The 61,688-nt window shown below is 42.9% G+C and overlaps 1 protein-coding gene and 1 long non-coding RNA gene across 3 annotated transcripts; one reads left to right on the plus strand and one right to left on the minus strand.

Annotated features, from left to right (window-relative positions):
• The first annotated feature begins 1,847 nt into the window (after positions 1–1,847).
• On the plus strand, positions 1,848–33,010 carry LOC309335419. Its single transcript, XR_014153491.1, has 2 exons — positions 1,848–1,940; positions 32,296–33,010. It is a non-coding gene; the product is annotated as an uncharacterized lncRNA (long non-coding RNA).
• Positions 24,166–43,138, minus strand: CXCL14 (C-X-C motif chemokine ligand 14). 2 transcript variants are annotated; one of them, XM_081850449.1, is made up of 4 exons: positions 42,829–43,138; positions 41,612–41,717; positions 33,964–34,074; positions 24,166–25,353 (listed from the first exon to the last, which is right to left on the minus strand). In XM_081850449.1, the coding sequence occupies exons 1-4, from the start codon at positions 42,890–42,892 to the stop codon at positions 25,335–25,337; spliced, it is 300 nt and encodes a 99-aa protein (XP_081706575.1). In that variant the 5' UTR covers positions 42,893–43,138; the 3' UTR covers positions 24,166–25,334. The 2 variants fall into 2 exon arrangements, with proteins under 2 accessions (XP_081706575.1, XP_081706576.1); XM_081850450.1 differs by having other exon boundaries at positions 24,166–25,350; positions 42,829–43,133.
• Between the last annotated feature and the right edge of the window lie 18,550 nt (positions 43,139–61,688).

Raw genomic sequence — 61,688 nt, forward strand, 5'->3', positions numbered from 1 at the left:
AGGTTTCTCTGTTGCGGAAGAGTTCATCAATATAGTCCAAAGCATCTTCATGTGATGTGACTTGAGCTGCTACCTGCTGCTTGTGAACTCCCAGTTTTGTAACTTCTCATGGGATACGTTTCCAGGCACATCCACGGCCATATCAGTGAGCATAGAAAGTTAAAAGGCACCTGTGCAACAAGGAGCATGGCGCTGTTCTGAGGATTTCTAAGTATCTGATGGCTGACATGTTTGGAATACATTCTCTTCTTTTCTTTGGGATGAAAAGGGTTATAGCATGGCTGCATGGACCACAACATTACAAAGAAGTCTGTTCATGGCAACAGCTGAATTTCTCTTCTTACTCCTCCAGAAATTCAGTTTATTTATTTATTTTATACAATCTTTTTTTATTCAGTTTTACACTACATATTTAAATTCAAACATTAGACATAATCACCAGCATTTAGGAGTCCCTGAATCTTTACACTTCATCCTTTTAAGGTTTCCACTTTTAATCTTCTTCAGCAGCATTACATATTTTCTCTATTTTTCTTAAAGCAATCCATTTTTACCTTAGTTTTTTAGTATATTACAAGCATTACCCAAATCCTGCCAAAGTTTTTAGTTGTTTCCAGTGTTCTCTTAAGTTAATTGTAAATTTCCCCATTCCTTATTAAAGTTCCTCTTTTCCTCGTTTTTGATTTTCTTGGTCCTTTTCACTATTTCAGTGTAGTCCATCATTTTCCTCAGCCGTTCGTCTCTGGTCAGGACCAGAAATTCTGTTTAGACCAGCTGAGTAGTATTTGAATATTTAACACCATACTGAGCAAATCTGCCACAATTATGTTCAACTTCTTTCCTGAAAGTGTGGAAGTGATAGCATATTTATCAGTGATCTTTTAGAATAATTTCTAAAGAAACATGGAAGGGTGAATGAGTAGGATATATACACTGTAATCAGAATGCATGGTTAATCTTGTAGTGGTTTAGGATTCTTGGGTGGTTTTTTTTTAAGCCCTCTTCAATTCAGCATACATTTAATCCCAATTAATTCAAGAGTTTGGCTAATTCACAGCTGTTGCTGAGGACAATACTTCTAATGAGATGTGCATTACATTCCTATTAATCTAAGGCCAAAGTACGGCAAGGCGATAGAGTAGATATTGAGCTCCTTTTATATATGATATTGTTGAGTTTAGTTGTCTGGATGGCTATGAATGAGCCTGCGATCAGGTAACTGAGTGGTCAGGGCCTTAATGCTCCTTTGCTAGGTAATAATGTCCCTTGACTGCGGTTTCATGTAAACAGCATTGCCTTAAGGGAATGGATAAAAGTATGACGTTTCTTTAATGTATTTGAATTTAAAAGATCGCTACGGGTGCGTGTGTGTCATTTTTTTTAAAAAAATATTTTTTCTGAAGAAATAGGTTCCTTCTTTCTCCACTGAAAATGTTTTATTCCACTGTCAGATATGATGACTTCAGCATAAGATGCACAGGGTTCTATAGCTGGGAGCTTTGGATTACAACGGAAAGATCATTTTTGACAAATCAAGAAGTGGCATTGGAAGTGATTTAATTATATGTGCCAATTAGAATAAATATTTTCTGGGTTGTATCCAACGCTAATCCTACCCAAAGTAGACCCACTGAAGTTAATGAATGTGACTCTCTTAGGTGCATTAATTTCAATGGGTCTACTCTGGGTAGGATTAGCATTGCATACAACACTCATCATTTTTATTAACTTGTGAATGCTTGTTTTAGAAATGCAGGGGAGGGGGGGGGGAAATCTGAAGAAATTCTATTGTCCCACGTCTCCCAGTACAGTGGTACCTCGGGTTAAGATATTAATTTGTTCTGGAGGTCCGTTCTTAACCTGAAACTGTTCTTAACCTGAAGCACCACTTTAGCTAATGGGGCCTCCTGCTGCTGCCGCGCCGCTGGAGCACGATTTCTGTTCTCATCCTGAAGCAAAGTTCTTAACCCAAGGTGCTATTTCTGGGTTAGTGGAGTCTGTAACCTGAAGCGTCTGTAACCTGAAGCGTATGTAACCTGAGGTACCACTGTATCTAAAACAGCTTTGATACAGGTATCATCTACAAAATGATGATGATACTTACTTATTATATTCCAACATTCCCCAAACAATGGGATGTGCCAGTGGGGCTCAGTCCACCTTCATGTGGGGGTTTTTGCCACAGCTTGCCCTGTGCTCACTCACTGTTTAGGGAAGTTTTTTATGTTTGATGGTGATGATAATAAACAAACAAACAAACAAACAAACAAACAAACAAACAAACAAACAAACTATTTCCCCATCCGCAATGGACTGATGCTGGCACCAGCAACTCCTCACATGCTGACTAAAGGTGACTGGGAGACAGAGAGCTTTGGAGAGGGAAAAGAAGTCTCTGAGAGGAAAAGGACAGGGGAGGTGTTTAAAGAAACAGACATAAAAGGTTATTACATGTAACAAAAACAACAACCTTAGGAAGGCTGTAAGAAAGGAAAGCTGCTGTAGAAGCAAGAAGTACAGTGGTACCTCAGGTTACATATGCTTCAGGTTACAGACTCCGCTAACCCAGAAATAGTGCTTCAGGTTAAGAACTTTGCTTCAGGATGAGAACAGAAATCATGCGGTGGCAGCGTGGCAGCAGCAGCAGGAGGCCCCATTAGCTAAAGTGGTGCTTCAAGTTAAGAATGGACCTCCGGAACGAATCAAGTACTTAACCTGAGGTACCACTGTATGTGTAAAGGAGCAGAGAGGAGAAGAATGTGGCAGCTTGGGAGGAAAAAGTACCAGTTAAGTGTGGAAAGGGAAAGGGAGAAGAAATTACAGGGGATGAGTAAGAACACGTTGAGAGGCATTGGGTGAGGGGAGGTAGGGTATATATAAGATAAAAACCACTCCTTTTAGAGCGTCTGGGTTGCAACTAAAATAGTGAGGCTGAGTCACTGTGGATGGGAGTCACCTAATGAGTTCTATCAGCAGAAGCCCCGAACAAGGATTTTGTGCAGGGGGGCTTCTCCTCTGCCTGCTCTGACCATCCCCAACTTGATGTGGTTGGGAGAACCCCCTGAGCAGTACAATGGGAGAGGAGAAGAGGGAATCCTGTCTGGCATGATGAAATTCTTGTGCTGATGGAACAATCAGAGCAGCTCGGTGTCAAATCCCTCCCATAATTGCCAGAACTCACTTGAGAAAAGCCAAAACTTTGGAACTCCTTGCCACAATAAAATTGCTGTGCATGTGTGCTGAGGGGGAACCGGCAACTTCCAACGACAGATTAGCTGTCACTAGAAAATTATGACAGTAATTGCCAGGCGATTATGCCAGACTCCACTTCTATGTTGTGACTGCTGGGCTTCAGGAATTTTCAGCCCTCTCAAAAGTGCCCCAGGGATAGAAAGTAGAACCCCCCACTGAAAGAAAAGCATGCCTTCAAAATCTGTGGTGATATGCCACCCACAATGCAGTTGTTCTGCAGTAACGTCAGTGATTTCTGTGGAAACATTTCAAGATTGTTTTGGGGATCACAGCCATAGGCTGCAGTTTTAATAAACTAATCTGTTCAAAAACCTCACATCACAGAAGGCCACTCCGTGGTTAGTGAGGGACACAGAAACCTTATTCAAGTCAGTGGGTTTCTCTCCCCCATTCCATTCCTCACCCCTTACATTCAGCACATTAAACTGCACCATAGACAGCACATAAAATGCATGTTCAGTTTAGCGCACCATCACTTGGATGGAGGCAGTCATGATGAAATATTAACAGAGAAATTTGTCTTATTGATTTCAGGTAAGGCTGCAGACCAGGATCAGGAAAGGATGGTAATTGATTGTTTCCTTGTAACGCTGGCTGCAGTTCACTTTTTAAAAAATATAAGTTACAGGATAGACGGTTGAGAGCCTTCTTGTCCCTCAGTGTTAAAGGATGCCCAGATCTCTGCATTTGGAGAACATTTCCATACCCAACTTGCTCACGAAAAGTTTGGAAAAGTCCCAATTCAGACAGCATGGATGTTTTACTCTATACTTTTTTTTTCTTTTTTAAAAAAGTAGTTCAGCTGAACCATATGGTTTGGAGAGCAATAACCAGCAATGCACAAACAATAGGGAAATTGAGAAGGAGAGGTCAGTGGTGCCGAACGGGTGGGGCTGGGAGCCCCCCTTCCAGTCTAATGAAGCCGTTGTCTGGGGGTAATGAGGCACACGCCTCAACCCCTCTGCTTGGTGCGAGAGTCTCTTTCCCTAGGACGTGATTTGTCATACAATCCGAAACTTTGCGAGGAAGGGAGCCGCCCCCTCGAGATGGAGATGAGCCATATGTCCACTTGCTTTGCATCTGAAGGGGAGGAGGGCGGGGGGGGGAGATGTTTTAAAGGGCACCATTTCTGGCAAAGCTTCAGGCATTCTCTCCATTATCTACTCAGATTTCATGTACGGTATACCTTATTTGCTCTAAAGCTCCTCCTTTTGTGTGTGTGAGAGAGAGAAGGGGGGATTTATTATGTTTACATCTATCGTTTATTTGATCCTAGATCTCCCCCCCCCCCAATTTTCTTTCATAGACATAAGCGTGTGAATTTATGTTTAATAGTTACAGACCATGTTCTTCCCCAGCTGGAATGTCATATACTTTATGGTTTGGCCTCACCCTAATATAATTACCACCCTACCTATCAAGCTGAACTCCCCATATTTTTGCATCTTGCCTGAGCTTTTCATAATTCAGCTTGTGTGAATAATGCGCACTGGAGCATAGCAGTGGTGCTGGGCTAAATAAACAAATCTTAGCAGTGCATTTTAGGTCTTCAAAGTGATTCACTGTCATGCCATCTGTGTATCTGATTTGGGGGGAGGGCATTAGAAAACACTCACTATCTAACTAAAGAGTGAATTAACCACATTCCTGTAACCCGACATTGACCACTGATAGAAGCATCCATCCTGTAATTTATACAAAAATTCGAACCCCAACAGGTGTTACAATGGAAGCAGCAATTATCACCTCCACCTACCCTGATCTGTATCCTTGGCTGCATTCAGGGGGACAAATGTGACAAACAATCCTTCCATTGCCTCTAGGGTGTTTAAAAGGCCGGCTCCATTAGTCCTTGGCGAATAATAGCAAGCTGTTGTTGGCGTGTCACCCAGTCAAAGAAAGCCTTTCGCATCCTTTGTGGGGAAGGAAGAGAGAGTGATGATCTGCTTTCACCTTTCTCCATAAAGAAGTCCTGCTTCCTCAAGCACAGCTGATACCTGTTGCTGACTGCAGTCCACGGACTACCACTCATGGCTGACTTGCTTATCTCCCAAACGAAAAGACTTGGTCTTTGTAGCATCTTAAAGTTTTCACTTAAAAAGAAAGAAAGAAAAGGGCATAGGCTTTTGCAGTCTATATACTTTATTTGGCCAGATGCTGAAAAGGACTGGAGAAAAGCATGTACACAAAAGAAGTTGTAACAAAACAAATTCCTTCCAGTAGCACCTTAAAGACCAACTAAGTCAGTTCTTGGTATGAGCTTTCGTGTGCATGCACACGAAAGCTCATACCAAGAACTGACTTAGTTGGTCTTTAAGGTGCTACTGGAAGGAATTTGTTTTGTTTTGACTATGGCAGACCAACACGGCTACCTATCTGTAAAAAGAAGTTGTGTTGAAGTTCAAAAGGTTCACCTTGATGAGATCTTAAAGTAATGTAACTTCATTGCTTCCATCAGACTTTGAAACGAAAAATACATCCATAGTTCTTATTTAGCTTTTGGGACAATCAGTTCTGTTTCTGTATCAGTTCTTGTTCTGCCAACCTCACCTTCCAGATGACCACCCAAATGGATTTGTTTGAGGTCTATGAGAAAATTGCCAATTGCTGCCTGGTGGAACACTATTTCTTTATTTAAATAGATTTTTTAAAAAATCCTATTATTTAGCCAAAATAAAGGGCTCCCCAAACAGCTTATAGATCATTATTAGCAAGTTGGTCCTTGCCCTCAGGCTTATATTCTAACAAGAGACAACACAAAAGGTAGTAGACTGGGGTGGAGAGCGAAATAAGAAAACTCAGGTACAAGTTCATAGCTGCAAGTCCTTCCAGGCCCGGCTCTGCCATTAGGCAGTTTGGCAGCTGCCTCAGGTGGTGGATGCTGAGGTGCAGGACTAGACAGAGCTGTCTTGCAGCCAGTCCTGACCTCTTGGGCCTGCCCACTGCCCTCAGGTGCAGTGGAGGACACTGTTCCCTCATCACAGTTGCAATAAGACTCAATTTCAAGTCTAGTCAGTTGCTGCAAAGAGGATGGAGGGGATGCCATCTGTTCTTTGCCTCAGGCAGCAACATGCTTTGGCCTGGCCCTTAGTCCTTTTAATAACAGACTTCTGAGGTGGAAAAGTTCAGGAAAATTGGAAGCAAAAAGATGCTGGTGCCTCAACCGTGGCAATTGAGTGGTTCTGCACCTCTCTTCTATTACAGTCAGATGTTATGGTTGTTGGCCAGGTGAAAGCTGATGGAGAGAAGAGCCTGGATCTCAGCAGAGCTGGCTGTGGCCCTGCATCTTCTCTTGCAGCCTGATGCAATGGCTTATATATATTTGGCACATTGCTTTGTTGCATCCCTGAGAGCGATGTTCTCTAGTTTTTTGGTTGCTGGTAATGAGCAGTTTCACACAGGGACGTGTTGAATTTATCCATTTATTTCTTCAGAACTCCTTGCTGCTGGTTTCACATATCTAATGAAACTCCACAGAGTGTGTCATGTCTCTATAGAATTTCCAAATTGCTTTTGTGCACATGTTTGGATTTTTTTTCCTTCACAAAGTTCCCGCTCCCCCACTTGCCTATGAGAAAGCTGGCTCACCCAGTTGCTATAGTCCTCATGCAAAAGCTGCAGGAACAGTGGAGGAGCAGCAAAGCTTTCTCCCCACCATTGCAAGTCCCGAGAAGCTCCTTAAAACCACTTTTAAACTGTTGAAAGGGCAAACCCTTGCAAAGCATATTGGTTTCATCAGTGCTCTTTGCGGATAGAACTCCCGATAATGCACAAGATCTTTCTTGTGGATATAGCTATTAATGATAAATTAACATGCACCATTAAGGTAAAACAGGGAATATGCAGGAGAAATGATTTTGAGGAGATATGAAGGGTCTTTGTAGAATTTGTACAGTTATCACAGAAAGGGGTCAAACCATCGCAAGAGCTGTTGAAAATTTGGGAGGCTGGATAGTTACAATGGAATGGTCTCGGTGGTGGGGTGCACATTTTTATTCTTATTTATTTATTATTATTGCTTTGTCGAAAAATATATTGCTTACACTACGAGAGTTGTGTAAAAATGTTGCAAAGAGCAACTCTGAAACAGAAAGCTTGAGGGAGAAAAGCCCCTCCATGAAGAAGGGAAAATACAGTGGTACCTCGGGTTACAGACGCTTCAGGTTACAGACTCCGCTCACTCAGAAATAGTTCCTCGGGTTAAGAACTTTGCTTCAGGATGAGACAGAAATTGTGCTCTGGCAGCGTGGCAGCAGGAGGAGGCCCCATTAGCTAAAGTGGTGTTTCAGGTTAAGAACAGTTTCAGGTTAAGAACGGACCTCCAGAATGAATTAAGTTCTTAACCCAAGGTACCACTGTAATTCACTTGCAGCAGGAATTCTCTAAATTGCTTCAAAGGTGGTGGTGGGTGTATTTCACTAGTGTTCGTTGTAAAAAATAGTGCAGGTAGATATGTAACATTTTGCACAAGCTATACATAAATATCCATGTCTAGAACAGATTTTTATTTTTGGGGGGGGGAGGCAAGGGGGCTGGAGATGGAGAGAACATTCTGCAGCACAAGGAAAAGTCATTTCCCTGCTGGAGCTTTAGCACTGCATTGAATACAACACATTGTTTCTAGCAAATCATTAGGTTGATTTTAGACTGAGCGCACATAACCATGACAAGTGTTTGCGAGGTGTGCATACCCAACGTGAACTGTCCACAATCACCTGTGACTTCAGATCTCACCAGTAGTCTCTGCCAGAGCCGGCCTGCCCATGAGGCTGGGTGAGGCAGCTGCCTCAGGCGTCACCCCATAAGGGGTGTCACTCACATTCAACCACCCAGCTTGCAGCCAGCGGCAGAGCTAGCCACTTGGGCACCTGGAGTGGCACACATGCCGTGCACCCGGGGGGGGGGGGGGGCGTGGCGATCCACATTGGCACGGCAATTGGTGCCCAGGGGTGCAGCGTGGTGATCCGCCCAGGGGGGATTTTGTCACCCCCCTCAGGGATGACACCTGGGTCAGACCACCCCCACCACCCACCTTACTACACTCCTGCCTCTAGGGGCAGCGAGGGACAGGCAGAGAAGCTCTGCAGAATGTTCCGAGGAGCCGATGCAAAGGAAGAAGGGTCTGGGCAGGAATTTCCCCCTCTCTTCCTGCCATGTGCTGTCCACACCATTCCCAAAGCTCCACCGGAGGGTTGGGGAAATCCCATTGCACTAGTGGTAATACTTGCACACGCACAACTATTTTGTTGACCACCCGATGGTTGCAGTATGGGTCTTTCTGTTAGGGCTGCAGCATATCCAAAAGGGAAGAGCGAATCTCTGCTTTTGACAAGATGTTCCTTTAATCATATTGCTCTTTTGTCAGTATTTGTAGATACTCAAACCTAGCGCAGCAGGAACATTCATATGCTGATACTTTGTGTGCATGGGCATTTTGAATTTTACTGCTACTACTTTAATGATGCTAGGCACTTTCAGGAGATTGCTTCATGCAAACACATGGCAGATGCCGTGTGCCACTATTTAAAAGTCGCTCCACAGTCTCCGATATCAGCGAAATGATTGGCATGAAGAGTCTCCATTTCTTCTCCTTGCAGAAGATAGCGCCATCTGTTGGACTGAGGATATTGAATTAAGAATGAATTTGTGCTTGGCATTTTATGTAATTCTGCCCAAAGAGCACGTCAAAGGGGCATACAATCATAGAACTGTAGAGTTGGAGAGGACCCTGAGGATCACCTAGTCCAACTTCCCACAATGCAGGAATCCTGTCCCTGGGTGGACTCGAACCACCAACTTTCTGGTTTACAGTGAGAGAAACAGACTCATTGTGCCACAAAGCATGTTAAAATCCAAATAAACACTTGGAACTTTCAGAAATCCTAAAAGACCTGTGTATCTGGACCTACCCCATTCCCACCCATAGCCTACATTTTAAAGTTACTTTTTGGAAAATGTGAAGGGTCTTGCTGGATCATCCCAGTTTTCACAGTGCCAGATTCTCATTATTTAAATTTGTATACCGCTTATGGGAATCCCCAAAGGAGGACATGTGTGCAAAAGCAGTTCCCAGTTATTGATGTTCAGAGGCATGCTAATTTCAGAGATAGTACATCTGTCATGACTAGTAGCCACGACGGATAGCCTTATCCTTCATGAATCTGTCTTAACACATTTTAAGGCCATCCAGGTTGGTGGCCCTTACTGCATCATCCTGTGGTACCACTTTTTGCCTGTCCCAAATCTGCCAACATTCAGCTCCCTTGGATGGCTCTGGGTTCTAGTTTTGTGCAAGAGGGAGAAAAATATCTCTTTATCCAGTTTCCCTGTGCCATGCATAATTTTGTATATACCTTTATAATGTCTCTCCTTATATACTTTTTCTTTCTAAACTAAAAAGTCCAAAATGTTGCAGCCGTTTTTTAGTAGAGATGTTTTAAAGGTAAAGGTAAAGGTACCCCTGCCCGTACGGGCCAGTCTTGACAGACTCTGGGGTTGTGCGCCCATCTCACTTAAGAGGCCAGGGGCCAGCGCTGTCCAGAGACACTTCAGGGTCACGTGGCCAGCGTGACAAAGCTGCATCTGGCGAGCCAGAGCCGCACACGGAAACGCCGTTTACCTTCCCGCTGGTAAGCGGTCCCTATTTATCTACTTGCACCCGGAGGTGCTTTCGAACTGCTAGGTTGGCAGGCGCTGGGACCGAGCAGCGGGAGCGCACCCCGCCGCAGGGATTCGAACCGCCGACCTTTCGATCGGCAAGTCCTAGGCGCTGAGGCTTTAACCCACAGCGCCACCTAGCCTCGTGGTATTTCTGGCTGTCTTAAATAGCTGCCTCAAATAGCTACCTTTCTACTGGTAGGATGGGGGGGGCACAAGAAGGTAAAAAAAAAGGTAAAGGACCCCCTGGATGGTTAAGTCCAGTCAAAAGCGACTATGTGGTGCAGTGCCCATCTCGCTTTCAGGCCAAGGGAGCCGGCGTTTGTCCACAGACAGCTTTCCGGGTCATGTGGCCAGCATGACTAAACCTCTTCTGGCATAATGGAATACCATGACGGAAACCAGAGTGCACGGAAACACCATTTACCTTCCCACCACAGTGGTACCTATTTATCTACTTGCACCGGCGTGCTTTGGAACTGCTAGGTTGTAAAAAGCTGGGACAGAGCAATAGAAGCTCACCCTGTCGTGGGGATTCAAACCACTGACTTTCTGATTGGCAAGCCCAAGAGGCTCAGTGGTTTAGACCACAGTGCCACCTGTGTCCCATTCCACAGGAAGGAAACAAGGTTGGACAGGGGGTCATGGTTGGAAAAAGGTTGAGAAACACTGGTCTAGAACATTGTGGAGTTCTGAAGAGCCCTGGGCTTGTTGGTTGGTTCATTAAATCAAAGCACATAGGATTAAAAAAAAACAAAACTTAAATGAACCTGTAAACTTTTAAAAACCACCTTCCCACCCTCACTGGTCATATAGAAACATAGAAATATATAGGAAATATGGCACAGAAATAGCAACATGGATGAGTGGGGATTTGAAGCCTGGTCTAGCACTCTAACCGTTATACCACACTGTCTCTCTATAGGTTTGCATTTGTGTATTCACCAGTAATGAAGCCTAATGTCATTGGCATCAGGTCACATTTCCTAACATTTGTTTTATCATATCTGTTGGGATACGACATTCAAAGCTTTGTTCTGTAGGGCAGAGGTAATTTAGCTTCTTTGATCACAGCAGGATTTATTTCTGAGCATAGGATTGTGTTATTACGAAGTGTTTTCAATGATGGCTTTTGCCCGCACAGCTGAAATTAGAAATAATAATAATAATAATAATAATAATAATAATAATAATAATATATTATTTATTCCCCAGCCACTCTGGGTGGCTTTCAACAAAATATTAAAATACAGTAATACATCAAACATTAAAAGCTTCCCTAAACAGGGCTGCCTTCAGATGTCTTCTAAAAGTCTGGTAGTTGTTGTTCTCTTTGACATCAGGTGGGAGGGCATTCCACAGGGTGGGTGCCACTGCCGAGAAGGCCTGGTTCCCTGTAACTTGGCTTCTCGCAGTGAGGCAACCCCCAGAAGGCCCTCGGCGCTGGACCTCAGTGTCTGGGTAGAACAAAATGACCAGGAAATTGCAGAAGAGGACACAGTGAATACAGAAGAGAATAAATTTAAATTAGATCGGTCTACATCTTTCTAATTTTTTGGGGGGGTTGTCAACTAAATGGCCCTAAATGGCCTCGGTCCAGTATATCTGAAGGAGCGGCTCCTCCCCCATCGTTCTGCTCGGACACTGAGGTCCAGCTCCGAGGGCCTTCTGGCGGTTCCCTCACTGCGAGAGGCCAAGTTGCAGGGAACCAGGCAGAGGGCCTTCTCGGTGGTGGCGCCCGCCCTGTGGAATGCCCTCCCATCGGATGTCAAGGCGATGGACAACTACCTGACATTCAGAAGACATCTGAAGGCAGCCCTGTTCAGGGAAGTTTTTAATATGTGACATTTTAGTGTATTTTTTATCTCTTCTGGAAGCCGCCCAGAGTGGCTGGGGAAACCCAGCCAGATGGGCGGGGTACAAATAATAAATTATTATTATTATTATTATTATTATTATTATTAACTACTGGGACCTTTGGAGATGGATATGGAGGGAACCTTACACTTAGACTCAACTAGACAGGATAGCTGCAACCAGCCACAGATTACAGAAGGTTTTGAGTCAGAGACCAAGTGATCCTGATGTTCCATTTATAATCTAATGCTTCTTAAACTAGTTCTTGTGCCCTTCCATCATTTTAATAAACTGCCTCTGTTCTGATGGTTCACTTTCCCCTTAGACTTCACCCACTTGCATATTCTGAACAGGAAAGCAACCAATTAATAACTATCACTATGCAAGGTGTTTATAGGTTCGGAGCTCAATGAACTGTCACTGATTTAATACTGCTTGATCAGACAAGCTCTTGCCTTCTCAAAGCACCCTGGAGGAGATCAGCTGGCAAGCCACGAGATGTTGCAACTTGTCACATCCCATATTACTACATTATTTGCAAGCCTGAAAAAGCTTGTAACTGTTTAAAATGGTTAGTTCTTCCCAAGGGAATGTACAGTGTCCCTTAATCCTCTCCATACAACATCAGAGTAACTACTATGATCTTATGGACAAAGTAATGGATGTTCTAAGTACAAGCCACTAGATGGCAATCCTGCCTTGTTGTGTGAAAAGTCCTCTTTTGTCAACAGATCTCTTGCGTCTACGAAAAGCTATGGGCTTTGCTGAGTTTCTGAACCATTAGCCTGACTAAAGTTTCTGTGCGATTGAGCCAGAGTAGCAACATACAGATGCACTCAAGCTCTGTGTCAACATAATACCAGTTACATGAGATCATGCTCTTGTTACTCTAATATATTATTATTATTATTTATTTATTATAGCTACATTCCTTCCCAGATCAATCAGTGGATGAGCAGGGAGTGGGTGGTACCCCTCTCCACTGAGGATCTCAACACAGCAAGGCTGTGTCTGTACTGGTGGAAAAATCTTTCTTTGTGTGCGCACACACAATAATGTGCTTGTGAGAGGATGGGCAGCCATGCTACTTTTGGCCACACCCGTTGCTGTTATATGGCTCCCAGAGGGCAGGCCAAGGGTGGATGTGGCCCTTAGACTTTTCCACCAAAAAACCCTCCCAAAATAGCCACGCTTCTTCCAAAAATATAAATAAATAAATCTCATTTGATTCAGAAATTGGAACCAACATGGAGACTCAGGAGTAGTAATTAGACTGTTAGAGCAATACTTTTAAACTAAATATCCTAACACCTTGGAAAAGCTGCTATAGAAAACTCTCCTTGCTTTCCTTTTTTTATTTTAAGACACGCACACACACATACACACAGCCCAATGGAGTTGCACACAGATACATTGCCAAACTAAAAAGAAGGATCTGAAATAGGGTTGAATGTGGCCTAAGAAAATGGAAGTGACACCACCATTACCATCTGGAATAAGCATTACATAACACAGAATAACAGATATAGCAATGCAGAAAGGAATCACACAATTTCCCGGGGATTAAAAGTGAGCTCCTAACTGCCAGAACTTAGCGGGGGGCCAATGGAGGCTGTTGTTTAGCCTTCAGTTTCTTTTGAGCAAACATCTTTTCTGGGGAGTGCTAAGTGTTCAGATATAGCACACTTAGTGCCTAGTTACCTAACAAAGCAGTGATTGGTGGCTGCACAGAAAGATTTCTTTTCCATGTAGGTTCCTAACTATGAAAAGACACAAAGTTCAACTGCTTTGGAATCCTTAATTAAATGCAACAAAGAAGGGCAATTAGAGTGGTGTTTTCTTTTTGCCATCCAAAAAGCCTTCCGCAAGCCCTGAAAAACATTTTTCATTCCAAGGTTTCCAAGAACAGCTAAATCATAACAACACTTGCAATAATTATCTGTTTTAAGCAGAGGCCAGAAATTCTTTCCAGGGTGCTTAATTGTACCCCACTTTTTGGTACTTATGGAATGATGTCCCTCCTACAAGTTTCCTAGACTTAAACTCACCTTTTGTAGAACTGTAAGCTGAATGTCTTAATCAGAAGTGGAACTTTTACATCACAAAGAACAGAGAAGCAGCCCAGAACAGCAAAATCTAAAGATGTCTACTCATGTCTACTCAGGGAGAAACATCGCTGACTTCCAGATAAATCTGCATAGGTTTTGCAGCCTGAAATCATTAGGATGGGTATGCAAGCAAGAGGTTTTTTCTGGTTTTCATATTGCACACTAATGACACAACAAGTGACAACTATCTCTCTGTTCCATCTGAATCAGAGGTGGCTCAAATGCTAGACAGGTGCTTGGAGGCAGTGATGGGTGGATGTGGGCCAACAAATTGAAACAGAATCTGAAAAAACAGGTGTTATGGGCTCCAAGTTCTCAAGTCTAGGAGGTGGGAATACATTCTGTTCTGGACCAGTTTGTACTACCCAGCAAGGAGCAGGTTCATAGCTTGGAAGTACTCCTGGACCCAACATGGTCACCTGTGGCTTTGGTGGCTTGGGATTCCTATTTCCAGCTCCAGCTGGTTCACCAGCTCTGGCCCCCTTTGGACAGAGATGACTTGCCCACGTTACTCCATGCTCTAGCAACTTCCAGATTGGATTGCTGCAATGTGCTATATGGAAGTTGTCCTTGAAAATGGCTCAGAAGCTTTAACTAGATCATGGGCTGGGGTTGCCTTTAGAACATACAACTCCTGTTCTCAAACATCAGTATTTGTTGCCAGTTTGTTGCTGGGCTCACTGTAGTGTTTAAAGCACTAAATGATTTGAGCCCCCCAAATATGAGAGACCACCTCCTTCTCCAGATACCTTCTTGGATGCTAAGATCAGCAGAGGAGGCCCTCTTGGTCATTCCACCACCCTTAAAAATTCTGGCAGCTCAGGAGAGGGAATTCTCTGCAGCGGCTCATAAGATATGGAATTGACCTCCCCAGAGAGGTGCATTGGCACCTACACGATACAGTTTTTGACAAATGCTGAAGATGCACCTCTTTATCCCAGACTTTGGCAACTGAGGTGTGTGTGAACCAGCCCTCTACCCATGGCTGTAATATGTTTTTAATGCTGAATTTTAAACTGTTGTAACCTGGACCTACTGGTGAGGGGCAGGTAATAAATCAAATACCACCACTACTACGTACTAACAACAACAGCTTGGCATTTCCCTCAGTATGGCGGTCTCCTGGGCATTGATTCTGTCTATCATTTCCATCAGAAGAGACAACAGAGAGTTTTGATCCTATCAGGACAAGGGATCAGGCTCCACACAGCAGAATGAGTAACAGGGCCCCAAAATGCAGCAGGCTTGGCTTATCACATTTTGAAGTAAGCAAAGTGCCTCACCAATTAGACCAAGAGTCCAACATTACATAAGTGTACCACTGGTTTTGATGGTTCCTTAAAACTACATGGCTTGAAAAGCATGGAGTCAAACAGAAAAGAAACTCTCATAAGATCTGTCATGAAGATGGCTGAGGTATGAGGTATATAATCTGGTACACTCTGCATAGTGGCTACACAAACAGAGGACACTGATCACTTGTGGGCTCTTCTCTGGGGATGTCCCTATTTTCATCAGAGAAATGTTGGAGGGTATGGAGTTATGTGATTCCCCAAGCCAAGGAGATAAATAACTGTACAACCTTTAGAAGACATCTGAAGGCACTCCTGTATACAGAGGTTTTATTATGGTTTTATATGTGTTGGAAGCCACCCAGAGTGGCTGGGGAAACCCAATCAGCTGGGCAGGGTATATTATTATTATTATTATTATTATTATTATTATTATTATTATTTCCATATTTTCATCAGATAAGTATTGGAGGGTATGGGAGTCAATGGTGGAGAGTAGACAGGTATTAGCTTTAGTGCAGTTCTGACACAAAAAGGAAGGCATTCATTTATGTAGGAGAAAATAAGGAGGTGGGCTGCTGGGATGGTGATTAAATGCATCCTCTGCCCCATTTGGGGTGAGGGGTAGGTTTTGTCCCCTCAATTTACTTTAAATTCAAACAAATGGAAGCTGTTGAGCATTTAGCCAGTCCCCATTTCTCAAAGGACTGCAGCATAGCCTCATTCCTTCATCCGAGGGAATGAGGCTATGAGCTCCTTGGAGGAAAAAAGTGGGATATCAGTGTAATAAAATAAGTAACAAATATGATTGAACATTCTGCTTTGCTGTTAGGACATGTTCTGTGTCTAACTGTTGAAGCCCTTTTGTTGTGTAGATGCTCTAAATATGGTTTCCTCTGTAAGGAAAAAAAATGATTCTCCCCCCCCCCCCCGGAGTCGCTCTGTTACATTTAAATATGAGATGTAATGTGTGAAGAACAACACAGCCCTGTTTAGGTTCTCTGGGAAATTATCACATAAACTTTTTGGGGGATGTTATACAACTTCTGTGAATGTGTGGGGTGATTGAACATAATAATAATAATAATAATAATAATAATTTATTTATTATTTATACCCCGCCCATCTGGCTGAGTTTCCCCAGCCACTCTGGGCGGCTCCCAATCAAGTGTTAAAAACAATACAGCGTTAAATATTAAAAACTTCCCTAAACAGGGCTGCCTTCAGATGTCTTTTAAAGATAGGATAGCTGCTTATTTCCTTCACATCTGAAGGGAGGGTGTTCCACAGGGTGGCAAGACCCTGCCCTGCCCTGCCCTGCCCTGTGTGCATTCTTTATAATGGGTGAAGACACTGGCGGAGGAAGAGGTATGCAGGGGCAGCGAGATCCCAGCAGGGTGCCATCGCCGCTGCTCCACCGCCCGCGCTGGGCGCCATGCCCCTATGGATGGCACACCACGCCCCCAAGATGCACACCAGCCCCGCCCCCACCTGCTCTCTGCCACTGGGTGAAGAGATCCCACATCTCTTCATGAGGAGGTCTCTTCACTTATTATCATAAGCCGAAGCATAAAGTTCAGGGGAGAAACCTGATGCTATGATGTGATCCCATTTTCACAAGAGTCTCGTAATATCTGAAAAGAGTTATGGTTCAAAGAGAGTTGCCTTATTTAAACCAAAACAATATGCAAATGCTTGACAATACCACTAGATGTCATTCTAGCTTCTGATCTTGTGACAGTATTTTAGCTCTGGAACACATCCTTCGTGGGAGTTGGTTCTGACAACAACAGATAGGAGATGCAGTGCCCATCCACTGCTGTGGTATACCAAGCTCAAAGGTGGTGTGGAGGGAATTATCTTCTCCCTGCTTTTAACACAGAGGGGAAAGTAAAAATTTAAAAGTGTTCAAGGAGAAAGCAGGCTTCGTACTAGGGTTTCTTTATCGTTGAGTTCAGAAGTAAGGTACACTGAAAATACTTTCTTATTCCACAACTTATATAACCAGGAGATGATAACTGTATGAATCTCTTTTCTTTCCATCTTGAAAACCTATGGATTCAGTTCAGCAACAGTGGGCAACTCTACTTCTGCCTGGTAGGGTCCTTATTTTCTTTCCTGACAAACAGAGCCCACTATGGTCCTTGTCTCTTATTAAGGGTCAGTGTGGTGGTGTGGTTAGAGAGAGCCTAGGGCTCTCTCACTGCAGGCCCCGTGGGAAGTAGCAATGATGCTTATGTATTTCCTCCAGTCTTTATAATTACTTATTTATTTATTATTTAGCTGTATTCTGGTATACTTTTGACCACCCTTCTCCACCTTACCCCACATCACCGATGACAGCTTGAAACAGAGAAAATAGTTTTGTAAGAATACAAGCTCATAAAATGAAAAACGTTGACTCAGGATAGTAAATCCTGAATTAGCAGCCTCTAAAACCATTTCAGATATCTATGGTTCTCAAAATGAACTCACTTTAGTTGTAAAACATGTGGGCTCTCTTACATTGGAAATAAACTTTATTGTATACATGTAGCTTTATTTTAGGGGAAATAGTTTGGCTCTGCAGCAAATTGCTGTTACACAAAGAGATACTGTACTATGGAAATGGAATGTTAAAATGGAAAACAAATTGGAAATGAGTGCAAGGGAAGAGAGCAGAGGCAACAATGGAGCTTTCTTCCATCTCTCCTCCAATTTGGCCAGCCTTTGAGTGATATGTAGGCCCAGTCCTGGACAGGCGAAAAATGGCTGAATGACATGTGCCTTTCTGTTACAGTGAGGCTCCATTGGCCCTTCTGCTGATCTCTCCCTGTGAACCCTTCATGTGCCAATGGGTTGTGCTCTAAATGTTCATAAATATATTAATGGATCCCCCCACCACAAATCTGAGCTGCCTTTTTCTAGCCTACTTTTTTGGCCCACCAGATTGGCTCTGTAGAAAATGCTAGAAGGCTAATTTGATCTACTTTGCTTAATGTGACATTGCTGCAAGGACATGATGCTCAATGAATTTTTATATACTGTATACAAAAAAACACGCTTCTCTCTTCTTATTTGGTTATTTCCTTCTGAGTAAGGCTAGGCTTTTGCCCCAAAATAGGTCATAAAAGGGTGGTGGGTTCACAAAGAGAACATTTAGGAATGGGACCCTGCTGAGATTGTAACTTTGCTTTCTCTACTGTGCAGTTTAATTGAACAGTGTTGTGTGACCAGCATTAAGTACTTGAAGGAAGGAGAACACATAAGATGGAATTCCACAAAATATTAATAAAAGCAGCTGAAGCTAATTAGCCAGCCAAGAGTGGGGAGACCTTTAATGGGAAAGAACAGTTTATAATTAAGCCAGATGTTCAAGCAAGGGAGAATTTCCAGCGAGCAAGTGTGAGCCAGAAGGGCTGAATGCCTTGAGCTGTGGCCAGGAAGAGAGACCGTATTTTGACATTTGAGTGGATTTGCATAGAAAAACAGACTATATAATGGAGAAGACAATTGGCTTCTCCTGCACATGAGTAGTACAGAGGATGGATGTTCAGCCTTGAAAGAATAGGACTCACATCACGCAACATAAGTGACTCCGTAGGCTCTGCTCAAAAAAAGTCATGCAACCATATTTCATTCTCGCTGGATTGGGGATGGGTACATATCCTCTCAGTTGCAAAGTACTGCAGGTTGCCTTCTGGGAAATAAGATATGCCCTCAACAGAAAAGACCCTCAGATTCTGTTGGCAAATGAACCAAGAACTATGCATTTATTGAGTTCTAATGTGATCATCTGGACTGGCCATGGAAAGGTCAAATAATGTACAGTTTGCTCCCTGTAGACTCTCCTCAACCATGGAATACTTGCCACACAACAGAGCCTGCTCAGACACCAAACATCTATGTACCAATGCCAACAGACAGATATATCCCATGCACCGACACGATTCTTGTGTTGACTGAAAGTTCAGGGATCACAAAAAGTGACAATAAAGCCACTTGCCCATTTCAGCAACCATTTCCTAGTCCAGTTGTTGAGGTTCCAGAAAGCATGGAACACATATGGATAAGGTATTCTCTATATATGCGGACTTGACTATGCTACCACTCAGTGGATTTGTAACTGGCTGACTGACCGAACCCAAAGGGTGCTCATCAATGGTTCCTCTTCATCCTGGAGAAGAGTGACTAGTGGGGTGCCACAGGGTTCTGTCTTGGGCCCGGTCTTATTCAACATCTTTATCAACGACTTGGATGATGGACTCAAGGGCATCCTGATCAAATTTGCAGATGACACCAAACTGGGAGGGGTGGCTAACACCCCAGAGGACAGGATCACACTTCAAAACGACCTTGACAGATTAGAGAACTGGGCCAAAACAAACAAGATGAATTTTAACAGGGAGAAATGTAAAGTATTGCACTTGGGCAAAAAAAATGAGAGGCACAAATACAAGATGGGTGACACCTGGCTTGAGAGCAGTACATGTGAAAAGGATCTAGGAGTCTTGGTTGACCACAAACTTGACATGAGCCAACAGTGTGACGCGGCAGCTAAAAAAGCCAATGCAATTCTGGGCTGCATCAATAGGAGTATAGCATCTAGATCAAGGGAAGTAATAGTGCCACTGTATTCTGCTCTGGTCAGACCTCACCTGGAGTACTGTGTCCAGTTCTGGGCACCACAGTTCAAGAAGGACACTGGCAAACTGGAAAGTGTCCAGAGGAGGGCAACCAAAATGGTCAAAGGCCTGGAAATGATGCCTTATGAGGAACGGCTAAGGGAGCTGGGCATGTTTAGCCTGGAGAAGAGGAGGTTAAGGGGTGATATGATAGCCATGTTCAAATATACAAAAGGATGTCACATAGAGGAGGGAGAAAGGTTGTTTTCTGCTGCTCCAGAGAAGCAGACACGGAGCAATGGTTCCAAACTACAAGAAAGAAGATTCCACCTAAACATTAGAAAGAACTTCCTGACAGTAAGAGCTGTTCTACAGTGGAATTTGCTGCCAAGGAGTGTGGTGGAGGCTTGACAACCATATGTCAGGAGTGCTCTGATGGTGTTTCCTGCTTGGCAGGGGGTTGGACTCGATGGCCCTTGTGGTCTCTTCCAACTCTATGATTCTATGATTCTATGATATTGTGGGAGGAGATTAATTTGGGTTGCACTTCAGATGTGGTTGCAAAAGAGAGAGAACATATACTCCACTAAAAATGGCTTTGAAAGCAAAAGAGAAAGGTAAACTTCAAGCAAGTGACCTGGGAGAGTTTCTGCACGTGAATTGTCCAAATGTGTACTCTCAAATTATGAACTTGATCCTTCAGGAGACCTGCAAACCCTCCCAGAACAGGACATATAACTAATTCCTGGGCATGGGAACCACCCTTTCTCCACAGTGCTTCTGTATTATCAGGATTCAGCCTCAGTTTATTAGTCTCCCCCACAATCCAGTCTACCAGTGCCTTCAAACACCTGCTCAGCACCTTCATGGCATCTCCTGATTCTGATGGAATGGAGAGACAGAGCTGCGTGTCATTAGCATGCTGTAGACACTGTGCTCCAAATTCCTGAATGACAGCTCTGCATGGTTTTGTTCAGGTGTTAAAATAGCATAGGAGGCAGAATGGACCCTTGTTGGGATCCCACAACACAAGTAATGGAGGTAAACAGTGAACTCCTAGTACTACTTTCTGGTAGTAACTTGGCAGGTAGGACCCAAATCACTGTATACAGTACCTGCAACTCTGCTTTATAGATGACAATGACAACAACAACAACAACAACACTTTATTATTTATATGCCACCCATCTAACTGGGTTACCCCAGCCACTCTGAGTGACTTCCAACAAATTAAAGGGCACTAACTATCTAGATAATTTAGGCTGCAATCCTAACCTTGCTTACCTGGGAGCAAGCCCCAGTGAATTTAATAGTACTTATTTCAGTGTCGATGAAGGATTACGCTGTTACTCAAGTACGTCTTGACTTAAATGACTGTGGTTTTCAGCTCTGCATAGAGATTTTTCTTTCCTCAGGTAGTAGTAATTACAGTTACTATTGTGGGCTTTGTTATGTCTGGATTCTTTTGATTATGTAATAATATTTATATTGGATTTTTATTTTTGGAATTCTAAGTAAAAAAGAAATGAAGACAGTTGACATATCCATACCACACTGCCTCTTAAAGTAACCAAAGTTTTAAAACATGCTAAAACTAGTCTGGAGCTACATTTTCAGCTGGGGGTGACTTCTGGTGGAGTGGGGGAGGGGATTTTGCTTTTACCCTTTTAAAGGGATGTTTCTAGCAGTTTCCCTCTTTCAAAGGGCCTCACTTTTTTCACTGATTTAAAATAACCTAGTTAAAGATTATTCAAATTTGCTCTTATCTGACTTCTAAATAATATGGATTGATATGGCCCAGAGCAGTTTGGAATTTTTTTGTACCCCACTTCTCATAGATGCCTGATTGTGAACTAAAATTGCTAGCTGTAGTAAGTAGGAAGATAGCCATTGTTCTTTTTATACACTGATTCTTCTTCATTTTCATGTTTATCATTATAATTGATTTATTAATCCCATTCTATACAAGTGTCTCAAGGCGATTTTCATGTAAGATGATTAAAAACACCCAAACATCAGTGGATGGAGTGAGATAGCTCAGGTGGGAGAGCATGAGGCTCTTAATGTCAGGGTTGTGGGTTTGAGATCCATGTTGGACAAAAAGATTCCTATATTGCCATGTTTGGGAGTAGATTACCCTTGTGGTCTTTCTGATTCTATGATTATAGGTTTTAAAACAACGCTGAAACCCTAAAGAAGCAGACCCTCATGGTAAAGATCCATTCATCCAGCTGGGAACATCTGTTGGAACAAAAATACATTCAGTTCTGAGATTGCTAGGAAATTGACTAGCCAATGCCAATTTTGTTTCATGGATTAGCGGTAATTTTAGTAGGGGGGGAAATTCTTCTGTAGATTCCTATCCGGTATTTTGGTACAGCCCATCGGTTTAACACCAATGGACCATGGAAAGTTAATAAGTTCAATGAAGATTGTTCGTACAATGCTGCTTAATGAATTCCTAGTGCTACATACACCTCACCACTGGGTCCCAGTGGCTTCCCAGTATGTTGAGGCATGGTGGACACCTGGTTCGCAAGAGCAAAACACAGAGCCTTCATGTAGATCACGAGACATTTATTAATAAAATGTTGGCCACTTCTGCCCTAGACCATATAAGAACAAGTGACATGTAAGTGGTGACAGGTTCTGTATCCCATTACTAATTCCATGTAATACTTAAAGTTGACCAAAGGCAAGGAAATGTTCTTTCTCCCCCCGGTCCTGTAGTGTGCTTTTAGCACAGCTGCATGAGTCACTCTGGCACACTTATTAAAACAGAAACTGATACAGTATAATTGCAGAATGGATGCAGCCCAGATGATATGTAATGCTAAAATTAAAGGCAGAGAGAGAGGGAGAGGGAATAAGGATAATTAAGAGAAGTGACAGCGGGAAGAACTGAGGGAGGGGAACTGACTAGGTTCAAACAGCGGTATGGAACAACCCCAGTCTCATCCGCCTCAGAACGTTTTGGATCAACTGTCAAGGTGAGACATCACTGCCCTCCTGGCTTTCTGAACCTGGGAAAAGCTGAGCAGAAAGTTCAAAAACCTGGATTTAGGTAAGATGGGTTGCATTAGGCAGCCCGCCAGCATAGCCAATGGTCAAAAGTGGTGGAGAGCGTAAGGTTGAGGAGGGCTAGGTTAGGACAAAGCTGGATGCCTTCCCTACTTTTACTAAAGGTATGCACCTGTATAACTTGAACTCATTCTTTTTTTATGCATCTTTACCCCTTGAATCTCATTAAAGCTGCTGACATCGAACTTTCTTCACTATGCATAGCCTCAGAGTGACGGATGGTCAAACCCACTAAGAAGCACAGGCTCTTGCTTAAGAATAGGTAAAGAGAGATGGAAGAATCTTGTCAATTTAAGCTTCTCATTTTTCCAATCTTAAATTCAGTTCGTGTCATTTCTGCAGCCCATGACATCATCATCATTTAAATGTACGTAAAAATGTCGAAATATATATAAAAATAAAAAAATTGTCCAGTAGCACCTTAGAGACCAACTACGGTAAGTTTGTTCTTGGTATAAGCTTTCGTGTGCATGCACACTTCTTCAGGTACAATGTAAAAATGTGTTTGGCTTTTCAAGCGCAATTCACCTAATACACACAATTTTGTACACAATTTTGCCAGCTGCTTCCTGCAGTATATTGTGTTTTTGCATACTGCTTTGGCGAATGTGCACACTTTTGTGAAGCCATACAGGGCCGACCCACCCAAGAGGCGAAGTGAAGCAACTGCCTCAGGCAGCCGAGTGAGTCCACAGGGGCAGCAGATCTGGTCCCCAGGGAATGCATCATCTGCTGTTGTGGAGGTAGTGGCAGCAACAGCTGCATCTGACATCTCAGCAACCCCCCTAATGACATCTCTACAGTGACCTCTTGGTGAATAGGAGGTGCTGCTTGTCTCCTTCCATCCTTGTTCTTCATGTAGATTGTCACTCCTTATTCTCTGGGAGAGTGCCATTTTGTGGGTCATCTCAGGTGCCAAATACCTTGGGCTGCCCTGCCACTAATTAACCCATTTCTAAAAACTGGTTCTTATTTTAATCAGAGAAGTGGAAATATTGATGGAGAGTGGCATTTTGGTCCCCAGTATATTGGCTCAGGGAGGGTGCATTAGGTGGTTTTGCATTAAAATGGAAACCAAAAGGAATTTTACCCGGGTCCGTAAAGGGTAAAGGGCAGTGGGGTGATGGCAGTAGCATAACTGCTCAGCACAGCATGGTGTGGAGTGGGGATTACAAGAATTGTTACACTGTCTTCTTTGAAGGGTGAGTTGGGGTTGACGAACATGTTAAATGTTAAAAGACCAATGCAGAGATCATTAGCCTGCAGCAGGATTTCACACTTCTAATCAAGCAAAAAATAAAAACCATGGCCATCAACCATTTAAAATGTTTTTTTTTATTCTTTATGTTTCCATTTGTCATAGAAAGAAATATGAAATCTGCATGCAACTTCCTAAATATTTCAAACATTTAAATAGCATATGATAATTTAGCAGTACAGTACAATACATTATACGGCAAGATAATAGAGGAAAATCTCCTGCAGTATATTTACAATTGAAAAGGTAGTTTTGTTATTTATAATTTTTTTAAAAAGAGGAATGCACTGCTTACCGTTGAAAGTATTACATTCAAAATAAAGATGTTGCTTTGTGACTAAAACAGATATATCCACTCCCCTATCAGAGATTCACCACCTCTCATAAAAGGTACATTTTTAAAAGAGTTTCAGACTACAAATCGATGGAACCATACACAATATACCTGAAGCTTAAAATATCTCAAGCCTTTTAATAATAAGAACCGCAGGTGGGGGAAAATGTGCTTTCTTTGTATTAAACTGCTTTAGAAATATTTTTCCCATACAAAATAACAAAAAGAAAGGGGTAGCATATTACATATTACACCCTCTGCAAGGATTAACAGGTGAACAGCTTATATCCAGTTCAAAATTACTGAAAAACCTTATTTCTGAAATTGTACTGCAGAATGTATCAGGCATCCTACACAGAAAATTTTACCTCAGCTTTTCCTTTGTTCTACAGAAATGGAAATCTTCTACAACTAGAACTCTTTACAATGGCATAGAACATTTCCCAAATGCCAAAGAAGAGACATTATTTTGGAACACCTTTTTTAAAAACAACAACAACAACAAAACAAATTAATGATTCGCTGAATGAGCTTATAAAGCCCAGTTTCCAGTAACGGTGATGTATGAACAGCTATTGAATGAAGGTTTTAAAAAACAAAAACAAATGACACCAATTTGTAAATGAAGATTACGTCTCATGAGATTTCTCTCTACAAAGAGGGCTTGTATGAAATCTAGTGTGTAAAAGACCCTTATGAAATCTGGCAGCTTTTATTTTTTATTTTTTATTTTTTACAGCTATAAAATGTAAAAAGTGATCCTTGGTAAAAAGTGCTTTATAACAATATAGATTTTGTGTCTTGTCTTGCGAGAAGTCATCTCCCTCCATTGTCCATCTTTTCCTCATGTCTGCCACAGAATCCCATTTCTTCTGCTAGCTTTCTGCCTTCTTACTCTTCATAAACTCTGCTGAAACAAAAAGAACCAAAATAACAGAAACAGAACTTGCTTTTCAGCTGGCTGGATTTAAACAACAAAACAAGCAACCTCGGAGCCACCCAGGAAACTAAATGCCAAAGCACAATACCTGCCAGCATCCCAAGGCCAATAACTGCTACAAAAGGCTGGTTGCCTTTATGTCATGCCCTCCATAGTCTTAAAATACCTGTCAACATCCTCAAGGCAAGTGAAAGGCTCACCCAGTGAATTGGCAGGTAGGTGCCTATTTAAAATGCCCATCTTTCCAGCCATGTCTTAAAGGAAACCCCTAAAGGAGCTGCCTCAGGTGCCAAAATGTCTTGGGGTGGCCCCGAGTATCATATAACTTTAAGCAATCACAGTTTCCCCCAAAGAATTGTGGGAAGTGTAGTTTGTTAAGGATGCATAGCAGGGCCATCTTACCCATAGGCGCTAGAGGTCTGGGGCACCTGGGCGCTGGACTTTCAGGGGTGCCAGGCCGAGAGTCCGGGGTCTGAGAGTTAAGTCTGGGGAAGAGCCCACCCACTGGTCGGAGCGCTGCGGTGGGCTCTTCTGCTGGTGGCTCTGCACCGCAAGTTCGGGGGCGACCGAGCCAGCGAGACGCTGAGGCGGCTGGCTGGCTCCACCCTCCTGCGTGCCTGGAATTGGGCACCCGGGGGGGGGGCGCCGGGCGGATCTTTGCACCCTGGCACCGCATATGCTTAAGACAGCCTTGATGCTGAGTGTCCTTAGCAGATCCTCATTTCCCTCCCAGGACAACAATTCCCAGCGTTCCCTGGGAAGAGAACTTGATTTAACTCTATGAAAGGACTCTATGAAAGGACCAAGGGGTCTCCTAACCATTATCAGTGCAATTAATTAACTCTCAGTGTAATTAATTAATGTATTAATTATACTCCCCAGGATACTTTGGGGAAAAGCCATGACTGTTTAAAGTGATAAGATGCTGCTTTAAATCTCCAAGGCAAGAGTGAGCCTTTCAACCTTGCCGTCAAGCTTTTCCCGGACTCTTCCTGCTTCATTCTAGCTGCTCTGCTACTCAAAGACGAAATGGTTAGATTCCGTGGGTGGAGAGTTGAATACACACCAGCTGCTTTGTAAGTTACCTTATCACATATCTTCAGGGCACTTCCCTGTGAATCTTAAACAAGAGTTTAAGAGTCAATTACCATGGAAGAAGTGTACAAGTACAACAGCAGCAGTTGACACTGGGCACAGGGGCCTGCGTTGTTTATATCAAATTGCTGTAACTTTCAAGCTCCACCAGCACCGTAAGAGAGGTTATGTGACAGGAGAGGCTGTGAATGCCAACAAATAAGGAAACTGTGAGCCTGTTATTCTGCAGATCTTAGCTGGGTTGTTGGATAGTGTGCTAGACACAGAAGTGTTGTAAAAAGGCAGTTGATAATAGCATAACTCTATACGTAGTATACACCGGAGTTTATTTTTTATACCTAGGACTTCTTTGTAGTTTGTTGTTATATAACTAGGGAGAATTGAGTAAGGAGTGTTGGACTCCTTCCTGACTGATTCATTTCAGAGAAATCATTAGGGGGACACATCTTCATCCCTGTAAAATGGGACAGGGGAAAAAAGTTTACTAGCTCAACAGCCACTTTGCATTGAGGACAGCCTTTTGGAGACCACATGACAATAGTGGCTGGGAGGCAGAATCGGAGGCAAAAGTGGGTGGCGCAAAGGATGTGACTCACCTAGGGATGATGGATAATTCCGTTGGAAATGGAAATACAGTGGTACCTTGGTTTTTGAGCGTCTCGGAAATCAAACATTTCGGCTTTCGAACACCGAAAACCTGGAAGTAACTGCTTCGGTTTTCGAATGCTTTTCAGAAGCCAAACATGCCACATAGCTTCGGTATTGAGTTTTCGGGATGTAAATGCTTCCGGAAATGCATGCTTCGGTTTTTGAACATCAGAAGTTGAAGTGTCTTCTGGAATAGATTACGTTTGAAAACCGAGGTTCTACTGTAGAAGCAGAAATTGCCACAATTGGCCTGTTTGCCCAAGGTCAGAAATAGAAACTGTGCATATAAGTGGTATCCACTATCTTTCTTAAGTACATTATATTTCTTAAATATATTGCTTCCTGCATTGTTTTGATACTTCCCTTGCATTCTGAAATCCTGGACAGCTGCTGCCAAGTGAGAGTAGACAATGTTAATCTGGATGGACCAATGGTCCTCCTTGTTATAAGGCAGCTTCCTGTGTTTCTTTAGCATGTTAGAGAGTCATAGAGCTTCCATTCCAATATATCAATCAATTTTACAACTGTGCAAGAATTATTGTCCCCATAGTGGCAGTGGAGTGAGAGATGGTGACTTACTTAAGGCTCCCTAGTGAGTTCATGGCAGGAGTAAAATGCAAACCATGAACTTCCTGACTCTCACTGCAATCTTTCAGACACTTTGATGCACCACTCAACACCACATAAAGCTAAGGATCTGAAATCCCAACTGTAGTTTTGCCTTCAGTCAGGCAGAGCTTCTGAATTTAAGCTGGTGCAGGCAAGACAGAATATTCAACAAATGTGGATTTCCGTCTTTTTTGCCATCCCATAACAGCAAACTGGAAAGATGTCAGAGTGCATATTCAGCCACTTTTTTGCTGAAAAGGTTGTGGAATGATTTTTGAAACTACAATGTGAATATTTGCCAGAGGAATCCTGTGCAAGTCCCACTCTGTTCAATAGAGTTTACTTCTAGGTAAGTGCATATAGGGTTGCAGTCTCAAAAATGAACAACATAAAACTTCTACTTTTTAAAATGGTTGTGGGGAGGCAATCCAGTTGCTGCAGTTATACAAACAAGCTATGAAGCAGCACGCCATACTTGGGATTGGCCTTATTTCTGGGAAGGAGACGTGCAGGCTTTCATTGCATTTATCTTTTTAAAGCCTCTAATACCTAATTAAAAAATTAATCTGTGAGCTGTGTCCAGCTTCTCCTGGCAAAATCCCCACTGACCTCTATGGCAGTCGGATTGGATTCCGTGGCTTGCATGTTCAGTGTTTTGTCTGTCCCTTAAGCTTGTATTACAAGGGAGGTTTGCATGCAATCAGGCTCTTTGTTCTTAATAGTTCATCTGCTTCTGCTGTTTCACCCCAGGGCAGGTGCGCTGAAGTTCAATGAACCCTGATGCTGAAGGAAATCGCTATTTACATAAGCCTCTATTCATCCAAGCTATAGGGAGAAGCAAAGGTGCTCCCATGATCAATATTCTGGCTTTTTATTTTTATTTTATTTTTTTTAAATATTTTTATTGGATTTTCAAAATTTTTTAAACAAACACAAACATATATCATAAACACAAAACACAAAACAGAATATCTGTAGTTTCATACCCTTACAATCATTACCCTCTTTCAGTGACTTCCCCCCACCCCCCCCAGCCACCTTCCCATTTCATTAAATATCTCAGCAAGTTATTTGTTCAAATCTCTTAAATATTATTCATATCTTTTCTTATAATTTATCCTTTATCCATTTTTACTTTAAATCCCATTATACATATTCAGTTGTTTCTCTAAGGTCGGCCTAATTTCTCTCCCACAAATTCCTTACTCTTTATATTAAATCAAAAAACAATAATATTTCTATTCTAAACCCCAGACTTTTACCACTCTGCACTCCCCTCCCCCTCTGTCCCGGTATTTGCCCCTTCCCACATTAATATCCCAAAGAAAAAAAAAGACAGATTTAACCCGGATTTCTCACATCAGAGGCCCTTAGGCCCCCGTTAATCACTCTCCAGCAATTTTGTTTATAGTCCTTTTTATTGATCTTCTCTTCTCGAAGGAATTCTGTCACCAGTTCCTCATATTTTTCAAACAAAAACAGTCTTTGTCCAGGATCAACAGATCTCCCATGTTGCAGCTTAAAGAAGAAGTCTCCATCATACTTATTCGTTCTTTCGTAGCTTAATGTTTCAGTTGTTCCAGGGACTTCCATCTTTCTCTCTCTTTGCAGATTTATGATCCATTGGTTGTCTTTTTCACTTCTTTTCCTCCCAAAAGTTACAGATATTTGATTGCTCTCTTCCTCCTGAACTCCTTCTTCTTTTTCTTCTTTTTCCCCCAGTTCTGAAGTTGTCTCTTTTTCTGCAGCTGCAGATTCTTTTTCCATCCGGTTAGCTCCACCAACAGATTTGTTTAGTTTAAGATTGAAGGTCATCAGTTGATCTCTCATGGCTAAGCTCTGCTCTTGCAGAGCTCCCACCAGGGAAAACATTTTTTTTATCTCTGCCAGTAGTTTTCCTTCCGCAGCCATTGCAATGTCTTTAGTTCCCTCCAGGGGGATTTCCATCATAGTTCTTTTCCAACAGTTCGTTACTTTGTTATTCAGAATTAGTTTGTTTCCAGTCAATTTAATGTAACACTTTTAGTCCCAACAATATAATTATGACACAGTTTTAACTCAATTTCCAAGCTGACGTCCGTTTGACAGCTCTTTTGACAGCTGTCAAACACCTTGTTTTTTCTCTCGGGTTCCCAAGCAGGGCACTGCCCGGGTTCGGGGGGGGGGGTCCGCCAAAAGCAAAACCTCTGGGATTCCCCTCTCTTCACTCCAGCACAAGTAACTTTTTCAACCAATTTATGAAAGTGTTCTTTCTCCTTTCAACACCAGAGTCTTTCCGACTTAGTGCTCCTCTCCTTGCTTTAAGTCTTTTGGTGGGGGGGGGAGTGTGGACTTCCTTTTTAACACATCCCCCGCTCGTACTCAAATTCAATGATAAAACTTTTAGTGCCAAAATTTCCTTCTACTCACGAGTTGTTTTTTCAGTCCAAATTTCAGGAAGAAAGATAGCGCTCTCCGGTCATGGCTCGCGGCTTCGCTCCGCCAAGGCAGCGATCGACTCTCAGCTCCACGCCACTCTCCGGTCCCCTCCGTAGCCTTTAAAAAGGCTCTTCGCGGGTCGGGGAGGGCGCTTAAGGTGCCCGCCGAGTCTCCATGTCCGCAGGCTTCAGCGCCTGCGGTTTCTAAGGGTCCCCGTGTCGCCGGCACGGCAAGACCCGTCCTTAGCGGAGCCGATTCCCTCCAGAGCTCGGAGGGAATCCGCCATTACCCGTTCGCGCTATCCCGGAAGTCAATATTCTGGCTTTTTAACCTAGGAAAGAGAAGTTTACTTTGTTCTTTCACCATGAGCCTTTTGGGTGAGCTCAGGGTTAGTCGTGTAACAAAGATTTTTGCGGAACGCTAATGTTGCTTTAGTTACTTAAGATTCAAAGATTTGCTGCACCAGTGCTCAACCAGAGGCATTGTAGCCACTGTGCCAACGTAACACCAGAAATTACAGCATCGATCTGGAATTTGCTGGTATAATAAGGCAATACAGAGGGTGACATGTTATATTCCTGTGAGCATAACTGAACTTTCCCAAAATCTGAAGGCTAATCTTAAAGGGCTGTTATCTGCAGAGTGGTAAATGAATGGCAGGCAGTTGCATGAGTTAAACAGAGCCAGAGGCTCTCATGTGGCATAATGCATAATAAATACAGCTATTGAAATGGGTCTCTAGTTGAGCATGTTACGAACCACAGTGTCAGTTGCTTTTTGTCTGAAGAAAAATAGCTGAACTTATGTGGGATGGGGCATATTAACCATCATAAATTGCTTACCGCAGATCTTAAACCTGAGACCTACATAGTATTAGAGATCTAACTATTGTACCATCACACTGAGCTCTGCCCAAAAACAAAGAATCATGGAGTGTGGAGAAGTCATATATGTGGGAGTCACCCAAGCAGCGCATTGGCCAGAACAGGTCATGTGGCATAGTCTGTTCTCTCTAAGAACATCCTTGTTAGACCAGAATAATGGTCAATTCTCCCTTAATAGCATCTTTATTATAACATTTGGTTAATATATAGAGAATAATTTGATTCCTGTCAGGAAAGTGAAATGTCACAAATCTGCAGGTGTCTAATTTCCTATTGCCTTGAGCATTAAAAGAAACAACAATCCACAACAATCCTACGTATGTTTACTCAGAAGTACTCCACATTGAGTTTGATAGGGCTTACTCAAAAGTTAGGGGTATAGCATAGCAGCCTTTAAAACATTTTCATTCACAAACTTTGGGAGAGTCGGTGAAAGCAATCATTAAGGACCCTTTTCAGAGGACAATGTTTAACTAGCATTTAATTGGGGCCTGTTGTCTGATCTTTATCTACTGCATTCACCATATTAGCATGCTGTATGCAAGCAGGGCTTAGAACAAAGCACATCTTCAGTGCTATAGCTCAGTACTGGAAGCTGCAAAGTAATATGAAAAGAATTCACCTGATCATAGACAAAGTTTTTTCCCAGCCCACCAGTGTATGTACTTCAAGGGAAAGGGGGCAGGTTTTAGAGCAGGAATAGTGAGCCTGTGTTCTTGTGGATGAGATTGGACTCCAACTCACATCAATTAAATTGGTCAATTAAATTTTACCCATTGGAATTAATAGACTTAACTTAATCATGCTTATTACTTTCAGGGGATCTACTCTGAGCAACCTAGCAGTTCAAAAGCATGTCAAAGTGCAAGTAGATAAATAGGTACTGCTCCGGCGGGAAGGTAAATGGCATTTCCGTGCGCTGCTCTGGTTTTGCCAGAAGTGGCTTAGTCATGCTGGCCACATGACCTGGAAAAACTGTCTGTGGACAAACGTCGGCTCCCTTGGCCAGCAAAGTGAGATGAGCACCACAACCCGAGTCGTTCACTAGTGGACTTAACTGTCAGGGGTCCTTTACCTTTACATTTTACTCTGAGCAAAGCCTAGCTGAATACCACCCATTGTTTCCACTTTACACTTACAGTGGTACCTCAGGTTAAGTACTTAATTCGTTCCGGAGGTCTGTTCTTAACCTGAAACTATTCTTAACCTGAAGCACCACTTTAGCTAATGGGGCCTCCTGCTGCTGCCGCGCTGCCAGAGCACAATTTCTGTTCTCATCCTGAAGCAAAGTTCTTAACCCGAGGTACTATTTCTGGGTTAGCGGAGTCTGTAACCTGAAGCATATGTAACCTGAAGCATATGTAACCCGAGGTACCATTGTACAGGTTTGTTGTGTAGTTATATGACTTGTTTCAGCGTCCCTATGTATTTAAATGAGACAGCAAACATGAGCCTTTAGACGGTGGGTGAAAACAGCCAAGCAGTTTTGTTGATGTGGGGGTTATACTGTTAGCCATTTCAGTCCAGACTATGCAACTTCGTGTGTGTGTGTGTGTGTGTGTGTGTGTGTGTAAAATACAGTGACCTGTCAGAGAAAGAATTAACGTGATCGGTCTGACAACCCAGAGGAATCCAGAAATTAAGAATTAAGCCCTTGGCCTCAGGCAGCCCTCTTCTCACCAGACATCCTCAGTTGTGTGGCATATGGATGTCTAGGCACGTTTACATCTGACGTGCCTTGCTCTTTACAAGCCAAAGGCAGATTCTTAGCATTATTTAAACATAAGATCTTGAGTATTTTATTTCCTCTGTGGTAGCCTTTAAAAAGTAAACAAGAGGAAATGAGGTTACATAATAGTTGACATTTAGCAGTGCAAACCATTTTCTCTCCGGCTTCCCAAGTACTACCGCAAGAGTGCTGGCAGACAATCAGGCAAAACTATCAGCATGACTGAGGAAGGGACAAAAAAACCCCCCAAAACAAAACAAGGCTCTCTAGGAAGCAAGTCCTATTGGACTCAATGGCACTTACTTCTGAGTAAACATCTTCATTTCACAGACAGGCTAAATTACTGTCCCAGGATTTGAGTCAGTACCTGCCAAGGCCTTCACGCCAGCCTTGTTTGTCTGACGTGGTTCCTGAATGTCACCCAGACAGCTCAGAATGCTGTAGAGTACATGAAGTGTGTCCCACTTTATGTTCACAACAACCCTGTGATGTAGTTTTGTTCAGAGTGTGCGATTGGCCCATGGCTGCCCAATGAGCTTCATGGCTGAGTGTGGATTTGAACTCAAGTTATGCCACCCACTCTCAAACTCTTTAACCACTATGCCACACTGTCTTTCTCAAAAACTAATTGTGCTCAAAAATAGCTGCAGCTGCTGCACTTACTCATATTCATACTATGCATTTAGCAGCTGCACAGTGACAATACAATTCAAGAGAATGACACCTGCCATAAAGATAGTCACAATAAAATCAAAAGAGCCAAGGATTTGGGGAAATGAGGCAAAAAAGAAAGAGGAAGTAGTAGAAGTAGTTCCAATTTGTGAATTGATTTCTCCTACTACATTGGCTGTTGGATCTAGTTGTTTGGTCCTTAAGCTGACTTGGATTTATGCTTAAGCCCTTGTGTCCAAATTGTGAAATAAAAATGGAACTGTCATTTGAAATGTTTGATGTTTTTTGAAATCTGGGATTTAACTTGACAGCTCAACACTTTCCCTTTAAATTACATTGATACTACACTTCCGATATGAAAGCCAGCAGCGATGTCACACTTGTCACTGTGATTTATGGGTCAAGTGTTCAAGTTAGACAGAGACATCTTATCCCAGAATAAACACATGTACTTAATAACCCAAGATACCTCTTGCTCATAGGGGCAGGAGGCTGTCCTGCGCTCTGGACACGAGTGATACCCACCTCTCTTTCTCTTTCCATATTGTGTACCACTTAAGTAATCTTTTGGTACTCGGGAGTTTGGGATGCAAGCAGTACTGGTGGCCACCTCGGAATCGGGATTTCATTGTGACTCTGAAAGGAAAGACAAGTTGTGAAGATGGAGCTGCCGTAATAATGTTAACAAACATGGATTCTTAACAGAACGATAGCTAGCAGTCTAATCCTAAGAGGTTGTTATATAGCACTGGTCCCCCATCTCCCCCACCCCATCCTGCAGTGTATTACATACACGCCATATTGTTGTTTGCTGCACTAATGCCTCCAATCCCAGTTGGTTGGGATGGATGTGATGTCATGGAATGTTTATGGACATTCCAACTCTGAATAGGGCTGTCTCATTTAAAGCCCATTTGGAAGCCCATGCGTTGCAAAACAGATTGTCAGTGTCATCGAGCTTCGATAGCACCCATCACCTGCTGGAGGGGAGGAAAGCAAGACTGGATACAGTCTTCTTCCTGCCAGAATGGCAAGCAGCTGACTAGACCAACTATTTGTTGGCTGGGGAATGTACAAGAAGGGGACTCCATCAAGCATGGATCATCAGTGGCACAATTCCAGGTGGCTAAATGGATTATTTTTCACTCTTAGTAGATTGAGGCAACCATGTGCTGCTTGGAAGCAGCTGCTGGGGCTAGCAAAGTGAATCAAAGCTGATCTCTGGGGATCTAGTGAGCCTTTTTGGTGTCACAGCTGTCAGAAGATCCTCAGGGTTGCCACACCCTCTTGGGGTGGCCACTTGTGCATGCATGGCATAAGAAGAGAACTTGCATCACCATGACAGAGGACCCCAAGCTGCATAAAATTTGCTCATGGTAATTTGTATGTATGAGTGCAAATAATCACTATAATTTAAAGAATCTCAAAATCCAAGAATTGTACAGTTGGAAGCGACCACAAGGATCATCTAGTCCAACCCTCTTCAATGGAGGAATCTTTTTGCACAACGTGGGACTCACACCCATGACTCTGAGATTAAGAGTCTCATGCTCTACCAACTGAGCTATCTCAGGTGACAAAATAGCTCACCATAATAGGGAAGACACCAGTGGATGTGTGTGCGCCTGCTCAGTCTGCTGCCCAGATGGTCATTGTCAAGGTTTATAGACTACTTCAAGGCTCCTGCTCCCCCTTTTTATGTGGTTTCTTATTTTTAAATGAACGTCAGATAAACAGACCTTCAAAACAGAGGACTGCCCTCTGACACACGGTGACCCTATATCCATACAAGCAGCCCATTAATTTCACTGGGTTTGGCAAAGCTGTGAAGCTTTCCATGTCATGTTTAGTCTTTGCCTGGCCAACAATAAATTTGTCTTGCATCAGCCAGACATTAGCTCTCTTCCTTTACTTTGCAGTATAATGACTTTCCTTCCAGTCTGTTCAGACCTCAGGGTATTGTGTCCCCAGCGTTCCAGCTTTTCTTTCTTGTCTATGTCTGCAAAAGGTTCAGCTTTCCAACACAGTCTTACACTGAGTCAGCTAAATAATTATCCCACTTTCCTATTTTCAGACCTGATTAGCAACAGCTTTTATATCTACCGCTCCAGGATCTCAAATATATCTAGATATATATTTTCCAGCTGTACTCCTTAAAATTCCTTACCTGAGATGGAATGTGGAATATCTTAATGGCAAAGCCATGCAAACAAGCAATGACAGACAGAACACAATGTTCTGACTACGTAAAGTCTGATGCATTTTTTTTAAGGATTTTAATCGCTTTTGGGTTGTTGTTTTTTATTATCACAACGACTCCAGAAAAATCTAGCAGTTGTTAACAAATCTCTTGTTGTTTCTTTGAAAAGAATGGGATTCCAGTCAAAATGAAGAAAATGATCATGTCATGATGGTTTCTTCATGAAAAGTTTGTTTCTGAAATACTGCAATAATTCTACATGCAGAAATGTGGGAGGAGATTGTTAGGAAAGGCTGCCACACATTTCTCTCTCTCTCTCTCTCTTTCTTTCTTTCTTTCTTTCTTTCTTTCTTTCTTATAATAATGATAATAACAACTAAATTTATGTAACATTTAAGAGGTGGCTCTTGCAGCAGTTTGCAAATTTAGTCAAAACTCCCACTCCATGCTGCAACAAAGTGCAACCAAACACACACAAACATTCCTGGTTCAGTCTCTTCTACGCTAATTTCCTTCAGAGCAGCATTGCAGTTTCAAACATTTAAAAGAAAAGGAGAAAGGGAAAGGAGGAGGAGATATACTGAGAGGGAACAAACTTTTAGGGCTGTGAAAATGTATCTGAAATATTGAACAACGTCAGCTGTTCTTGAAAAAGATGAGAAGGGAGAGTTTTGCACTCCGGACCTTGTTCCATATCTAGAGCTCCACTCCCAAGCGGGCTTAACTGTGTGCGTTTTCTTGATGATTTTTCAGGGAGAGCGTAAAGTTTCTCTAATGGGCATTTCATTTATGTTTGTACCTCACGGCTTCTGCCTTTTCATTTGGCTGCCAAATCTGGCTGAGCTTCTAAAGGTCTGGAGCACACGTCTCTCCCATACCCATCCTGGAGAAGCTTGCTATTGTTTTTTCCTTGACGGCCTTTCAGCGTCCTTCTACTGCTGGCATCTTGTTTGTGAGAGCATACTGCTGTTTGGTTTTCCCATCAGGCAGGCAAACTCAGAGGCCCAGACTCCAGTCCTTGGCAGCCAAGGCTTGGGCAGGAAAGCCTCGCACTGCTTTTGTCATGCTGATGCACGTTTCTGAACTCTTTGTCAGCCCTGGGTTACTGATGTAATGGAGACATAACTGTGTATGCGAGCTGACTGGGAAACTGCTACCTCCGCACCTTGTGGGAGTTTGCTAATTTGTAAGGACCTGTCAGGAAAGGAGGTCACTGGCACATCGGTCCACATGGAGGGAGGGTGGAACACCCATTTCCTGGTGTTCACATAGAAACTCTGGCTCATATTTTTGGACGGAGGAAAGAGAGAGCAAAAAGGGAGGGGTGGCCTTCTTCCTTGGCGATGGAGTGAACGGTCTGGCCTGCTATTCCAGTACACAAGGTAGGAAGAAAATTCTGCATCCCCACCTTCCTCTTGGCTGGCTCAGCCACTCCTTTTTCTGGCCCAGTTTTTCCCACTAAGCTACAATACCAGCCATACCAATGAATTACTGTCCTGAACTTGCCAGTTCTTCCTGGGAGTTTCTGAAGGCAATTTTCTCTCACCATCCGAGGACTACCTGAGTCTCCATCACATGCTCTTGGGTTTGTTGCCCCCCTAGGACTATGCATGAGACAAAGGAAGCTCAGAAATTCAGTTTTCTTCTGTCCAGCCTCCAACACTCATTGGCCATGGACTTCTAAATTGCAACCATTGCTATGCTGCCACTTTGAATGTGATGTAGCTGCATATATTGGCACCACCCTATGTTTCTATATATACAGGGGTGATTCTGAACTCCCATCAGCTCCAGGCAACATGGTCCAACAACATCATGCTCAGCAAGTAGAGCAGAAGAAACTCTTAATCTCAGGGTTGTCAGTGTGAGACCCACACTGAGCAAAATATTCCTGCATTACAGGGGGTGCACCAGATAACCCTTGCGGTCCCTTCCAACTCTACAATTCTGTTCCTATGATCATTTGGAGGTCAGTGTTCAGGGATGATGGAAATTATAGTCCAACACTATGTAGAGCACAGAACATTTGATGTATGGAATGCTATTTCCAGAGGCAGTATACCCTGAGTACCAAATCCTAGGGGGAAATAGTAGTGAACAAAAAATGAACATATTCACTTTTTATGTACTTCTGGAATATTCTTCCTAGGTAAAACCACCTGGTCATCTCACTGACTTCTTTCCCCCCTTATGCAAATATATTTGTTTGTTCAGAAGACATTTCTTGACTGCTTCTTTTACTAACTCTGCTGCTGCAGCAATGATACTTTTTATCCAGGCTGAATGTTGATTGCATGATTGATGTACTGGTGGCATTTTGTGTTATAATTGTGCTTTTGTGATGCTTCCTGGATTTTAATATTTTTAATTGTGCATTTGACAGAAAATGTGCCTCGTACGATTTTAAAGAAACAAGGGTTTGCTGTTGATTCCTGAAACTCTGAATCCACCTGAGTTCAGCTCTTGCAGAATCTTAGTGCATTACGGCAAACCTGTTAAACTAGGCTAGACTGAGCCAGGGAGTCATGGAGAAAAGTGCCGGACTCCAGATCGCAGTGGAGAGAAAGTTCACAGATATAAAACCTTTTCTTGTGAGTTAGGCATGCATAGGAAATTTTCCCATTGGAGTTCCCCCCGGATTCTGAATTATCTGAAATTGTGTGCAGAGCAGTACGGATACAATAGCAACCTTCCATCTTTCTGTTTTTGATTTCTGGATTCCATTTAGGATTCTGCACACGTACGGTTTTACTCTTTTTCCAGGTTGTGTCTCCCCACTTCCCCTCCCGCCTTACTGGTTAGTAATCTGCAGAAACACACATATGTGCATTTATTTAAAAAACAGCAAAAAAATGAATCTTTATGTTATTGTACAAATACACAAAAAGGGGGAGTTACAGACTTTAAACTATGAAAACTGTGCATGTGCCAATTCCTAAAATTAATTTCAGAATTATCAACAATAAGCTGGGCAAAATGCAAGGCAGAGCCGACCTGTTAAAATGAATGGGCAAAATGGAAGAAGGGGCGTTTGCTGATCTCTGTTAGCAGCCAGGCGTGCTGAGGACAGTACATCTGAAGAGAAGAGCAATGCCAAAAACACAAGCCAGGCAGTTCCAAATAACCAGAATATGGGTGGTGGTGGTGGGGACCTTCTTCCTAAACTATATGAGTATAGTTGTTCGGGTCATTCCAATGCAGGAATGACAATATGAGTATTAACTCATTCATTTCTTATAAAGAGATTTAGCAGAAATGTGTATCTAGTCACTGACACAGCATTTAAGAAGTCTGTCCCATATAATGTATTTTGGGATTATGAAAGTGGAAATTATTATTATTTAGAAATATCAACATGGGTGTCAAATCAGTGTCTTGGGCATTATGAGTTGCATCCAATCATGCAAGCCGTAGGATCCTCACACAGTCTACCTTTCTCTACCCTTCACCCCCTTTCTCTGTACCCCCTGAAAAGCCTCTGCATCCGAACAGTGTGGGCTGTGTCTTATGGGGCTGCAATGAGAGTGGGGATAATCTGGAATCAGGCAGAAGAAGCCTTGATCATTAAGGGAAGTGTAGTCGAATGTGCTTTGATGGAGAAACAGGTTTCTACTGGGAATGTGCTAATCAGCATAATTGTAAGAAAGCTTTGCCCCATTCAAAATATTTCCAATGTAATCAGGGAATACAACATAGTTACAAGCACACACCTCTTTTAGGCTTCAGAGATGCCTGTATCTTTACCCAACATGAGTAAAAGTAGCTGCGGGGAGAGGGGTCAGTGGAGAATGGAAGAAAAGGAAAGTTCTATAAAGTCCCTCTACCCAACATCCAAAAAAAGAATCATAGAACACCATGAAATGTATAACTCTGCCCTGTGAAAAAAAATCAGATGAGTTTTGGCAATTTACTTGGTAGGCTCAGTTTGATCCGAAGAAAAACTATTTGTGCTTCCCACTAGAAAAGCAGATCACGATGTATAGACATGTTTGGAGGCTTTTAGAAAGTTACTATAAAATAGAAGACTTTGCTTTGCCTACAGAGATTTGCATTAAACTATTGCTCACTGGCTAATATGCTTTGCTCCCAATACTTTATGAGAACCACTGTAATCGAAACATTAGTTGCCAGGGTTTCGATTTCAAACCAACTCATCCAAGTGTAGTATGGTTTGCTTTTAGTACATGGTTCACACAACAACTGTCCGCCTATCTGACAAGTGTTTTCCATTTTCTTGAACACCTGAGCATTTCTGTCACTGCAACAGAAATCAATGGGCATCAGCTGCTTCCAGTGTGGAAATAAGTGGTCTATACTGTGGACTCACCCATTGACCTTAAGCCAAGGAGTGCAAAGATGCTATTTCTGGTCATTTTCTTTCATACCAACCATTTCCCAACCACTGAAAACCATATAATCTTTCTCATTTCTAGGAACATTCCATTCAGCGGCAGATGGAGCAAAGCTAAAAATCAGAATCGGATAAATACACTGGAGGCCTTAATCTGCTGTCCGTAAAGTGAGTAGATACAGGTCATCAAGTGAGGATTTGTTCCCAGTCACGTTGACTGGTTCTTAACCTCTAGGTGTGTCCCAATCCACAATTAGCCACCAGTTGTTTGGCATTGCATTCATGAGCTAGTCAGCAGGTTCCCAGAACCTTTCAGTGCAGCGGGCCAGTCCCAGACAACAACAGAGATGTTGTGAGCCCTGAAAATGGCCATTCCCCCTTTCCATATGCCCACTCCCATGCCCCCCACATTAGATTTACCATTTGGAAGCAATTGAGCTTCTTTCTGGCAACCTTGCTATGACTGAGAGGGCTGTTGTGCATAAGGAGGGTTGGGTTGTGTTTCTAGCAGCAGCTGACGCAAACAAGACCCAGTTATGATGCAACACAGCCTTCTCTCTCTCTCTCTCTTTCTAAGTAGGGAACAAGTTGGTTACCACTTGTTATGTAACTAGTTCCAAAGCAGCATCCCGAGGAGGAATTCTAATTGTTTTATTTCATAATGTTGGCCTGGCCCCGTTCTGACAAATGACATGGCAGTGTGAAAACAAACAAACAAAAAGTTTCAGACTTTTAATTTGGCACGCCTCACAAGAAATGCCTAAGCAGAAATGATCTCATTCAAAGTTGTGCAAGTTGAAACAGGTCCCCGAAGATAGAGAGGTAATGTTTATATTTGAGGCTGAGCACTTTGATTTATTGACACCGGTTACTCCACGTAACGAAGAGGTGTTCCACATGTACAAGCCAATATTTATGTGGAAGTTCAATTCCACGGAGTGTGATGGGATTTATGGCAACCTTATGGTGCAATCCTGAACTCAATTGCTTTAAGCCCACTGGAGAGAATGGGATGAAGGTTGCAATCCTATATTAACTTATCCGAAAGTAAGTCCCATTGACCTCAGTGGGGCTTATTTCCGAGTAATGTATAGGATTATACTGCCAAGCACTTGTGCAATATTGCAGCCTTCTATAGCAGATATTTGGAAGCTCAATGAAATAAAGATAGATAGATAGATAGATAGATAGATGATAGATAGATAGATAGATAGATAGATAGATAGATAGATAGATAGATAGATAGATGATAGATGTTAGATAGATAGATAGATGATAGATAGATAGATAGATAGATAGATAGATAGATAGATAGATAGATAGATAGATGATAGATAGATAAGGCACCTAATGTTGCTCATTACATTTATGGGCATTTTAATATTACCCTCATAAGCCTTGTCTTCTTTTCTAGCAATTTACAATTAAGCAGATTTACTATATCAGAGACAGATGGAACATTTTCATAACAGTTACCAATTGTGCTGGGTTTAACATGTTACCATACTGTCATAGGCATTTTCTCTCTCTTTAAAATATTTAAAAGGCAGAAAAACAATCTGATTGATACAAACATATTTATTTTGATAGTACCCTTAAAAAAAAAATAAGGTGTGACTTACATGATCATTCTTTCCTTGCAATATGGATACTTTGGCTTCTCTTCCAGCTTTTGTATATCACTGAATCTTATCTTGGGGCCCTTTCTTGCGCATCTGCATTTTGATCCTAGAAGAAAAAGTATTTACCCATTTGTGTATATAAAATTCATTTCATATTATACATGTCCTTATCACTGCTCCCAAACTCTCTTTAATTCACGAGCTATTTAAACATATACAGTATAGAAAAAGTTCATCTTTTCTACAGTTTAATATGAAAGAGGACATTACTGTATTTTTTTATCTAGGATAGTTGTAATCCTAAGCAACATATTGCAAAAAACAAAAGTTTTTCACTGAGCAAGATCTTAAGATTGCAACCATTGTATATGGTTAAGTGAATTCCACTGAAGTTAGTAGACTACCCAACCAATTAATGTAAGTAAGAGCTAATAAGTTGACTAGGACTAATTCAGAAGTATGGTAAGTGTGCACAGGTCTGCAATCTTTTGTATTTGAAGCCATGTGGCGGTCCTGTCTTTTAAAAGTGCACCTGCTGTGATCAAACTTTGTAAAAAATATGCACATTAAGATAAATAAACAGTCAAGCCACACTATTCAGATGATGGTTAAATATAACTTTTGCTACTGATTGCTTCTTTTTTTAAAAAAATGGAAAATAAATATAAAGACTTCTGAATTCTTTTGGAATTATTTGATATACAAATTGTCAAAGCAGCATCTGAGCTGGGCAAAAATCAGCCCTTCAAATTAAAGGGTGGCCAATTTAAAACCATTCCCAAGAGCATGGACCAGTACTTAATGGGCTGCAGAGTTTGGCTGAAACTGTACCGGTCAAAGTTCTAGTTACTTTCCCCACTGTGCCTTAATGTGTGTGAATTCACCATTCCAAAGGAGTCCACACCAGATTAAATGCAAGGGGAATATTTCCTGTGATATGCACTTCAGCTCAGCTAAAGTTGGGAAGAAGCTGGGGTTTCTGCCTTTCTGGTGTTCTTGCTATACAAATCTATAGCTTAAAATATATTTGCTCTGGGATTTTTTTTTTTTTTTAGTTCAGGTGTCAGTTGCTTCTAAGTACATTTCAAAACTATTTCAACAAGCGGTAAAAGTGAAATGTGTGTGCATGAGAGAAAGAGAAAAAGAGAGAGAGGGAGGGAATGAGGGAGAGAGAAAAGGTGCTGAAATGCATGGTAAGTGAATAACCTGTAACTTACCTTCCACGCTGGTAAAGCAGATTACAATGAACAGTAAGAGGAAAACTGCTGTCAAGAGCTTCATGATAAGAAGACCTGGAGGAACCTAAAGGTATGCTCTCTTAGATTTCACTTGGATAAACTGCTGTCTTCCCTTTGCCTCTTTGATCAGACGCACTGGTCAGACTGAGACTTGGTGTTGCCACACTATAGATTGCAATGTGAATGAATGCCTATGATCTGCTCTCTCCTGGTTGCTGCTGCTTCTGCTACTGCAGCCCTGTCGGTTTCAGCTGCTGTCTGTCTGCGCTCTGCCGCTTCCCTCCTCTTTTAAAACAGCTCCCGCTGCCCTTTCCTCAAACTCATTAATATGCAGAGAGACTAAATTACTTTCAGCAATTTCGCAACCCCAAAAAAGGGGGAGGGACTTACAGGGAACGAAAATAACTGATTCTGCTGAAGGCACTGAGTATTTTAGAGGATAACATACACTGCAGAGAAGGAGAAGATGAGGAGGGGGGGGGATTGAGAAAGAGGTGGCTTTTAACTCTCTGCCCCTTTGGGTCTTTGAGGTGGCAAGGCTGCCCTTTTTAACAAGGTGGCGTTGCAGTTGGTTCTGTGATGCTAGATGGACCCATAGAATATGTCTCTTTCCCTCCTTCAGAAAACCACATTTTAAAAATGTGCACAAGCAGTGAAAGAGCTACAAGAACTTCAAGATAAGAATTTGTTAGATCACCGCCATACATTGTAATGCTGTGATCTGAGCTGGGAGCAGGTCATTGATATGCAATAAGTAAGGTAGCCCAGTGACCTTGGGGGCTAGGATGTTGCATGACAGGTGGCTTTTGACAGATCTGAACGTTTTGAAGAATTGCTTCTATAGGATTTCATCCTTAATCATAGAACACAAAGACTATCCTTCATTTTGCAATAGCTTCAATCCTTTGGGTGACATGGAAGATTCATCACACATCAGCTGTGTTTTGTAGTTTCAATGTTTTGATATGGCAACCCACCCAATTCCTGCCAAATGTCTTGGGAAACGGGAAGTATGCTTATAGAAACAATGGGTGAAATCCAATCCTGCTGCCCCATTTGTGGAAAGCCTGTTGACCAAGTCCCCTTCTCTTTATAACCCCTATGCCACCTGTCACACTGTGTTGGAGGGTCTCTAACTCTCCGGGGCTGATTTTCAGGGAGTGCAGAACCCAAAGAGTGCTCACTAATGGTTCCTCATCATCCTGAAAAAAGTGACAAGTAGAGTGCCACAGAGTAGTGTCCTGGGCCTGTTGTTGTTCAACATCTTTATAAATGACTTGGATGAAAGTACAGTGGTACCTTGGGTTACAGACGCTTCAGGTTACAGACACTTCAGGTTACAGACTCCGCTAACCCAGAAATAGTACCTCAGGTTAAGAACTTTGCTTCAGGATGAGAACAGAAATCGTGCTCCCACGGCAGCGGGAGGCCCCGTTAGCTAAAGTGGTACCTTAGGTTAAGAACGGTTTCAGGTTAAGAACGGACCTCCGGAACGAATTAAGTTCTTAACCTGAGGTACCACCGTACTGAGGGGGTACTCATCTAATTTGCAGATAACACCAAACTGGGAAGGGTAGCCAATATCACAGAAGACAGAATCAGGACTCAAGATGACCTTAACAAATTGGAGAACTGGGACAAAACTAACAAAATAAATTTCAGTAGGGACAGATGTAAGGCAGGAAGAACCAGCTGGACAAATATAAGATGGTGGACACCTGGCTTGCCGGGAGTACATGTGAAAAAGTTCTAGGAGTCTTAGTAGACCGCAACCTTAACAAGAGTCAACAGTGTGATGCAGCAGAAAAAAAAAAAAAAAAAGAAAGGTTGATGCTATCCTAGACTGCAGCAACAGATTTATGGTGTCCAGGACAAGGGAAGCAATCCACTCTCTTCTGTACTGTGTCCAGTTCTGGGTGTCATCATTTAAGAAGAATGTTGACAAGCTGGAATGTGTGCAGAGGAGGGTGACCAAGATGATAAAGTGTTGGGAAAGCAAGCCATATGAGGAGCAGCTGAGAGAGTTGGATATGTTTAGCCTCATAAAGAGGAGACTGAGAGGAGATATGGTAACCATCTTCAAATATCTAAAGGGCTGTCACATGGAAGATGGAGCAAGCTTGGTTTGTCCTGCGCTGAGGGTAGGACCCAAAGTGATGGACTCAAGTTACAAGAAAGGAGATTCCGACTAAACATCAGGAAGAACTTTCAGATGGTAAGAGCTGTTCAGCAGTGGAACTGTCTCCCTTGGGAGATGGTGGACTCTCCTTCCTTGGAGGTTTTCAAGCAGAGGTTGGATGGCCACCTGTCATGGCTGCCTTAGTTGAAATTCTTGCCTTTCAGGGGGTTGAACTAGATGACCCTCAGGGTCCCTTCCTACCCACACATTTCTATGATTCTATTACTCTTCCAATAGTGGATGCTTCTGCCAAATCTAAATCCCTTCCATAAGTGCAAGGGCACCGATGGGATTCCCATGAATGGTTGCTTTCAGATTTGCCATAAATTAACTTTGAATTAATTAACTTTTCTCTTGGAAGTGTGGCTTTAGGCCTCGGCGTGGGACACTTTTCTGGTTTCAAGATTTATTTGGTACTCGTTAGCTTCTCTTTCCTTAATTATTCTGGAACTAGTGATGCAGCTTCTTGAGATTTAATAGGGAAGGGAAGGGCCTTTTCTTAGGGCAAGTCAGTGCTCAGTGGTAGAGCATCTGCTTGTCATTCAGAAAGTCCCAGGTGCAAGGCAATCCCTTGCATCTCCAGGTAGGGCTGGAATACCCCCTTGCCCTGAAACCCTGGAGAGTCACTCCCAGTTAGTGTAGACAGTGCTGAGCTAGAAACTAACTGCTTGGTAGACCAACAGTCTGACTACCTATTGACACAGTTTTCTGTGTACCTGTATCAATACGAGACCCAGTTCACATATCTATTCAGAGTCCTGGCACTGGCTAGAAAGGCTTGCACAATCACAGCCAGGCTACACAGTGAAGCAACTTCTTGCGTGACTCCGGCTATTTTAGCATCGTGCTGCCAAGATATATGTGTGTGTGTGTGTGTGTGTCACATGGGTGGCAGTTTGTAGAGCAGCACAAACGCAACAGCCATTGCACCACCAACTGCATGAGTAAATCAAGCTTGAATGAAACACCCTGCAATAACTGACTGCTATTCAAATGAAATATATTTGAGCACATTGTTGGTGGGGAGCAACAAAACACGCCCCCAGCCTTTTAATGTCTTTTAATGAATGTATCTCTTTGTCCTTGACATCTTATAGACTTGCAAGTGCAGACATACACACACACACACACACACACACACACCCCAACAGTGTAACGTAGGTATCGTCCTTGCTATCTCCCGCATTTCCTCATCTTCTACACTTCCGATTTCAAAGGATCTCATTGTTCCAGAGTGCAGCCTTGATCTCATTTTGTAGAATGCTGAATTATATGCCCTGTTTTCACCCTCGGTTGCAATCTGTGGAGCTAAAGGGGTGGAATTTTCATATTTAGATAAAGCAGGCCTTTATGGGAAGCGATGATCCTGGTCTCTGTTAGTAAATGCAGAACCTGGAAGGAGGAGGTGGTGGTGGTGATCAGTCCCCCATTAGCTAACAAATGCATACCCAGCAAAACCAAACCAGAAGAATGACCCAAGTCCTTGTAAATTTGTTCCATTAATATGATTTCTCCCTCCTTGCATTGAGCTTGCATCCGGTCTTGTTTCCAAAGTCTGGGTGTTGGCAGGTTAAGCAGTACATGCATACCACACGCACAGTGAATATGCTGAACAATGCATCCGTTTCTCCCCCTCCTCCAGCATGTTATATACCATTCATGTGAGACGTGCTGCTGACATGCTTGGAACATCCTGAATATCCTTGAGGCTTTGCTAATGAAAATCTATGTGTTTGTTTCCTTCCCAAGACGTGCTTCTTGTGTACCATCAAATGCTTGTGTGTGCGTGTGTATGTGTGTGCCACACAGGAACAAGCGCTTGCAAGTTGCAGGATATGGCAGTAAACATGCCAAATGAGAAACATCCGATGAGCTGCTCTACTGAAGCTCACCTACTTAAATAGCTTTTATTTTTAAAGTCCTTTTATTGCCACTATTATTTATTTTTAAAAAAAACCACACCAAACCAAATCAAACCAAACCAAAAGAGGGTCATGAAAAGCTCTAAGCTAGTAGCCTTAGAAGATTTTAAGGCAGTTGCTTGGGAAAGAAGTGATTCAAAAATTCATAAAGCGGTTGTTTTTTTAAGCTAATTGGGATAAGGGTTTAGGGTGTGAAGTGAGAGCAGATGAATCTACTGTGTGTATCTTTCCCCACATTTCACTGGGGCTTTGAGGAGAGAAACTGAGTTATGGGTCATTGTGGTGCTTATTATAAACCACAGATTAGCACCAGTGGATTGGGTTCAGAGATGCATGGGCAGAACAATGCATGTGTAGGGGGTATTTCCTGGCTCTCCCTCTCTGCAGAGGTCCTATACTACGCCCCACCAAAATTCCCAAGGTTTGAGAGACCCTCTGGGAAAGTCTGGGGTGGGGCATGGAGGGCCAGACTGGGACAAGGAAATCTTCAGAGTTCAGGGAGGCAGCCATGAGCAAGTATAAGTGCCTTTGGATCACCTTTGGAGCCAAGTTCACATGTTTGCCTTTCGCACTCAACACCCACACATACATTTCAAGCACATGCCTTCCCCCTGGGAACTGTAGTTTATCCCCTCACAGAGCTGCAATTCTCAACACCCTCAACACCCTACAGTTCCTATGATTCTTTGGGGAAGCCATATGCTTGAAATGTATTTGTGCAGGTGACCCTAACAGAAACGAGAAATAGCCCTTTAGAAGGAAGCTTTCAAAGTAAGCACCATTTGTGTTTCTTTGTTTCTTTGTTCAAGATAACTTTTTAAATATCATGATAACTATCCAATTGGATAAGTTTTTAACACTGGGGATCACACACCTCCTTTCTGTATTGCAGTATAGCTGGAAATATGGTTTGCTCTGACTTCAAAGAGCCATATCAGGCCTATGCCAGACTACTTTCTTCCAGGTGATATATCTGCTACAGATCATGCCAACCCTTCCCCAGTTATTAAATCCATTTATATCCCACCTCTCTAAGAAGGATCAAGGTAACATACAGTAATGAAAATCATAGGCAATGGAAAGCCATGGAAAACCATTCAAAAGCCAACAAAGCTGTAAAAAAGCACACACTAGGAATAAAATAGAATATTCACTAAAAGCAGAAGCATCCCAACTCCTGCAAAAGCCTGCTAAACACATGGGACTTTTCATATCTTTCTGAAAATCAGTCTGAAAAGGAACTGATACACTTGCTTTGGCAACTCAGTCCAGAGCTGAAGCTGAGCGGCAGAGCATCTGCTGTGCATGCAGAAGTTCCCATGTGCAATCGTTGGTATCTCCACACAGGGCTGTGGGAGAACTCAAGAGCCTCTGTGTGGCCAGATGGACCAATCGCATGACTCGATTTAAAGCATGTGAACCCCACACCATTGCGAATTGAGTAAAAACCCTCCTCCCCAATGCATTTTCCTTCACATGAAGTCTCTCCACCTGCATTCAGTCCATGTGTTAAGGGGATTGCATGGATGCAGGGATACACCATGCCTTGGATACCCCCAGCCTGCTTTTGACACACATGAGAAGATGCTGTGCACATGTACTAATATACACACGTGGAGTGCCTCCATTTAGGAATGTGGGTCCTGTTGGCCCATGATCACTCTTATGTTCTTATGTGGAGGAACTCTGCTTATGGGCTCATCTTACACACACTGAATCCATGGAGGTGGTGAGGTTCAGCTTCTGGTTGCACTGGTGGTGTGGTGAGTCTGCACAGGGCCCTGCTTGGTGCAAATGTTGGTTTCCCAGATCCTCTCCCTTTTGGATAGGTTTTGTAAGTACTATGTTCATTTCTAACCCAGGAAGCAGAACTACGTCCCTCCGCCAGCCCAGTCCTTTTTTCACCTGCTTGATATTGACAGATGTTGGCACCACTTGCTTTTGTTTTGGGGCTGTTGTTCTCACGGATGAAACCGGACAGTGATTGAGTTGTAGTCTGTATCGCTTACCCTCGGCTGCCACAGTTTTCCCTGGGAAGAAAAGCACCATACAAATTTCAGAATAGATAAAAAGAAAAATACCCTGTTTGTCTCCCTCATTGAGATGGATGACGGGCCGAACATTTATTCTCATTAAACATTCTTTTCAGCTTTTCTTTTCAGAGTTTGTCCTCAAGTTTCTTGGCTGCGGCACCCCAGTGGTGAAAATTAAACCACTGAGCAGACGAGACACGGCTTAGCGAATGAATAGAGGCTTGGTGCAATGGGTCATGTGACCGAGGGCACTCATTTGAGCCTGCAGAGTGGCTGAAGGCGTTGTTTGGTTCCCAGTCTTACTGGGTTGTGCACTGAGCTGCTGATGGGGAATGCAAAGCAGGAGCATCCATCATAAGCAACCACAGACCGATTGTGATCTGGCAAAAGTGTACACAATAAGCTGATGTCATAATCAAGCTATTTAAAACCAAACCAAACGTCCAGGGAAGAAGAGAAATGAGGAGAGGGAGAAAGTCCTCTCTCAGCGATGAGGCACATGAAACCCGTATAATTGTGCAAAGATCATAGCTGACATCATCTGTCATCACGGTTTCATTAAAGCTGCGTTGCTAAGGGACTTGTTGGCCCCTGCCACTTTGAATCGCCGTACTTGCAGTCTGATGTGAATTTATTGTGCCTCTAAGTCAATGACAGTGCCTGCCCGTGCAAGGAGTAACTAGAAATAACCTTGAGGTATAGGATAGTTTTAAGAAGACACAACAACAAATCTCTTTCAGCCAACACATATGACTTCAGCTTACTTCAGTTTCACACGTTTGCAAAATACATCTCTGGCCATGCTAATATGACCAATGGCTTATCTGTTCTCTACCTGCTAAGGGTTTTGTGACCCCAGAATGCAGGAAATGCAACATGCCGATATTTAATTTCTTCTTACCAAAATGCTGTAGAGTAGAAAAATCCATTTATTTTTCTTCTTGTACTTAACGCTCAACCAGTGCCTTCTTTACTATATTACTGTACTTTATACATTTTATCCATTCTACTTAGCAGTGTACCAGCTCTCCTCCCTTGCTCAATATCTAAAACCACTCTACTTATGAAGAAATCCAGACTTGAATAAAAAGTTATCTGAGCTAGATTTAAACCTTAGAATCCATCCGCAATGTTGTTTAATGTGGAGAGTGAGCACCCTGTACCTCCATTAATTCTCCATTATCCATATGTCATTGGCCTACAACCACAGCTGTCCCACATCTATGGAAGGGGCAAATGTTAGCCACAGTGTTGCTAGCAAGCCTCTGATTTCTTGAAAACCCTGAAAATTGAGAATTGATGATACTTCACATTCCCAGTTTTTTGTGCAGGACAGACAATATCAATCATTTCTTACAGGTGGTATGCAGGTGGACAAATGGTTCCACAGAAAGCTTTAACTTCCAGTTTTGAACTTTTAAAAAATAACCATTTGCTGTGTTTTCTAAATGTATGATACTCCATGCACTGCTGGAAAGAGCTCACCTTTTCTCCCAGTAGTCCTTTTGAGCATCAGAAGTTTGGTGCATTATGCAAAGCATCCAGCTGTGCTTCAGTATCATCACCTCCTGCCTAATATTTCCCCTGTAAATGTTTGGGCAAGAATGTTCTTGGAGAAGGATTCCCTGCAAAGCTGAACCTTCTACTGCTCCTGAGAACCATGCTCAACTTTGGCACTGTGAGTTCAGGGAGGGGACCCCATCTGCCCCCCACCTTAAAAAAATAAAATCTCCTACAGTCATTGGCAATGCTGGGCAAGTCTGCAGTAACAAACGTTGCAACTGCAAATAGGGGACAGATTGCCTTGGTGGTGTTTGTGGCCCGACCTGGTATTCCAGAGTGATTGTGGTCCTCTTGGACATATGGGGGAAGCTTAATTTCAGGGACTACTTAGAGCCAGCCATCGCTACACAGACCATTCTGTCCATTGCTCCTCAGATGAGTACAAGACGATAGGAACAAAGGCAGAATACAGGAGAGTATTGACTCACAGGTCCAAATCCAGGTAACAACAGGGTCACCTTGAAGAACTACACAATATTATTCATGGGGAAGAATGAAGTGTGAAACCAAATAGGGTTCAACATCACCTGGATCTTTTTAGAAGTACAGAAGAGGAAGAATAACCTTCAACATCTGCTTTAGTTTATGGTGCTTCTGGAACCATGAAAAGACCTTCACCAGCAGGTCGTGCTGTGGCTTTCTGTGCCACACAGATCTGGCTACCGTTAATGCTCGCAGCTACACAGGAGACTGTAATTGTGATAAGCAATGCATGAAGGTTATTCAATTTTGTATTGTACCTGGCTTAGAGATTTGTAAAATATTAAGAGGTTTAGAAATGAATGAGTGGATGAACACTGCAATTTGTTTCAGGGTGTATATTTTTGCTTCTTATTTCTCACCACTTTAATGTTATATAATCCATCCACATCCTTTGGGTATGGGGAGGCAGATATTAAACTGAACAAATGTATCTTTTTTGTAGTTAGAGCCATAGTTATAGCACGGTTCACTTTTGTGATAGGATAATTTATCTCCATATAAGCTCTGTGCACATGGCAGATTCTGCCCTTTATAGCTCACATTCACAGGTGTGTGTGTGTTTTAAAAGGCATATTTTGCTTGAGAGATAGCCTAGATGTTTATGCATGTCCAGTAACCATAGAAATTCAGCTCTCACGGAACAAAGTCATAAAGCAATTCACATCAATTACTGTAACTTAGAGTAAGGAAGTACAGATACAAAGAGTTTCATCTCAGGCAAAATAAGCAAAAGTGTGCATGACAAAATAAAGGCCCCCATCATTAGGTGCACTCAGGAGGTTGGATTGTTCAAGTTGGACTTTTGACTTTCAAAACGCGCGCACGCGCGCGCACACACACCCACACACACACCACCTGCTCCCAGCTTTGTATGGCAAAACATGTGGCAGATTCTCAAAGTTTCAAAAGTTGCTTGCCAACAGAGCATTACTGTTAAAAATCAAAAGTATCACACTGTGCCCAAAACTACTTGGAGCCATCAGCGTGTAGAAGAAGGCAGGCAAACTGCAGAGCTACAATTCACGTGTGCTCTGAGTGGTGGCCTTAAGAGGACAAGTTGCTCAACTACAGACAATTATGTAAAGCAACAACACTGTTTAATTCCCACTGGTCTGACATATCTTGATTTCCTTATATTGGGTGCATTCCACACTTCTTGAATAACTCTGGAAAAAAGTGAAAACAGAGATGCTTTCACGGTGTTTCCAAAACATGAGAAGATGAACAACCAGAACTTGCTGAAATGACATATTAGATGAATGGGGCTTTCATGCTTGGAATTTACTGTTTCCCATATTGGGGGTTAGAAATATTTTCCCCCTGGATCCGACTGCTTGGAAACCTTCCCTTTCCACACGACAGAAAACTTGAAATGGCTGGCTGGCTAGGCCCTTGCCCCTTTTCTCTCTCCTAGGGAGGAATTAATAAAGCATGCTTTATTTGTATAGTGTAACTTTTAAAATGGCATTTTGGAAGTTTCATATTCATTCAGTTGTTCCTCAGAACTTCCTGCATCTGTTTGCCAGCATTGGCTGTTAAAACACAGTTGTCAGTAGAACTGGGATTCTTTGAAAATCATGTTCACACCACATCATATCCCTCCCATGCATCAACAGTGAAACCAAGTTGCACTGAGATTAATTTGAAGCATGATTTTACTTTTAAGTGGTCATTGCCTTCATCGTGCTGCCTTGAGAAAAAGCTGTGGAACATCTGCAGCATCTGGGTTGAGGGCATTAGGGATGATATGGGCCGCTATGGACTTGTTGTATGAGCATGTAAGAACATAAGAAGAGCCTGTTGGATCAGGCCAATGGCCTGTTTGGTCCAGCATCCTGTTCTCGCAGTGGCCAACTAGATGCCTGTGGGAAACCAGGGAGCAGAACATGAGGTCAAGATCACACGCCCCTCCCTTGGTTTCCAGCAACTGGTATTTGGAAGAATTACTGCTTGAGCATAGCTGGAGAATGCAGGCTGGCTAACTAATTTCCAGGTTGATCCTTCTCATTTTCCAGCTCTAACATAGAAGGAAAGGGTTCATGGCACGTTTCCTCACAAGCTTTTTTCTCACATGTTGCAGTGGATCTTAGGGTTGCCATATTTCAAAAGTAAACAACAGGACTCCCCGAAAGTTTTCTTTATGAAACACACACAAAAAAGCATGATTTCCCCTGGGAGAATCTAGATGAATGGCAGCCCTAGTGGATCTCTATACTCATATAGATGCATCGGGAATCCCAGCAATGTGTGGGCCTTTCCCCCATGTCCACCCCATTGCTGGCCATTTCACCAGGAAGACCATAGTTTCATCCTTGCCACTGAAGCTCCAGATTAGTAAAGGTAAAGGGACCCCTGACCATTAGGTCCAGTCGTGACCGACTCTGGGGTTGCGGCACTCATCTCGCTTTATTGGCTGAGCGAGCCGGCGTACAGCTTCTGGGTCATGTGGCCAGCATGACTAAGCCACTTCTGGTGAACCAGAGCAGTGCACGGAAATGCCGTTTACCTTCCCGCCGGAGCGGTACCTATTTATCTACTTGCACTTTGAGGTGCTTTTGAACTGCTAGGTTGACAGGAGCTGGGACCGAGCAATGGGAGCTCACCCCGTCGCGGGGATTCAAACCGCCGACCTTCTGATTGGCAAGTCCTAGGCTCTGTGGTTTAACCCACAGCCCCACCCACGTCCCAAAACTCCAGATTACTTCCACTTAATTTCACACGAGAAGCCTGCAAGCAATGTAAGATAAATCACTGTGATACCATTTTCTGCACACCATTATGGCACTTCAATATAGTTTGGATTAACTGATTCTGATTTGCATATCACAGTCAGTAGGTAACAAAACATTCCTTTCTAACAATTTCAAAGGAAAAAAAACACATAGAGGAACTGCTTAGAAGAGTTTGCAGAAGATTAAATAAACTGAGGTTAGCAATTTCTGCTTTCAGGTGTAGTGATAAAGATCTTATCAGGAGCTGTACTTGTTAAACTGTTGGCAGCTATATCCATTCTCCAATTCTGCAGAAAGGAACATGACTCAGCATCCCTTTTTCCTTGACGTGCATGTGGTAATGTTATCACACTGAAGCAAAAACCACAGCAAACACAACTCACTAAGTGAGAGATACAGTGTGAAACAGTCCACAGACAAGTTTAAAAATGCAAAGCACTCTGCTAAAATAAGGCACAAAGGACACATCTTATAAGACTGCTGGGTTCCTTGTTTCTATGCTACAAAAACCATGTATATTTTCCCGCATTTTTGAACCAAAGGGCTTCACACAGGCCTCTGCTTAGCCGCAGTGAGAGCAGAATACTTGACTAGATGAGCCTTTGGGCTTGATTCAACAGGGCTCTTCCTGTGTTTTTATGAGTCCACCGATTGAACTTTCTTCCTCTAAATCATGGCTATTTATCATGTTACTGCTGTACTGGTCACTGGGATTGCCATTTCCCCATTCTATACTAGGAGTGGTGTTCACTGTTCTGTACCTGTTTGTCTTTTTATTGTATCTCACTCTTGATCCATCGCCACTCATATTTCATTAAACTTATATAATCTCAGCCTCATCTTGTAGTATGCTAAAATAACACCATTGTTTTCATCCTCCTGACCGTGTTGTGAGCACCGCTTTTCTGACAAATTCTGTCACAGAAGCGAAGAGAAGGTGGCATTTGCTCAGCAAATATATGTCTCCTCACATATAAGTACCACAAATGAAATGAAAACAATCCTAATATAATGATTTTAAGGTGTTGTTGTTTTGTATTCTACAAAGGCGAGGCCATTATCAAATTAGTTCTTCTCCTCGAAACCAGCAGGATAATTTACCACACATGTGTGGTGGTATATGCCTCTCCAATGCGGGCAATTATATTTTCAAGTGTGGCCTGCAAGTGTGTCCAGCCAGTTGTGAAGAGGCTTGCCCCTTTTACATGGCAGGGTTGTGCAGGAATTAAAACAGAATTAGGACCAATGGTGAACACCCGGAGGCAGTGGATCCTGAGGTTTGCCCTAAAGGACTATGGGACTATATGGAGCAGAGAAAGGACCTCCCTTGAGACCCACTCAAGTTGTTGTTGTTTAGTCGTTGACCCCATGGACTAGAGCACGCCAGACACTTCTGTCCTCCACTGCCTCCCACTCAAACCATACCCCTAAAGTAATGGGGCTTGAGGGGAATGGAGTCTTGAGAGGGTCTCCCTCAAGCAGGAGGGGGTTGGCAAGGCACTTGCTCTCAGGATTGGTGTGCCCAGAGAATGCAGGTTAGGAGAAAGTGGCAAGGCCATCCCTTGCTTCAGATATGCCCACACAGCTTAATTGTTGTAAATTATGTAAAGTTGTGGCCCTTAATCAACCCAATACCCGAGGCCTGTCTCTTTATTCCTGATTGTGGGTGCAATTATAGTGATTATGTGAAGCATGTATGTTCAACCATTGAGTAAAATGGGGGGTCTTTTATTTCTCTCAACCCTTTCCCCAAATAAACACTGACATAATAATGGCTGTCATCAAAACAAGTGGGTCATGAGTAGACTTAGTTCCAGTCAATTGAGAATAGATATGTCATGTTAGAAGTCTAAACCCCCAACAACCTCAGATGTAATCTTTCACCAATGCCATTTTGGGGAGAATGTGGAAGATTTCAAGTTTTGGAAGTTCTTGCATGGAAGAACTGCTGCACATTAGCTCACCAGACAGGCATAGACAGTGGAGCAATCAGCATTTAAAAATAATGAATTTCACATTACAAGCCAGAAGGAACTAAAATGGTGGCACCCATAGGAACCTTCCATCTACTCTGGCAGTTAGGTTGAGACTTGACCAATCCAATTCAGGGCTAATTCCACAAACCAGCCTTCTTCAAACTGGTGCCCTCTAGATCCTTTGGAACGCAATGGTCTCATCTCTCACCACGGGTCATTGCTGGGTGGGGCTGATGGGAAATGAAGTCCAATGACATATGGCTGACAGCAGCTTAAGTAAGGCTGCCGTAAGATATGAACTGAGCAAATGTGGGACAAAATAAGTATCCTGGGGATAAGCACCTGGTTGTTTTCCAATTTTATTTCCTGCCATTGTGGACCTAATTGGGCCTCTTTAAGGCAACTTGGAATTCACTTCAGGTTTTGATTCCAAAGTGCATGAAAACTTGGCTCTGCTATTTGATTGCTGTTGTCTTCTATCTGTCTGCAGAATGTCGCATGTTTATCGTTCCGTCCACACATCTGCACACACTTCTCGAACTGTTTCATTGGTGCAGGTGGGAGAGGGGCCATGAGAGAGGCGAAAGCAACCGGCTGGGATACGGAACCCTGCCACTTTTTTGTTTTAAAAAAGAGTTTATGAAGAAAAATATGTGAAGAAACAATAAAAACTCAGAGCACACACATATATTCCTTGGGTTACAGCAAAAATACGAGAAAAACAAGCCCACAACAGGAACACTCCCTCTGTAACCTGCAACCTTTGACCTAGAAAGTGCTTTAACCAAACGTTTCCGCCTAACAAACTGCAACGGGCAAAAGCATAGGGAGGTTCTCTCTATGAGTGTGCAAGACCTGATCTTGACCAATCCACTCCCTTCTCTCATGCTGCCTTATCTTCAGTGCTATTTAATATCTATATGAAGCCACTGGGAGCGGTCATTAGGAGATTTGGGACAAGGTGCCAACAGCATGCGGGTGAAACTCAGCTCTGTTTCTCCACAACATCTGAATTGGGAGAGGCTGCTGAATGCCTGGACCAGTGCCCTGGACACAGTGATTAAAAGCATGAGGGAAAACAAGCTAAAATTGAATTCTGGCAGGACGGAGGCATTGTGGGCGAGTCATTCCCATGTCCGAGAAATTGGTCCATTACCTACTCTGGGTGGGGCTGCACTCCCCCCGAAGGAGCAAGTTTGCAGCCTGGGAGTGCTGCTGGATCCAGCTGTGTCCCTGGAGGGAGGCCCAGGTAGCCTCAGTGCCTGGAAGTGCCTTTTGCTGTCTGTGACTGATGCAACAGCTATGGCTATTTCTGGACCAGGAAAGACATGCCCATGTAGTTCATGCATCGGCTACTTCAGAACTGGGTTACTGTAATGCACTATGTGTGGGGCTTCCCTTAAGCTTGATCCAAGAGCCACACTTGGTGCAGAAGGCTGCAGTGTGATTCCTGACAGGAGCGAGACCCTGTCATCATATGACTGCTCAGAGATATAAACTGGCTGCCTATTTATTTGCTACTGGGCCAAGTTTACAGTGTTACTATTACTATCCATGTGACGGTGGTGAACTCCTGTTGCTCTGTCCCAGCTTCTGCCAACCTAGCAATTTATCTCTGCCTTACCTCATCTGTGCCCACTTGACCACTTCAATCTGTGGTACTGGCTTTGTTACAGGTGCCACATAATATTCTGCATATATTTTAATATAGCAGCTCCCACTATTTGGAACTCCCTGCCACTTGATAACCAGGCAGGCACCTTCACCGTGCTCTTTTCAACATTTTTCTTTAGGCAAGCTTATCAAGAGAAGTAGAACGTTGAGAAGCATTTTAATCTGGTTTTTAGCTTATCATTCATTTTAATTATTTTTTGAATATTTTAAATACAGTGGTATCTTGGGTTAAGAACTTAATTTGTTCTGGAGGTCCATTCTTAGCCTGAAACTGTTCTTAACCTGAGGTACCACTTTAGCTAATGGGGCCTCATGCTGCTGCCGCTGCGCCACCCCCCGCCCGATTTCTGTTCTCATCCTGAAGCAAAGTTCTTAACCCGAGGTACTATTTCTGGGTTAGCAGAGTCTGTAACCTGAAGTGTCTGTAACCTGAAGCGTCTGTAACCTGAGGTACTACTGTAGTTTTAAACTTTACTGTTTCATTCTTTGGGGTTTTATTACAATCAAGCAGTACGTAAATCTTGTGAAACAAATAAACATTTCCATGCTTGCAGCCACCACCACTTGATATACAGCTAAGGGAGCTAACTCCAGATCTTGCATAGTGACTAAATGGTCCTCACCTCTGAATGAATTGCTCCCATGCTTGTAGGGGCCAAGGATAAGTAGCCTCATGTAAACGGACTAGAAAATCTTAACAGGCCTGCTTTCTGTCTGAACTGGGAGTCTTTATTCTGCTTTCTCCAGGTGATAAACATAAATAGACGGGGCAGGTAGAATTAAGTCAATTTATTCAAATGTATACAGCAGCCTATAAGCCCACGCAGCTTCCATTTATTATCCTGTCTCTGGGTTTGAGCGGCAGCGAGAGACAGGGAAAAGGGCTGTTAGTGCCTGTGTACCAAGTGACTAAGCGGAGGCATTTGTGCTCACACACACGCAAGGAAGATCCCATGGAAAGGCAGTGGAGGAGAAGAGCTGCAAGACTGCTGCGGTGGAGTGGAAGCAGAATGTTACGAAGGCAAGGAGAAGGGCATGACCATGCCCAGTGGTTCTGGCTTGGAGGGAGAGTGAGTCATCACGCTGAGCAACCCTGTCAAAGGACACTAGGGAGCAATGGGGGGGGGGAGACACAGCGTGTTCATTATGCAAGGATTTGCCTCTCCTTGGGCAGTGTTTCCACACACATTCCCATCGTTCGGTAGGCGTACCGGTCACTTACTTAAACTTCACTTGAGTTTGCAAGTAGGGACCTGTATATGTGTGTGTGTGTTTGCATGTGCATTTGTCATGAAGCACATTAATTCGTTTATAAATATTTAGAGCAGTGGTAGATGTTGTTGGAGAGCAACTCACATCATCCCTCATCACTGGCCACATTGTCTGGGACTTGGCGGCCAATGGCATCTGCAGTGCATCATGTTGGCAACACCTGATTTACAACATGGCTGATTTGTTGGTTGTTATATTTCACTATTAAGTGCCTCTGTGTGGCCACATTCTGGACTAGAAAACTGATGGGAGAACCTAGCGCTGTGTACACACCACACCTTTAAAACAAATTTAAAGCACATTTCCGACTGCCAACCCAAGAATCCTAGAAAGTGTAGTTCACCCCTCTCAGAGCTAAAATTCCTAGCACTCTTAACAAACTTCCCAGGATTCCTTGGGTGACTGCAGGCTGGTGCGGCCTTGCACCAGGTGCTCCAGTCTCCCAACACTGTGCAGGCTGGTGCAGCCTTCTGTGACGTTGCGCCGGCCCCCCTCAATATTGGGAGGGGTGTGGGAGCCCCTTAAAACAAATATTGAGGGGGCAGAACACCTTTGCCCCCTAGAGTTTGCATGCCTGGGTCCAGCTGATGTCTCCACCAGCAGGAGAGGAGGAGTAGCAATTTTGTCTGATTACCTGTGACGTTCCTGATTGAATATGAGCTCCATAAGGCTCAGGGGCCCTTCATAAGAGGTGGAAGGTGGTATGGGAAGCCCCCCTGAAAGGCAAATAGGCCAAAATAGCTGGGCTTTGTTAGCAGAGGCCCACCATTGGATTCTGCCCTTCATTTTCGTTCTGTCCGTTTTAAAGTTATGAACATTTTAAAAGCTCTCTCTCTAAGTTGGCCCAATAGAATACATAATCATAGTCTTCTTTCTTTTGTCCCTCAGGCAGTAGGCATGGGGTGGGGTGAGGGGTTCTTTCCATGCTACACTCCTGTGCATTTCATGTTGCTATTAACCCCCAAGTCACTAAAATGTGCATTCGGTTCGTGTAGAGCAGACGAGAGCGTATGTGCTTTAATTTGTTTTCTCAAGTGCCAAGCCATTATTTTAACCTTTAATTTATACCCTTGTCTGCACAAACCCATGCAGGAACGGAAGCAAGATAAGACAAGTTGGTCTTCAACATTCTTTGTGTTCTGTTTTGTGCTGCTAGGAAACTCTTTAAAGGGTGAGGCAGGAATTATTCGCACGTATTTCGGCACCTAATGCGGCCAATTTTACATTTTAAAGACTTTGTGAAGTGGTGCCCCATTTATCAATGATTAAGTGAGAAAACAGAACAAAGCAGTGTATTTAAGCTTTCTGCTTAAATGTGCTTAACATGACCATAGTGCTCTTTTAGATTTATAAAGAGAGAGAACTGCAAAGAACAGAAAATAAAATTGAGAGAGATTTTATCAGCCATTCCCATGGTGGTGTCCTCCAGTGGTTGGGGCAGTGGTCAGAGATTACAGGAGCTGTAATCCTGCAACACCAGTAGCCAGAGATTCATTATTCTAGCATCTGTCCACTGAAAACAAGCCTTGCTTGAACTCCTAATCCAGTTAGGAAACTAAGCAGCCATCCTTTAAACATGCACTTTCTTCATGGCACAAATCCTGTTTCCAGTCAGGGGTTGAGCCCCACAACAGGTCTTGAACCAGTGACTTCCAGGATCTCAGGCAAGGCCTTAACCCAAGTACCACCACCCAGCCATGGCCAAGGATGAGAAGCCTCATGGCAATGCTGAGCAATAATGGGTGAGCCTAAGGATATGTAATGAGGGCACCAGGTAAGCTTCCTTAGAGGGAGCATTCCACAAACAGAAAGCCACTGCAATGAAGGCCAGTTCTCCTGTTGCCTCTTTCCAGACCTCTTGTGGACAAGCCATGCAAAGAAGAGCTTCAGATGATGAATGCATGGTCTAGGTTGGTTCATATGGGGAAAGGCAGTCCTTTCAGCCCTGAGGTGTTTAAGTCTTTATAGGTCAAAACCAGCATTTTGAATTGGGCCTGCAAACGAATTGGCAGCCTGTGGAGTCGGGCCAGGATCAATATAATATTCTCAAACTGTCTTGCCCCAGTGAGAAACCTGGCTGCCGAATTCTGCACTAGCTGAAGCTTCCGAATCATCTTCAGAGGAACCCCTATGTATAATGTGTTAAAGTAATCCAGCCTAAAGGTTACCAGAGCACAGATGGCATAAGTTAGGCTATCCCTGCCCAGATAGGGGTGCAGCAGGGCCACTAGTCAAAGCTGATGGAAGGCACTCCGTGCCACCAAGGCCACCTGAGCCTCAAGCAACAGGAAATGGGTACCCCCAAGCTGCATACCCACTCATTCAGAGGGAGTGTAACCCCATCAAGATCAGGCGCCCTCTCATCCATTTGGTCTAGGGAACAACCCACAAACCAGCCATAGCCATAAAGGCTTTATAAAACAAATCCACCTTAGAAAGTGCAGGATTACCATGCTCTCAGCAGCCAAATCTCAAGAAATTAAAGAAGCACAATGGTTAAATTTCTTCACACACTCATAAAATTTATTTATGAAAATGAGTGGATTCCTAATTCTGGCTGCTCTCCCTTGAAGGCCTCTAGGGCTTGATAATAATTCTCTTCAATGTCCTCAGGGGAATCTCTTCTGGATTGTTTAGTTTCTCACGTTAGGACTTGTGTCTCTGGGTGGAGTTATTCCATTTATTTTTAAGTGGTCTAAAATAATGGCAGGTGTCAGCAATCCAAAATACCACCATAAATAATGTATTCCTTGAGCAAACAGGCAATTATTTGAGGCCCTTTGAAGCTATCACATTTTGGGGAGGGGGGGGACAGGGATATAAAAGCAACGAAATATTTCCTGTATGTTTTCCATGTTGCACACATCGTAACTGCTTTATCAGAAGTGGAGCTGTGCCAGCAAACTATATTGCTTTAGCTTTCTCATTTGGTTCATTCTGTTTATTAAAACAATGTTATCTGCTTCTTAGGCATGAAGAACATGACTTCTTGATCATGGTAAAGT

Source organism: Podarcis erhardii (assembly GCF_964252035.2).
Source record: "Podarcis erhardii genome assembly, chromosome: 2".
NCBI classification, from domain to species: Eukaryota; Metazoa; Chordata; class Lepidosauria; order Squamata; family Lacertidae; genus Podarcis; species Podarcis erhardii.

Coding starts and splice junctions, on each gene's coding strand:
- CXCL14 (XM_081850449.1), bottom strand. CDS start 42,892: ATGAAGCTCTTGACAGCAGTTTTCCTCTTACTGTTCATTGTAATCTGC. Junction 41,718..42,828: donor CTGCTTTACCAGCGTGGAAG/GTAAGTTACAGG, acceptor TTTTTCTTCTAG/GATCAAAATGCAGATGCGCA. Junction 34,075..41,611: donor TGCAAGGAAAGAATGATCAT/GTAAGTCACACC, acceptor CTTTCCTTTCAG/AGTCACAATGAAATCCCGAT.